Source organism: Mesocricetus auratus, unplaced genomic scaffold (genome assembly GCF_017639785.1).
Source record: "Mesocricetus auratus isolate SY011 unplaced genomic scaffold, BCM_Maur_2.0 Super-Scaffold_100066, whole genome shotgun sequence".
NCBI lineage: Eukaryota > Metazoa > Chordata > Mammalia > Rodentia > Cricetidae > Mesocricetus > Mesocricetus auratus.
The window spans coordinates 198,137-259,612 of NW_024429235.1; the positions used below are offsets into that span (position 1 = coordinate 198,137).

At 40.8% G+C, this 61,476-nt stretch overlaps 2 protein-coding genes and 1 pseudogene across 2 annotated transcripts; 1 reads left to right on the plus strand and 2 right to left on the minus strand.

Annotated features, from left to right (window-relative positions):
- Positions 1–1,069: 1,069 nt before the first annotated feature.
- Positions 1,070–2,511, minus strand: LOC121136328 (annotated as a pseudogene).
- Positions 2,512–19,669: 17,158 nt separating this feature from the next.
- On the minus strand, positions 19,670–21,714 carry LOC121136366 (ceramide transfer protein-like). The gene is given in 2 exon segments (XM_040736699.1): positions 19,670–19,873; positions 20,011–21,714. Coding segments are annotated over 2 exon segments (1,791 nt in total). The 5' UTR covers positions 21,679–21,714; the 3' UTR covers positions 19,670–19,750.
- Positions 21,715–30,599: 8,885 nt separating this feature from the next.
- LOC121136329 (zinc finger protein 431-like) lies at positions 30,600–36,495 on the plus strand. Its single transcript, XM_040736661.1, has 4 exons — positions 30,600–30,635; positions 35,468–35,594; positions 35,793–35,853; positions 36,408–36,495. The coding sequence occupies exons 1-4, from the start codon at positions 30,600–30,602 to the stop codon at positions 36,493–36,495; spliced, it is 312 nt and encodes a 103-aa protein (XP_040592595.1).
- The last annotated feature ends 24,981 nt before the right edge of the window (positions 36,496–61,476 follow it).

Below are 61,476 nucleotides of genomic sequence, written 5' to 3' on the forward strand. Positions count from 1 at the left end.
AAAACTCATCAAAGGACCTGGGAAGAGATCGGCAGGATCTCTCTCTCTCTCTCTCTGTCTCTCTCTCTCAGATTCTGACAGTCTCAGAATGGCACAGATGGCATATTCTGGAGCAGGGATGCCTCAAAGCCTCTTTTATTTTATTATCTGTGTAAGTTGTTCCCCAGTAAAACACCCATTAATTATTTATCTTGGGTCCAGTGAACTCATTGACATCCATCTTCAAAAGAAAAAACATTTTATTGAAAATGAACACAAGTATAAGGTCTAAAGTCTCTACCAAACAGTTTACATGAATAGGGATTTCTCTTCCATGATTTCTTCCCCATTAACTGATATCAAGATGATACAAAAAGGATTTAAAATATGAACAGTATTAGAGATATGGATGAGCAAAATTATAACATGTTCATTACCAGGAACTACATCAGGTTTTTTCAGAACTTTCTGTAGTTTCTGCTACTGAAAAACACCAGGGATTACCCTTCTTGGGAACATACAATACCTGTCACAATCCCAAACACTGATATCACATAATTGAATTCAATCAATTCTCTAACCAAACAGATTTTCACAGGTGAAGATTTTCTCTCGTACTCACTCATTCCTGTATCCCAGGGTTGAGGCATTTAAAGTCTTAAAAGTTTCCCTTCATCATGCATTGGCTCATGTAACAGAAAGCAAGCACTTAGGAATGAATTTAGAGAAATCAACTGATCTGAGTTGTTTTTATGCAATTAAAGAAAAGCATGGAAACAAAAAGTGTTACCTTATAAGTGAATTCGAAGAGTTTGCAGGTGCTAACACAACAGACATCACAATGCTTAAACAGATTGTTGACCCTTGTCAGAATATTTTCCCTGAAGAATGATGTTTAACTAAATGTGTTCATTGAAGATATTACCAAATCCTTTATACCAAGATTTCCTTCAGTATTAAATTTTTCAGAACCGCACAGATTATTAAGTTATGCAGAGTACACAGCTTTACCACACTGCTTACAATTAAGAGGTTTCTCTTCAGTGTGGTTTCTTACAAAGGCTTTAACTCATTGGTTTCATTCACATGGTCAGTCTAAGGTATGTGATCTTTTATGATATTGAAGACTCCTGACATGTGAATAGGCCTTACCACATTGATTACATTCCTACAGTTTCTCTCCAGTATGTGCTCTTTTATGGTATTTAAGACCACTGGCATGTGAAAAGGCTTTACCACATTGACTGCATTCATAAGGTTTCTGTCCAGTATGTGTTCTTTTATGAAATTTTAAGACTACTGGCATGAGAATAGGCTTTACCACACTGATTACATGCATAGGGTTTCTCTCCAGTGTGTGTTCTTTGATGTATGTGAAGATGACTGTTATGTGAAAAAGTTTTATCACATTGATTGCAGTTGTAGGGTCTCTCTCCAGTGTGTGTTCTTTTATGTACTTGAAGTTGACCATGACTTGCAAAAGTTTTAGCACAGTGATTACATGCATAGGGTTTCTCTCCAGTGTGTGTTCTTTTATGTGTATTAAGATCACTATGACTTATAAAAGCTTTACCACAGTGATTACATACATAGGGTTTCTCTCCAGTGTTTGTTCTTTTATGTGTTTTAAGATCACTATGACTTATAAAAGCTTTACCACAGTGATTACATGCATAGGGTTTCTCTCCAGTGTGTGTTCTTTGATGTATGTGAAGATGACTGTTATGTGAAAAAGTTTTATCACATTGATTGCAGTTGTAGGGTCTCTCTCCAGTGTGTGTTATTTTATGTACTTGAAGTTGACCATGACTTGCAAAAGTTTTAGCACAGTGATTACATGCATAGGGTTTCTCTCCAGTGTGTGTTCTTTTATGTGTATTAAGATCACTATGACTTATAAAAGCTTTACCACAGTGATTACATACATAGGGTTTCTCTCCAGTGTTTGTTTTTTTTATGTGTTTTAAGATCACTATGACTTATAAAAGCTTTACCACAGTGATTACATGCATAGGGTTTCTCTCCAGTGTGTGTTCTTTTGTGTCTTTTAAGGTGACAATGACTTACAAAAGCTTTACCACACTGATTGCATCCATAGTGTTTCTTTCCTGTGTGTGTTCTTTGGTTTACTTCAAGGTGACTAAGCCGTGAAAAATTTTTACCACATTGTTTGCAGCTGTGGAGTTTCTCTCCAATGTGTGTAATTTTATAATATTGAAGACCACTGATATGAGAGAAAGCTTTATCATAGTGTTTGTCTCTAATATATGATGTTTTATGACTTATGAGACTGCTGTATTGTGAAAAAGCTTTACCACGTTGATTACATTCATGGGCTACCTCACAAGCACATGTTATTTTATGGAGTTTAAGACAACTGTGACATGCAAAGGCTCCACCTTTTTGAAGAACTTCATATGGTTTCCCTCCAGTGTGAATGTTTTCATGTCTTTGAAGATGCCTGTAACACACAAAGATTTTGACACATTGAGTATATTCACAGGGTTTTCTGTCCTGGATGGGTTCTTTCATTCCTGCAAAGATAATTGGAACATATAAAAGCTTTACCACTTCCATTATACTGATGAACCATGATGTATATATACATTGAATTTAAAATTTTGCCTAATTGCAAAGATGAATCAGTTCTTAAGGTTTATATTCATGATGCTTCCATTCTTGAGCGGTTGATTTGTGGCTATGAAGATACCTGTGGCAGAGAGTTAGAGCCTTTATTTTATGGCCCACATCTATGGTATCTTATTTATGTGAGATTTACACATATTTGAGAAAAACTGGAGGAACTCAGAGCTTTTTCATACTTAGTGCATTCATAAGTTTTCCTGTATTTTGACTTATATTTCATAAGCTGAATGAACAGGAAAAATGAACATATACATATGTTCCTAGGCTCAGAGGGCTTTTCTGCAGTGTGAGTTCATTGATGTCTTCCCAAGGACGTTAGAAACCCAATTAACTGTAATCGTGTATCACATTCAATAAAGTTACTCAAGGTGGGGAACTACTAAATAACATTCATATTTTCTAGTTGCCCAGAGAATGAGGGGTGTTCATTGCTCCTTTCCATTTTCTATGCTCCCATGCCTTTTATTTAGAGTGATGAGTGATACACTTTTATTTTCATCATATTTTTTGAGACAGTATTCTCTGTGTAGCTTTGGATTCTGTCTTAGAACTCACTCTGTAGACCAGGCTGGCCTCCAACTCACAGAGATACAGCCGCCTATGCCTCCTCTGTGGTGGACTTAAAGGTATGCACAATCACTGCCCCGCTGGAAAATATATTTTTTTTAATTTGTCGAGACGGGCTTTCTCTTTATTGTTTTGGAGGCTGTCCTGCTGTATTGCATCCGCCACGCAACCTGTGTCCGAGAATGTGCGGAGGGTGTCGGGGATTGACAACACAGAGACTCATTCAACGATGTAAAGAAAACTTTAAGCCGGCCCCAAAAAAGCTCAAGAAAACTTCCTAAGAAAGGCTCCCTCCAGAAAAGCTTCTGATCTCTCCTCTCCCCTAGCTGGTTCTGCTCTGACACCAGAGGTGGATGTGGGTGGGTCTGAAGGTGCGGTTAGCCTTTGGACAAGGTTGAGGTCAGGGCGGTTTCTGTGGCCAGGACTTTTCCAGGAACTTATTGCCCCGGGCATTGTATTGTTTTTAGTAAACATGTTTTTAGTAAACATTGTCTTACAGCTGCCTACTCCCAGGCCAAAGGGAAAGTGGGTCTCTGCTCAAGGTCTGGTGTTCCCACACTGCTGTCCTGGTACTCACTTTGTAGACTAGGCTGTCCTTGAACTCACAGTGATCCACCTTCCTCTGCTTCACAGGTGCTGGGACTAAAAACATGCACCACCCATGCCCAGATGGACAATATACTCTTACTAAACAAAGAGTAACAAATAAATTGTTTGCACATTTCCTTCCCACAATTTGGCTTTCTTGTCCTCAGAGACAGGTTATATAGCAATCAAGAGTACTCCCAAACAACCTTCTTGACACTCATATTCTGACCCTTTCAATATACTTAGCAAAGTCACAAACATATGAGTAATGACTGCTTCATGATAGAATGTTCATTTCTTAAAAATTCTTGGATATAAACATATCTCCTATTAAATGTGTATACTGTTTAAAATATCTAAGTGGTATGAAACTAAAAGGATTTGCATTCCTACAGCATAGATCTCAATGGGATGTAATACCAATTTGCATAAGCTTGCACATGAAAATTACCTTCTATTTCTTATAGAACTGTTGCAGTGTTCTTCAATATTATGGTCTTTCCACTTGTAGCCTAAAATACAACACCAGAAAATACATGAAATATGAAAGAAAATTGCATCAATTGTAAGTTATATTGTCAATGAACATTAGAACTAAGTCTTATTCACCTAATATTCCGTTTCTCAATCAAAATTACAGATGAGTATTAATAATCAAGAAAATGTTGTCCCCTTATTTAAAATCATGAAGGGAAATTCAGCCTCACCTATGGCAGAGGGGTTCCTGTAAGTCTCCTGCATCACATCCATGTAGAGAATTTTCTGGAAAGGATTCAACAAAGCCCACTCTTCCTGAGTGAAGTTGATGTACACATCATGATAAGACACTGTGTCCTGAAAGAACCCATACATGTGTAAACCATGAAGTTTGATTCTCACAGTGTCAATGTATGCTTCTTTGAAAATATGATTATATAATTCTGGTGTTTCACACACTTATTTCATGACATGGACATTGAAATGTATTCACCCAGTGACTTTAGCAGGAAACAGACTAGGAGGCTCGCATGCAACATATCTTGGCCCTTTAAGTAGCCTATAGACTTGAGAAAAAAATCCCAGTGAACATACATGAAGGGAGAGGCAAGCCAACAGATCAACACTAATGAGAACACATCAGAGAAATTGTACAAGAGGACCAGCCTATGACAGCAATACCCCAGTCCCTGATTCTAACCTCTGTCTTTTATGGGTTTTTATTGCTGTGAACAGACTCCTATGAAGAAAACATTTATTTGAGGTGTCTCACTTAAAATTTCAGAGGTTCACTTAATCATCATCATGGGAGGGTTCATTGCAGCTAGCAGGCAGATACAGAGCTGAAGGTGTTGAGACTTTACATCCTAGGGCAAGGAGGATTTGCATAAGCTATGCACTATTCTAAGTCAGCTTCTTTAGAGGAATCACTTCTTATGGGGTGTTTTTCAAGTCAGGGTTTCACTGTGACTTTGGAGGTTGTCTTTGAACTCGCTCTTGTAGACCAGGCTGGTCTCTAACTCACAGAAATCTACCTGCCTCTGCCTCCTGTGTGCTTTGGAATACAGGCATGTGGACCAACACACAGCTGGCTCTCTGTTTAATTATCAATACATCAGGCCATTAGGGAAAGCACAAAAGACCGAGGCCTGAGGATGTCTGTAACTTTCCCAGGAATGATCCTCCTCTCTGCCTGAGGGCCTAAATGAAATCCTTGATTGATCAGGCAAGGACTTAATACAACAGTGTTTTATGTTTCAAATAGTTGTAACCAGGTGTCCTATTGTGCAGCATCATTTGAGTGACCACCTGAGTTTGTTTCAATGTGTGATAATTTCTTATGACTTCCTAGAAATTTCCTCTTTTGGTCCATTTTCCCTGGGAAGTCATATACAAGAAGCTATTCCTCAGCCAGGCATTTGTGGCACACAGGAGGCAGAGGTAGGCAGATCTCTGTGAATTAAAGACCAACCTGATCTACAAGAATGAGTTCCAGGATAGCCTCCAAAGCCACAGAGAGACCCTGACTCAAGACAGCATCCCTGTCCTGTGATATGGGGATGGGCCTATGGCCTGTTTGTAAATCAGGGGTTTCTCATTTGTCATGGTTTGGAGCCATATGTCTGGACAGTCATGGAGAATAAATGCATATTTTAGCATCCTAACCTCTAACAGTCCTGGTTAGCATACCAGTTATCTTCAGGATATTTTAGAGTCAGCACTCCCTCAGGTAAATTCTATTTTGCAGGATTTACTATTCCCTAAAGATTGGTAAATTCTTTATATCAAAAACTCTACTCTCCAACATCACAGCTTAATAGTGGAGTGTGATCCAACATGACAATACCATTACAGATGTCTTTAGTGTCCCATGCTTTAATCCTTGCACTGGGGAGGAAGAGGCAGGCAGATCTCCATGAGTTTGGGGCTAGCCTGCTCTAGAGAGCAAACTGCAGGTCTGACTGCCAAGCTACATGGAGAAATCCTGTCTCCAAAACAAACAAACAAATAAAAAAAAACAACAAAAATAGGGGCTGGAATGATGGCTCATTGGTTAAGAGCACTGACTGTTCTTCCAGAGGTCATGAGTTTAATTCCCACCATCCTCAAAGTGGCTCACAACCATCCACAATGAGATATTTTGTTCTCTTGTGGTGTGCAGACATATATGGGGGAATGATATTGTATTCATAATAAGTAAATAAATCATTAAAAATATATATATAAAGCAAGAGACAGGCATTGGTGGTACATGCCTTTAATCCCAGCACTCTGTAGGCAAATCTATGTGACGTTGGGATTGTTTGCGCTATAGAGCATGTCCCAGGTCAGATTCCAAAGCTATAGAGAGAAATTCTGTCTCAAAAATCCAAAAATAAATAAGTATAAAAAAGAAGGAAAATGAATGCCATTTACACCATATCAAAATGAACTCTGAATTGATCTTATACCTAAACATCAAATGTAAAGTACAGAGCATCTAGAAGACAATAGAGAAACTAAGTTGTTTCAAGTTTGACAATTTGCCTTCTGCATGCACCAAGAGCACGTTGGTGTTAACTACAAAGATGTGTCTAAACAAAGCTCCCTGATCAGAATGCTTTCCACAAATGCGGCCCATAAATTGAAGGATTCACAGGCCAGCACCAGGGTTTGGGGAGTCATTAGGACCCCATGGGACCTCACAGAGCACTGAATGTGGCTACAGGTTCCCATCCAGCCTTGTTCTGGGGGAGGACCTGCCACACTTTCTCCCAAGCCTCTACATCCTGTCGTACACATAATGGGATAGCATCCCCTTTCTCACCATGCTGTGGCTTCAGAGCTCCTCCACGCTCCCCTCATATCCCCTACAGCAGCACTCACAGCACAGCAATCAATCCCCTGGGACTTGTCCTGCTATGAAAACAAGCCTGCAGCATGTCTCCAGGAAATGTCCTGAGAGACTTGTGACTGGTGGGTTGGCCCCGTGACCCTGATTGGCTGGTGAGGATTGAGTGACAAGAGCACTTCCTTAAGGGTCAGAGTGTGCTTAACGACACAGCACAGGGGTCCCTGCCCTGGTTCCTACTCTAGAACAGGAACCTGTAGAGTTCTGAATGTTCAGCAAGACCAGCTTATGCTCCACCTTCAGCTTTCTATAGACTGGATTTGGCCTGTGGTTGGTCCTGGAAGAACAATCAAAGAACTCCATGAATACAGGCCTTCAAGGAGCAAAAACAAAATATCACCACGTGTCGCCTTTTTGTCTAAAGTAAGAAAGGTTATAACTAATATAAGAAAAACTATGCAATAAGTTCAATAACTATATCCAGTATACACAGGGAATAAATGCATCAACCATGTCTAGCCCATCAGCATTTGACAAATTCAGAAGAAAATACAGGAGTATCTATGCTATTTTGTTCAGTCCTAGAGGTTGTGGATAATTCACTGTATATTCTAACTTGCATTATCAAAACTATCTTTTCGCATTTCTCAACCTTATATACTTTACATTTCACAAGTGAATTTATTTTCTGAAACTGATGAAAAAAAACTACAACTGTATCTATAAAGTCTTCAAATCCATCAGAAACACAAGAAGGGAATAACATTACCCAAGTAAACAGGAAGTACAAGTGAGAAACTTTCAAAAATTGGGAGAAATGGCAGAAACTGCTGGCTGCTTGCAGAATCATCCAAGGATCCTCTGTATCATCTACTCATTCATCTTTGGCCTACCGGCCTAGCATATGTGATAGAATTTTCTATGAGGCAGTATTTGTGAAGAACTGTCCCACCTTGTATTAGGAAGGTTTGGCACTCACTCTCTTTTGTGTCCTGCTGGCCCAATTTGGTCAGCATACTGTCTGCAGTTGAGGCAAGAGCACTTTTTTGTCCAATGGCTTAGTTTTGCGATAAAGAATGTAAAACCCATGTGGAATTTCATTAATGCCCATTATGTTCTCTGAGGTATATTGGTGCTGCCAGGATCAGACATGTCTCTTTTTCTTAAAAACATCAAAACAGCCGGGCGTTGGTGGAGCACGCCTTTAATCCCAGCACTTGGGAGGCAGAGGCAGGCGGATCTCTGTGAGTTTGAGGCCAGCCTGGTCTATGGAGCGAGTTCCAGGACAGTCTCCAAAACAATACAGAGAAACCCTGTCTCGAAAAACCAAAAAAAAAAAATCAAAACAAAACAAAACCAAAAACAAACCAATGTAGCCAGGTGATGGTATTGTACAAACATAACTCTGGAAAATCCATTAAGTCAGGATGACACTGGAACAAGTTATCTCCATTTAGAAGGTGATGTTAAATTTCATTCAATGCTGTTTATTTTTATTTTATGTGCACTGGTGTTTCGCCTACATGTATGTCTGTGTGAGGGTGTGAGGTATTCTAGAACTGTATCTAAAGACATATGATAGCTGAGAATTGAATCTAGGTCCTCCCGAATAGCAGCCAATGTTCTTAAATGCTGCACCATCTATCCATCTCCATCATTCAGTCCTTTAACTACATTTATAATTGGTGGCTTTACAACTGGAGACAGAGTTTACTTTCTCTTTCCTTTGTTTTTTTTTAATTATTTATTATGCATACAGTCTTTTATCTGTGAACATGCCTGTATCCCAGGAGAAGGCATCAGATCTCATTATAGAGGGTTGTGAGCCACCATGTGGTTGCTGGGAATTGAACTCAGGACCTCTGGAAGAACATGCAGTGTTCTTAACCTCTGAGCCATCTCTCCAGCCCCTCTCTTTCCTTTGTAATTGGAACTTTGATGATGGATTTTCCTTTTGAAGCTTTAATAAGTTTCCAAAATGAATGCTTATAAGATTAAGTTAATAAACAAGTAATTTTACACTAAGTAACAAGTATCTATGAACTTGACAAAAAGGTAACCAAATTTAGCCATGTGTCTAATGACTTTTATTATTTTAGAAACTTTTCATCAGAAATAACACCCAACCCAATGATTCACTGTCTCCCTTTTTCTTTAGCTTTATATACTAGAAAATGATATTTGCTGCAAATTTATGTATTGTGGTATTAAAGTATATGGTAAAGGTATTTCTGATGTGTAGTTAGAGTATAAATCTAAAATTAGTATAGAAATTTATTTAATTGGAAACCCCACAGTATTAGTCAGGATTCTCTAGTCACAGCAATTAAAAATAGAATCTCTTTGTCCATCTATCTACCTTTCTTTCTGTCTGTCTATCATCTATCTATATCTATACACATATCATCTATCTATATCTATATTTCTATGTCTGTCATCTATGTATCTATCTCTATCATCTATTTATCTCTATCTGTAGCATCTATGTATATACTTATCATCTGTGTATATCTATCAATCATCAGTCTATCTATGTCTATCCCTTTTTATCTATCACATATCTACACATGTGTATCATCTACCTCTATCTCTATTCCTCATCAATCTGTATTTCTAAATATAAAATTTAACATCAATCTATACATCATCATTCTATATCTATCATCTATCTATCATTATCTGTATCTATCTATCTATATCTATCATCTATTTAATGTCTATCATCTATCTCTATCATCTATTGTTTATTATCTAGCTATCTATATATCTATATGTCATTTATCTCTGCATCATCTATCAATATCTATCATCCATATCTTTCTATCATCTATGTATCATCTATTATCTCTCTATCTCTATCTATCTATCTGTCTATTGATTTATCTGTCTACATACGTGTGTGTTGGGATTTCCAGGAATGCCTCAAAGGCTGCAGTCCAACAATGGACAGCAGTAAATGAAAAACTGAAGAATCTAGAGTTGATTGGTCCCTTAAGGCTTCGTGTCTCTGAGTTCTTTTTAATTTTTTTATATAATGGAATCCCAAAGAAGCAGGATTCACTGCCTGTGAAGGAATGGATGTGCTGACAAGTGGAGGGAAAGCAGACAAGGAACTAACACACTACTTTCCTTCTTCCATTTTCCTTCCAGCATAAGGTGTGACTTAGATTAAAGGTGTGCCTTCCATCATCCAGATCTGGATTAAAGGCATGTGTCATCCAGCCTCAGAATCTGGGTCAAAGGCATGTCATCTTCCTGCCTCAGAGTTCAGATCACAACTCTGCCCTCTATTTATGAATTATATAAATACCAGATACAGTCAAGTTGACAACCAAGTATAGACATCACATTCCATCCCTTGTCAACTTGACACACAATCATATAAACATTTATCATGATAAATCTCCAAATGAAAACAATAACCAGGTCATAATTATGCTTAAACAAAACAAGACTATCACACAGACAATTATAAATGCTGTATATATTTATAATTGTGTCAATGTCCTTTGGGGGATATCTTTCTCATCACTCAAACTGAAATCTGATAACCACTGATATTCTCTTTATCGTTGCTACCACATGTGATAAGGAATCTGAAGGAAAATACTGTTGACATTAAGAATGCATTATGTGTGACAGAGAGATGTCATGTGAATTTTATTGGGGGAATAAAGTAAATGGGAAAAGTGCAAGTGGGAGAAGGGAGAATGGTGTCTGAAGTGAGAAAGTCAGAAGAGAAAACAGAGGCAAGGAAAGAGAGTCGAAGCAGAGAGAGAGAAAGAGAGGATAGAGAGTAGCAGGAGACAGAGAAAGAAAGATAGAGTAGCAGGAAGAAAGAGATACAGAGTAACAGAAAGAGAGACAGAGAGGGAGAGAGACAGACAAAGAGAGTAGCAGGAGAGAGAGAAATGGAGAGAAGGAGAGAGTGGGAGAAAGAGAGTAGCAGGAGAGAGACAGAGAGAGAGTAGCAGTAGAGAGGGAGAGAGAGAGAAAGACAGAGAGTAGAGAGAGAGAGACAGAGAGAGAGACACACAGAGGAAGACAGAGAGAGGACCAGACAGACAGAGGGGATGAGAGAATTGGACAGGAACAAGGTGGTCAGGTCACTTTTATTTTATTTCATTGCTATTTTATTTTTTAAGTTTTTTATTTAAATTAGAAATAAGTCTGCTTCACATGTCAATCCTGGGTCCCTCTCCCTTCCCCCATCCCCTGCCCCATAACAGCCCCCAATCCCAATTCCATCTTCCCTCTATTCCCAGGGAGGGTGAGGCACTCCATGGGGGATCCCCAAAATCTGTCATGTCAACCGAGGCAGGACGGAGGACCACCCGCATTCACATCCCACCAGGTGGAGTAAGCTCCCAAAGTCAATTTGTACACCAGGGATAAACACTGATCCATTACCAGAAGCTCCATTCATGCCTGAGGGTTCAGGGCCCTTTTAAAAGCCAACATCGTGGATGTGCACAGGCGATGCTCTTAGTGGCTGCAGCTGAGGGCATGTCCTGTCAGAACCTCAAAGGCAAACCAGTGCAGATGCCTGAATATTGCCACATACAGATATCTGTATGAATACATCATTCACAAAATACAACAGAAGCACTCACATCAGCTATAACACTCATTATGCAACTGGTCATGTGGCCTTAGACAGAATTTAGAGCTACCTTCCTCTACTCCCCATTCCATGTTTCTTCTACCCTCTGCAAGCGCCTCAGCAGGTCCTGGGTCTTCTCCTAATCTCTAGTCCTTCATGGATATGGCGCCAGCAATTGTTAGCTCTGGTATTTATGACCCTGTTTCCCCTGTTACTTTTTTTTTTACTATATGAATTCTATTTAAATTAGAAACTATCTAATTTTACATATCACTCCCAGCCCCCATCTACCTCACATCCTCATACACCCCTCACTGAACACAATGCTACCTCAGTCCACTCGCCAGGGATGGTGTGGTCTTCAGTGAGGGATCATTAAAATTTGTCAAGTCACTTGGGGCAGGGCCTAGGCCTTCCACCATGTATGTAGTCTAAGAGAGTGTCACTCCAAGGGGTGTGGCCACCCAAAGTCCATTTGTGCAGTTTGATAAACACTGGTACCACCTTAAGAGGCCTAGCTCACACCTATGTTCAGGGGGCCTGGTTTCATCCTATGCTGGTTTCCCAGCTGTCAGTCTGGGGTCCATGAGCTCCTCCTTGTTCAGGTCAGCAGTCTCTGTGGGTTTCCCCAGCCTGGTATTGACACCATTGCTCATCACTCCTCCCTCTCTGCAAATGGGTTCCAGGAGTTCACTCAGTGTTTAGCTGTGGGTATCTGCCTCTGCTTCCATCAGCTACTGTATGAAGGCTCTAGGGTGGCATATAAGGTAGTCATCAATCTCATTATCAGGGGAGAGCATTTAAGGTAGCCTCTCCTCTATTGTTTAGACTCTTATCTGGGTTCATCCTTGTAGATCTCTGGACAATTCCCTAGAGAGCCAGATTCCTCTTTAAACCTGTAATTGCTCCCTCTATTATGGTCTCTCTTTTCTTGCTCTCCTCTATTCTTCCCCTGACTCAAACTTCCTGCTCTTTCATGTCTTCCTCCCTCCTTTTCTCCCCTTCTCTTTCTCCAAATTCCCTCTCCCCTCCCCCCACATGCTCCCAATTTGTTCAGGAGCTCTGGTCCTTTTCCCCTTCTCTGTTTGACAATGGCTGGCTTTTTAATTGCTGAGTCTGAACTGAGGTGACTACAGGGGAGTGTCTGCCCTTGCCACCTTGAGAGCTGGGATTGGATCAGTGAAGCCAAACACAGATTGGACTCACAGCAGCCTCTCTCCACCTGCACCTCCCTGTTATGGTGGAAGGTTAACCCAACCTTCATTCTTTGCCTCCTCAAGGAACCGATGCCTGAGGTCTACAGGGTGGCAGGATGGCAGCTAAGTGAATAATTCTCCCCCTACCTCCTGCTGAATGTGAGACCCTAGTCCTGACTCATCCCTTCCCATACTGTCCCTTTTCAGCTAGAAGAAGCCAGAATTAAACGGAGGCCCCTGTACCCAGGGAGTCTAGATTGTTTAGGTGGAAACCCTAGCAGCTTCTGTATCTATGCAGAGAGGTTGGAATGTTTGGTTGCTCTGTTCCTAACCCTGCCCTCAAGATGCCAATGATAGGTCTTCACATGCAGTCACCTCAGTCCAGACTCCACCCCTGAAAAGCCCACTATTGCCGGCTCCATGCACAGAGGGTTGGGGGGACTGACAGGTCATGTGGTAAAAGCCCTCACCTCAGGATTCCCCTCTAGGAATCTCGTTTTCCGTTCCCCTGGTGTCACACAGGTATTCTTTGCTCAGATTAAACCATTGTGCTGTGTCTCTTCTGTTCACCTGGTCCTGTCACTCAGGTCTCACCATCCAACCAGAGCCGCTAGTGGAGCCACCAGTCAGATGGGAGGGATCTGCAGGAGTCTACTGTGCTGTGTCTTTGGTTCTGGGTAACTGACAGAAGGAATGTGGAGAAACTGGGGAAATTCTCTCTCCCTCTCGCTGTCCTCTGTCTCTCCTCTCTCTGTCTCTCCTCTCTCTCATCATTTCTCTGTCTCCCTCTCCTTCCCTCTTTCTTCTCTCTCCCTCTTTGTCTCTCTCCCTCCTCTCTGTATCTCTCCATCTCCTCTCTGTCCCTCTCTCTAGCTCCATCTCCTTCTCTGTCTCTCTTTCTCTTTTCTCCCTCATTGTCTCTCTCTCACCTCTCTCTCCTCTCTGTCTCCCTCTCTCTTTCCCTCTGATGTCTCATCTCTGTCTATATATTTCTCTCTCCCTCTCTCTTCCCTCTCTGTCTGTCTCTCTTTATCTCTCTTCTCTCCTTATCTCCTTCTCTCTCACTACCTTCTATCTCTCTTCCCTCTGTCTCTCTGTCCCTCTTGGGTGTCAGAAAGACAGAGATTGCATCTTCTCTAGCAGAAATGCCTCGATGACTCTTTTTTTTTAATTATCTGTGTAAGTTGTTCCATAATAAAACACCAATTAATCATTTATCTTGGGTCTAGTGAACTCATTGACACCTGTCCTTACGTGAAAAAAATATTTTATTGAAAATGAACATGAGTATGAATTCTAAATTCTCTAAAAATTGTTGACAAGAATAGGGATTTCTCACCGGGCGTTGGTGGCGCACGCCTTTTATCCCAGCACTTGGGAGGCAGAGGCAGGCGGATCTCTGTGAGTTCGAGGCCAGCCTGGTCTACTGAGCGAGTTCCAGGACAGTCTCCAAAACAATGCAGAGAAACCCTGTCTCGAAAAACCAAAAAAAAAAAAAAAAAAAAAAAAAGATTAGGGATTTCTCTTCTGTGACTTCTTCCCCATTACCTTATATAAAGATGTTACAAAAAAGGATTTAAAATATGAACAGGGTTATAGATGTGGATGAGCAAAATTATTACAAGTTCATGGCCAGAAACCAGGTCAGGTTGTTTTTTTTTTTTTTTTTGAGAACTATATGTAGTGTCTGCTACACAAAAACTCGTGGGTCTACCCTTCTTGGGAACATGCATGGCCTATCATAAACCCAAACACTGACATCACATAATTGAATTCGATCAATTCTCTAACCAAACAGATTTTCAAAGGTGAAGATTTTCTCTTGTACGCACTCATTCCTGTATCCCAGGGGTTGAGGCCTTTAAAGTCTTAATAGTTTCCCGTCATCATGCATTGGTTCATGGAACAGAAAGCAGGAATTTAGGACTGAATTTAGACCAATAGCCCGATCACTAAGAGGGTTTGTTTAAGCAATTAATGAAAAGCCTGGAAAAAAAAAAGGGTTACCTTATCAGCGAACCTATAGAACCATGTACATAAGAGTTTGCAAGTACAAACACAACAGAGACAACACATTGCTTGAGCAGATTGGTGACACATGTCAGATGTTTTTCCCTGCAGAATCTTGTGTAAATAAATGTCTGTTCATTGAAGATCTTATCAAATCCTTTATACCAAGACTTCCTTCAGTATTAAAAATTTCAGGAGCTCACAGATTATTGAGTTATGCAGAGTGCACAGCTTTATCACACTGCTTACAAATAAGGGATTTCTCTGCAGGGTGATTTCTTACACAGGTTTTACGTCATTGGTTTCACTCACAGGGTCAGTCTAGGTTATGTGATATTTTATGGTATTTAAGACTGCTGACATGTGAATATGCTTAACCACATTGACTAGATTCATACAGTTTCTGTCCAGTATGTGTTCTTTTATGTGAATGAGTACATACCATGCTTGCCTTTTTGTGACTGGGTTATCTCACTCAGAATGGTTTCCTCTAGTGCCATCCATTGGCCTGCAAGTTTCAAGATTACATTTTTTTTTTTCTGAGTAATACTCCATTGTTTACCAACTTTTCTCTATCCATTTTTCAGTTGAGGGGTATCTAGATTGCTTCCAGATTTTGGCTATCACAAATAATGCTGCTATGAGCATAGTTGTGCAGATGTGTTTTCACTTTCATAGGTCAAACACATCAGGACAAAATACCACCTTTGTGTTTTTTGTTCTTAGGTTTTCAAGTTTCATGAAAAAAAAATGTAAAAGTATGTCCTTATGATTCTCTCACTTCCCTCAGAATCCCATGTAAATTCATCTCTTTCATATCAAATTAGTAATTTACATATTCTCTCTCATGTTGACTAATTTGTCTAAGTGGCTGCCATTTAATCAATTTATTTGTGAAAACAACATGGCATTTTGCTTATTCTTCCTTTGGTTATTCCTGTTGCTGTGCTTTTCTAACACATTGATTTTATTCCTGGTTTTCCAGTGCTCTTATTTTTTCTTGTTTGTTTTTGTTTTTTTTTTTTTGTTGTTTGTTTTTGAGACAGGGTTTCCCTGTTTTGTTTTGGGGGCTGTCCTGGAAGTCTCTGTAGACCAGGCTGGCCTCGATCTCACAGAGATCTGCCTGACTCGTCCTCCCGAGTGCTGGGATTAAAGGCGTGCACCACCAATGCCCGGCTGTTCTTATTTATTTATACATACAATATTGAGTATTGTTTTTGTAGTGCTGTCTAGTTTGTATTGAAGATATTAATGAGAAATCACTCTAGTACTTTTATGTAGGCATTCAGTGCTTTGAATTTGCCTCTTTGAACTGCCTTCATTGTGTCCCTTGTTTCAGACATGCTGTGTTTTCACTCTCATTCTTGATTTCTCTCTTGATTTCCTGTCTCACTTGTTAATGAGTTGTTTAGCTTCCATGAGTTTTACATGTTGTTATTACCTGTTGTTATTGTTGATATCCAGCTTTAATTCATAGTGTTTTTGTAGTATTCAGGGTGTTATTTCACTTTTCTAATAACTTATAGATGTGTTTATTCATTATTTTGGCGAATTTTTGAGATAGTTCCATAGATTGTTGTGCAAAAGAATATTCTTAATATTTAGTGGTTATATTACATAGATGTCTATCACATCCTTTTGACTCATGAGACTAGAAGCAGAGTTTGCCATGTTCCTGCCTGGTCTTGCATTGTCCTGTATGGTCCTAATGGTCCTGTATGCCCCGGTATATTTCCATGTGATCCTAACAGCCTGCATGGAATTTGCAATTTTCTGGGCCAGCTGGTGGGTTCTTGAGTATGTTCAGTTTGCTGGCTGTGCATATGCACAGCATTGGTATTGGGACTGTGCTTTGAAATATCCTTATTGACATGACTTTTTTTTTATTTGTCCATAATATTTTAATACTTCTCCACTTTTAAATACTGGTTTTAATTTTGTGATTGTAACATGGAAGATCCATCTTTTATTTTTTTTAAAAATCATCAGAATCATAAAGCTATTATAGTTACACTCTACACACTCCCAAAGTACTTTGAAAATGATTATGTTTTGACTCTGTAGATGAACAATGACAACAATTCAAATACATCATCTGTACAGCCTGGACTAAATACCGTTAAAGTGTCTGATCAGACAAATAACTGATAAGCATAAAGATAACCAGCACAATTTCACAAGCGAACCAGCTCAGCCCAGCTAAAATTTTCAGTAGCAACTGACACTGATATTGTATAGATGTATAAATTAGTCATGAAAACGAACAGATGAGAAAGCCATGTTTCCTTTTCTTCATTTCCTCCTCAAACCTCTCTTAGGTACCGGTACCCCCTTTCCTCTGCTGCTCCTCCTGTAGAAACACCACATCAAGTTTCTCCACCTCAAATACAGAGTCCTCAGTCCCAAGGGGAACGAACACTCTGCTGTCTCATCCAGTTCACTCACATGCAGGAACAAATCCCCACATTATCAATATTTTTCAGGTGTCTAACATACATAGCAGAAAATAATCCATGAGAATTGAGCACAGGGGCTTGTTTGGGGGGGCATGGAATGGGGGCTTAGATAAAGCGAAATACCCATGTATGAAGAAACATCATAAATATTCAGTATGTAGGAATTAGCCAAATGAAAGTAATTCTTGAGGGACTGAATATTATAAAAAAATGGCCAGTGCTCCTCCTCACTTTGACTTTTTTGAATACTCTACACATTTCTGAACCAGTTCTAAATCTGATTGGGCAGGATTAATGCCAATGAAGTACAAGTGCAATTATTGAAAGGTAAAATGTATCATTTCTTATCTTTTTTTAAATATAAACATTTTCAGTGTAACATTTTATTCACAGAGTAAATTGAAAAAGTCTATCACCACATTTAGCGCAAATGCAACTGGTGATAATTAGATTCAGATACTGTTTCAGAAACTTGCATATCTTTGTAAATAAAACTTTCCAATTTAGTTATGAAAGAGTTACTTGTCTGGTTCATCATAGTTACCAGAGATGCAAACAGAGGAACATTTATAGTGGGTGTAGAGTTTTTTCCTTGTTTTTTTTTAAAGATTCCCACCAGTGCCTACGGCAAATAAACTTTCACTCCCAACCCTCCAAGTTCTCCCATCCCAACCCCACAGCTGATTGTAAAATAAAATACACATTTGAGGTATAAACTTTTCTTTTTTTAAACATCACAATATAAAATGTTAACTGGTGATGTAAACTGGTATGATAATCTGTCTTTCTTGCCTTCCTAGCATTACCACTATATAGGCACTTTTCCACAGAGTCAAATTATGAATAGCATTTCTGTAATAAGGCATATTCCATGCACATCATTTAGAGAAAGGTAAATTAAAAATATAAAAGATTTATGGGACATGAAACTGCGTGCATGTAATGTAAGCTCTATGTTTTATATGTACTTTTCTCTCTGTACAGAGTAATAAATATCATTATATCTGATGCAAGTAATTCACTTCCAGGATTGTGCATATTAATTGATCAGACTAATCCCATCATTAAATTATCACACCTTGCATTTATCATTTAGATTCCATTTCCACGTATGGAATATATACAGATCATGTTTTACATGACATGACTTTCTGCTTTACAAAAGGGGTCTGATTTTTGTGTTTCTAAGGAGAGGAACACGCCAGCAAAGCATCTACAAATGCCTCTGATATACATAAATACATCTGCTTGTAAACACAATGAAGAGTTTGAAGTGGGCAGTCATCTCAACTTCAGTGAGTACCATTCCTTGCCTCAACTCCATGTTTCAAAGTTTTTCACAGAGGACTACAACTAAGTCAGGTATTTTACATGTTAGGTTCTTATAGAAACTAGGTATTTTACATGTTAGGTTCTTATAGAAACTAAAGAAAGCATTTCAGTTTGAATAGTGTGGAATCCTACTGTTCTGCTAAATTTTATGATCAAGAGGCAAATGGGAGCATTGCTCAGATTTTCTATGTATACCTTTCGATATATCATTTAAAGTGATTCAAGCTAGAAAAATTAACATATTTGTTACAGAATACTAGAAATATTAAATCAAATGTCAAATTCAAACAGTTTGATTTGGTTTAACAATAATACCATATATTTTCTTACAAATCTCAGGAAAAATATGAACTAATTTTATCCTGACCATTGTATTATAAAGTACTTATACCCACAAGAAATATACAGATGTTTCTGACTGGAGGCAGGCAGAACCAATTTAGGAATACCAAATTGTGTTCGTAACAAACTGAAAAATGTTGGTAGCATATAGTACACAACTAAAATATATAATAAAAATATAAAGATATCTGGGGGAGAAAATAAAGCTTTTCATTCTTTCTCCATCAGAACCAATGTTCTTCATGGGAGTAAGACAATAGAAAAGGCAAAATCACAGGTTATCGACAGTCCTCAGTTATGAAGAGACATACAACATGAATCCTTATAGAAATCAGCAGCAATAGATTCTATGATTATACAAAGCAAAAAGTCAAAAACCTCTAGACACAGACGCAGACTGTAGGCCTGTAAAAGCCCATCTGAATATTTGGTGCACAGAGAGCACAAGCCTCAGGTGCATTCAACTTCTGTGCTTTTCTTTTGTGCACAAAACTTGATACAACTGAGCACTTTAGGCTGGACCACAGTAAATAAAAAATTCTGAAAAAGTTCCCCAAAATTAAAGCAATTAATTCGTAGTTGTAATTCAAAGTTAATTTTTTTCTCTCCTAGGAGCAAGCAAATAAAAATATAGCCATATACATGTGATTTTACATGTATTTATAATTACACGCTGAGCAAGGAGATCTATCAGGAGATGGCTAGTGTTGGATACCCAGCTTTACTATTGCAATGTTTCTTCTTGGGCCATAGACAAGGCTGTAGATCCTGCGTTCCAGCTTAGAGAACTCAATTTTTCTTCTTTCTTTCTCCAACATGGAATGTCACACAGCCTTGCTTCAGTCACTGAATATATTAAAACAAAATTGGTTTTCCTGCAGTTTTTTCTTGGACGTAAGAAGTAAAACGTTTCAGAAATTTGGGATATTCTTGTTTTGCCACTGCTCTTAACACAGAGGCTGGTGCCCATGCTCCTGGGTTCACATTAGCTACATATGTAATCTTGCACAGAATGTTGTCTCTGCTTATCTCCTAGTTTCCCTCTGGTGGGCTTACTAAGGTTTGACAAATCATAGCAACATTGATTTTGGCACGGACACATCGATTGTTCAGAGGAGCGCTGTCATGATCCACAGAAAAATTACAAACTATCCAAGTCTCAGGGTCATTCTCAGTCAAGGCTGGGATCTTTCGAATAGCAGAAAGATACAGCACATCTCTTTGAGAAGCAGGCCATACTCTCTTGTGCGTTTGATAAATGATGATTGCATTATCAGCTAATGTTTCCACCACATGGAAGTTTTCTATAGTAGTTTCCCAGTCATTGTGAACATCAACACTCCAAAAGTAATTGCAGACCACGTGTCCTGTAACACCTTTAACTGCATGGGTAGCTTTCAAAGGATCCAGAACAATCCCATTTTCTTCGACTTCTCTTCTGTATACCTTCATCTCTCCTTCTTCTACAACCAGTTGCCAATTCGCATCACCACCTACATCCTGCAATGAATAAGTCATGTGGTTCTGTACCATCTCTTCAACCTTTTGTACAAATCTATGGGTTCCAACAGAAGAAAAGGCATCTCCAGATGGTAAAGGTGTAGGCCAGTGTAACCTGGCCTTCTCGCTCTGTGACTGTTCCTCTATTTTATCTTGTCTGTCAAGAGCAGCTTCAACAGCATCAAAGAACTCCTCTTCATTAATCAGACTATTTGGGCCTTCTTCATAATCAGGCCCTCCAAAACGGGGTTTCTTCTTAAGTTCTGCCATTGCATTTTTGTATGCTTCCTCCAATCGTCTTCTCTTCTCCATTTCCTTATCATGTCTTTTTTGCCAGCTCTCTTCCCGTTTTACCATTAATTCAATACAATGAGAAAGTGTAGCAAGGATTCCAGCAGTAGTTGCTTTAAAAGTTATCGCTTCCCCTTTAAAGTCTATACCATTAATTCCTTTGGGGGTTACATGTGGAAATAATTTTTCCTTATTACCGTTGGTATTGTGCAAGCAGTCTCCATCAGAACGAGTTGTAGGGAAGTCATCTTCATCATCTTCTACCACTTTATCCCTTTGAAGTTCATCCTTGGATACAGCATCAGCACAGACATCAAAATACTTTTGGAGAGTATCAACTTGTCTACATAAGATGTCTCTAAAAGTTTCCATTTCAGCCAATTTCTCACGTAAACTGTGTCCTTTCTTGAATGAAGATGTGGATGTAGCAGAATAGCCACTTGCTCCAGACACCAGTGACACCATTGAGCCATGTCTACGTAAGCTGGACTCAGATCCATATCCTGATTCAGTCTTGTGCTGTTCAATGGCATCTATCCACTGTTGCCTGTGATCTGGGTCCTGAGCACGAAGATACCAAACACTATCATTAACACTGATATCAAACCGACATTCATCAAAATCATGAGGTGTGATCACAGCCTTGCTAAGACAGATGGATCCCCTGCAACCGTATTCTGTCTCATCTTCAGATTTGTAGTAACTCAAAGTATTATTTTTCAAAACTACCCAACGATCCTGCCACCCATGAATATAGTTTGTCCACTTGCTGAGGACCCCGCAGTGCTCCACAGGCGGCCCGGACTCCGTCTCTGGATCCTCCTCCGAGCCCGACGAGTTCCAGCTCTGGTTATCCGACATGGAGGCGCGACAGGCGAGTAGGAGACCGGCCCCCGCTCCGCAAGCTGTGCCAGTGCAGGCGCCCAGCCCCTGGGGTGAAGGGTCGGGGGATGACACAGCCAAGGGTGCCCGCTCCGGGGTGGGAGGGAACAGGAAGAGGGACGAAGCGCGCCCGCCGCCGCCGCCCCCGCCGCGCCTGACACCGAGCGGACCGGGGAAGGAGGACGAGCGGCGAAGAAAGCCTGCCCTTCCAGCCGTCAGCCGCCGTGGCCGTGACCCCTGCGCTGCGCCCGGCGCCGCCACCTGAACTCGGCCCCCTAGGTGCCAACCTCAGGCAGGGAGGGAGGAGGGAAGAAGGGAAGAGCCAAGCCAGCGGCAGAGACCCGGGTCCGCTCATACCTCCACTACCGCCGCCATCTTCCTGCCGCGACATGACTGTTAAATGTAGGCACCCTTAGTGCTTGTCCTGTCACTATCAAACAGATTTGCCAAACACAGAGAGCTGTGGTCCCTTTTTTGTCTTCAGAAGTTCTGCACTTGCAAAGTGTACTATTTATATTTTCAATGCACTTCGAGTTAATCATGTGGAGCTTGAAAACAAGACTTCCTGTGTAGAGGAGCACTCCACTGTTAAACTGTGTGGGTAAAGAACTGAATTCATGGGCTTGAGAGAAGGTTGAGAGTCTACGAGCTGTGACTGCTCTTCCAGAGGTCCTCAGTTCAGTTTCCCACAGTGATGTGTTGGGTGACAAGGATCTATAATGAGATCTGGTACCCTTATCTGGCTTGCAGGCATACACCCAGGAAGAACACTCTATTCATAATTGGAAAGATGTATTCAGACTTAGGCACTGCTTTCAGATATGTTTAGGTTTTAGATGGGATAGACATGCTTGGGATAGCATATCGGTAGATTATAATTTCTTTATCATCTTCTATGTATATATGCTTTATACATGTTTGTGGCATTTTGTGTATTGGCACAATTGAGTTTTGTTTAAAGTCTAAATCTTTTCTTTAGACTAAAATGGGAATTGTAGGGAGAGATCTACTTACCCATAGAGCTGACCACACACCTTTGTGCGTGGGGACATGTATGGAGAATGTAAGGGAGATAAAACAGCTATTGGGAGGCATGGTCAGCACTAAGGGTACATAGATCTCTCCCTACACATAATAAATAAATAAATCTTTAAAAAGGAAGTAGTTATTAAAAACAGAACTAAACTCATCATTAAACAAAATTGCTAAAATTACAGAAGTTCAAGCAAAATAGAGGAACTGGATAAAATGCTGTGGCCCTTCCTAACATGATTGTGATTTCCAGGTTAAAATGTATGCCTCAAAGAAACCATGTGGGCAGTACTTGCTATGATTTAGTACAAATCCCAGTGTCTGGAGCTCATGGCTCTAAAGCCTGTTTCAAATTTCTGACATATATTTTTTGTTACAGTTATATTATTCCCAGTATCCCTTTTCTGCCTCAATGTCTCTCACACAGACTCTTCACTGTGTTCTAATACATGGTCTTTTTCCCAATTAGCCTCAGCTGTCAACATGTCCTAGCCTAGAGACATCTGAGTGAACATCAGTTGAGGGTGTGCTTAGATCAGAATATCTGATGGCTGTGTCTGAGAGAATTTGTGTTGATTATGATTGATGTGTGAAGTCTATTCCTTTGAGTTGGCCATATTTCTCAGCAAGTAGGCCTGGGCTGGGTAAGAGAGCTAGCATAGCACTAGAAAATAACAAGGCAAGAGAGATAGCTAGGAAGCAATGTTTCCTCATGTTTTACCTTTATTCATTGCTTGAGTTTCTAGCATAAATTCACACTAGGTTGGACAGTGACATAGGATATCAACCAAGTTAACCTGTTCACTACCTGAGTTGGTTTGGCTCGAGAATTTAATCAGAAAGATGGTACAAAATATGGGCCTGAAATGTGATTTTCTTGTTGTTGTTTTGTTATCCAGCCCAGGAATGCCACTGACTCATGGCAGCTTTCTTCACTCCTTTTTAGTGCTTGGATTATGAGTCATGTATTCCAATCATTCATAAAAGATAGTGTTAGGTCTGAAGAGCTAGGTTCACAATTTCTTGTAGAGTTATGATTGAAAGTGACTCAGGCAATGAGAGCTATATAACAGCATCTCCAGAAACTTATGTCATTTGGTTACATCCATTGTGCCATTCACAGAATTTGGGGGGATAATATGGGGTATTTGAAAACAAAACCCAACTAGTCTGGAGAAATGGTAACTAAATTTAGTGCTTGTCAGGATTGCAAGAAGAGCTTCCTCCAGCTTACTCAACACCATCTTAGTTAATATGAATTGTAGCAGTTACTGGATGAATACTAGAAAATGGAATTCTAAGCTGGGCATTTCTGGTGCATCCCAACACTCGGGTGGCAGAGGCAGGAAGATCTCTGTGAGTTCAAGACCAACTTGGTCTACAAGACCAAATTCTAGGACACCCTCCAAAGCCACAGAGAAATCCTGTCTCAAAAAATAATCTTAAAAAACATGTTATTTTAAGTAAAATGTTTGAATATTCATACGTGTAATTTGTAGCTCTAGAGTTTCATAGGAGGAACTCTCTCCTTGGCATCATGAGGAATCTTCACAAAGACAGTTTATAAGCTTATACAAGTATGCTGTGGTTTCTAAAGTTTAAGGTCTTCACTGTCACCTGCCTATACTAATGAGTGGGATTATAAATTGTGTACATCTTTAATTGCCAACTCCATGGTGTGGCAAAGGCTTTTCTGTAATATTTAGCCATAGAGAAGTTTCAAACTGATGTTTGTAACTATATAGACCTGTGGATATTGTGAATTGGGTAAATGTAGCAACTGTTGCTTTAATAAAATTTATTTTCAATATTAGAATCCCTTATTCATGAAGTTGACCTAAGCAGGATCAATATGAAACCTGAATTAATTCTTGTATGTTTCTAAAATAACCACATAGGACAGCTTGCTTTTATAGACTTTAGGTGCCTGCTATCATTTTATGAAGTTTATTCACGTGTATTTGTGACTCACCAGGTCAAATACTGTTGCTGTACAAGTACAATAAGCTTGTTCCTGACAACACATGATAGAGAGAACCAAGTACTGAAAGTTGTCTTTTGGACACTACATATATTGTATACTATGTACATGCACTGGCAAATCAAACATGTATTTGCAACACAAAACCTCTCTATCATACAGAAACACAAATATTCACACTGCATATGCATAAACATTAATTCCCCCTTATGCAAAAACACAGACACACTGCAAACACACACATAAACATTAGTACAAACATACTCAGAAAGAAAACTAAACACATCACATAAAGCACATAATACACACAGTGTTGGCTTTACGGACGCTGTAACGATACGCGACACACAATGACTGAAAGTAACGCTAAGTATTTTATGTAGAAAATTACTCACAAGATACCAAACCCCGAGAAGCCCAGCAGATCTCAGCTAGCGACTGGACCGGAAGCCGAACTCCAGGAAAAGAGAGCGAGACTTCCTGTGCGCTGTCTTTTATGCCTTCCCCTGTAACGCCCCTAGCCATGCCCAAAAGTGGGCCTGGCTAGTGACGTAGTTCCGCCTACGTACGTATATGTCTTCATGTCCAGCCGTATACGTCTTTAGTCCTGCCTAAAGTGGGTGTGGTTAGCGGTGTGGTAACCCGCCCTTTTATTACCTCATCTGTATGCGCCTCTAGTAAGTCACATGTTTAATGGCGGCATAGACTTAGTAAGTCACATGTTTAATGGTGGCATCAGACTTCCTCCTACAATTCCCCTTTTAGTCTAAAAAAGGACAACTAACTTGTGTCCATGAACAAAATGTATCAAACATCTATTCTATCTAAACCTAAACTTATCTTAAAGAAACACTCAAATATGAACACCTCCTTCCAATCCCAACTCTAAAATAATTGAAAACTAACACTAACAGGTGTAATCTTATAATATCAATAGTAGGGAGAGGGGCGTGGAATTCTCAAAACAACTTCCTGCTGAGATGGGACGATGATAACCTCATGGGGACCTGTGAAAAGAAAATGTTAGTATAACAAAATCTCAGTAGATCAGACAGTCTCAGTATGGCAGGAGATGCTTGATTGTAGTTCCTGACTAGGGTTCTAGTGTTGATTGAAGCTCTTATCTTGAAGCTCTGGTCAGATTGTAGAAGATGTGCTGTTTCAGTTTCTTGGTCTGGAGATGTGTAGAGTGATGTAGTTTCAAGCCAGTTTCAGGATAGTGCTTGTCAGGTGGAGTCAATGATGTGGGGCAATTCAGATGCCTCCAGTCGAATCAGGTGAAGTCAAGGAAGTGGATCCTCATTCTCTTTCGGAAGCAGTTGAAGATTGCTGTCAGGAAATACCTTGTTCTCTGGAAAACTCAAACATTAATGTTAACAAAGAAATATTTTAACTTTCATATGTATGCATACAAAAGAGGTGACAATAGGGAAGATGGAAAACCTGGAGGAAATTAGACTGTTCAGAAAAAGAAATCCATAGATAACAGTCCCTCATTTTATTTCTTCTGTCTTATATCAATGGCTCTTTGATATAATACAGAAATTCTGAATTGTATTTAAATAATATGCTTGGGTTTAGAGTAGGAGAGCCAATCCAACTCCAAAGCCAGCTTCAGTTAAATGAATGGGAACTGAGGTATGTGAAGAAATAAAGATAAAAGGATACTATGAAAAAGCAATATAGAGAGATTTAGACTTTGATACCACACAGTGTGTGTTTGATGTTCCTCAGGTAGCTATTCATTCTTCTACAGGAATCCATATGTCCAGTATTCTTTGCTGAGTTTACCTGTGAATACAAAAAACAAAACACTTCTCTTTCCTTTTAGGAGGTACTTTACCCATGGTGGACTATGAATTTGTAGATGTGCTGTTATCTTCCTCCTCCTGATATAATTGATTCATCCTCTGTAGCTAATGTATTATCCAGTGCCGTATTATTTACAATGGGCAGTGGATCTTCTAATTGTCCTGGGAGAGGCTGTCCTCCACTGTCACTGGGAATGACCGGATAATTTCTCTTTTCGGGGCTCGGTTGAGTCCCTGAACCCCGTTTCCCTGCTGTAAAGATCTACCTTGTCTGTCTATTGTGGAAAAGCATTCATCAGTCCAATGGCGCCCCTTCCCACACCTCCTGCATAGACCAGGAGGCTTAAGCCTTCTGTTTGATGCATTCCTGGTAAAAGCATTATTTCTAGGAATGCGTTGTCTACAGTTCCTACTAAGATGTCCTATTCTACCACAGTTAAAGCATGTTGCATCTTTACGCCTATTTAAATTCTTTGAGATTGCCTTCCCTACCCATGCCTCTATATCATCACAGGTAGGGTATTTGGCATCCTGGTGCCTCCTCAAGCCTGTAGAAATAGCTTCACCTACCCAAGCTCCTGTATCCTGACTTTTACATTCCAGGTTCGCTGTATGCAGGACCCATTCCTCCAATGGCGCTGATCTTATTTTTAATGGCCAAATTACCTGCCTGCATTGAGGATTCGCGTTCTCATACGCCAAAGATTCTATAAGAAGACGCCTGGATTCTGGGTTCGCTACCTGTACCTCTACTGCTCTGGATAATCTCTCTAAAAATTCAGTGAACCTTTCCCTTGGGCCCTGTAATACCTTGGTGTAGGGTTGCATTATCTCTCCTGTTTCACAAACCTTATCCAAGGCATTTAACGCAGCTGTACGGCACAAAGACAACATGTGCTCGTCATATGCAGATTGAACCTGCGTGTCAGCGTAAGGACCCTCCCCAAGAATCTTGTCTTGGGGTACTTCCTGACCGTTCTGTAATTCCTGAATCTCAATTGCTTTTGCTTCTTGCCTCCACAAAGCTCTCCATTGAATTTGGCAAGAATTTTCGAGCACTGCAGAGGCTAATTGGGCCCAGTCTTTTGGGGTTACTTTATTTACAGTAGCCCATGAGGTTAGGAGCTCTCTGACAAAGGGAGAATGAAGACCATACATGACAATGGCCTCCTTAATATTTTTTAGATCCTTCATCTGTATAGGCTCCCAGTGATAAGCAATGGGACCATTTGATTGTTTTTTCGTTGCTGGTTTTTCTGATACAGATACTGGAAAAACCATAGGGGAACGCATAGCAACCTTAGGGAAATCATTCCGGCATTTGAGAAGCTTTGGGAAACTCCTGTCCTGACCTGTTGCCTGTATTTCTGATTCTGAAGTATCAGATTGAGCGTCTTCTAAATCCTGCAGTCTATTCATCATTGTTTCTCTGAGCTCTTGAAGTTCTTGGGACAAATGATTTTCTAAGGATGTCATGGAATCTTTCATTTTTTTACATTCATCATTTACATGTGATTCCAAATTTCTAATATTCTCATCCTTAGCAAGTACCTCAATAGCATGTAAACTGCCTTCTACAAATGATATTCTATCAGTTAGTTTACCATTGCTCTCAGACATGGAACAATTCTTTTCTGCTAGCATTTCAATTTTATGTTCCAGTCTTTGTAATTTGCTAGTGAAATCATCAAACATGGAACCGTGTTTGTCGTTAAATGTTTCCACATTATGTTCCAATTTTTCAATTCTATCTATGGAACACATTTTTCCTGAAAATAATTCAATTTTGTGTTCCGTCTCTTTAAACCTGTTCGTCAGACCTACATTATCATTTTTAATATCCTGAATATTTTCTACCAACCCTTTCTTACTCTCCTGCAATGAATTTTGCATTTCCTGAATCCTTTGTATTAAGATTTCAAAACTATCCTGCGATGACTGTATGACCTGTATAAGTTTATTCCTATTTTTGAGCCATTTCATTAACAAAATTATATTGATTATGAAGCTAATAATCACCATCATGGGTAGGAAGCACCTTTCAGGTAGGTCCTCAACCCTTTCTAAAATCCCATCCATACAAAAAACAAGAAAATTCTTAACATCCTGCATCATAGTGTTAGCTGTTGACATTGTATAAAGCAGTTACGTTTGTTACCAATGTAGTAATTCAGGCCGAAATCAACAGGCTGCCAGCGAAAGAGCACGTGGCCGGAGTCAGCTGGCCGCCAGTAAAACAGCACGTGGCCACGAGAGAAACCTTGGAATTCCGCCTAACCTTACCGGCAGGTAGAAGGTGCTGGTTCCTGGCGGCAGGAATCGTGCCTTGCCGAGCGAAGTGGTGAGGAACTTAGCGAAAGGAGAGTCCACGTGTGCCTGGTCAGGCCGAGAGAAGCGCCTGGGTCCCGATTCCAATCCCACTTCTGACACCAAAATGTTGGCTTTACGGACGCTGTAACGATACGCGACACACAATGACTGAAAGTAACGCTAAGTATTTTATGTAGAAAATTACTCACAAGATACCAAAACCCGAGAAGCCCAGCAGATCTCAGCTAGCGACTGAACCGGAAGCCGAACTCCAGGAAAAGAGAGCGAGACTTCCTGTGCGCTGTCTTTTATGCCTTCCCCCGTAACGCCCCTAGCCATGCCCAAAAGTGGGCCTGGCTAGTGACGTAGTTCCGCCTACGTACGTATACGTCTTTACGTCCAGCCGTATATGTCTTTAGTCCTGCCTAAAGTGGGTGTGGTTAGCGGTGTGGTAACCCGCCCTTTTATTACCTCATCTGTATGCGCCTCTAGTAAGTCACATGTTTAATGGCGGCATAGACTTAGTAAGTCACATGTTTAATGGCGGCATCAGACTTCCTCCTACAACACAGAAATACAAATATCATACAAATGTGCACACACAAACACATACACACACATTCACCCACCAAGACACTTTCAAAATCAGTATTAGAATTTTAGAAATACTTAGGATATATGTATTCAACAAATTTTCACAAGACTGATTTTTTTCAATTTGTTATTTATCATTTGTGTGATATAGCAGTGTGTTCTGTCAAGTTCTGACCTCATTGACCTAGTCTCTGTTGTAGCTAAAAATACATATTTGTGAAGTGTAATATATGGAAATGTTGGTTCCTGTCAGTAGAAGATGAGTAAATTAATTTTCCACTTAATATCAGTAGAATAGGAAAATCATTTAGAGTCTCTATCAGCACCTTGTTAAGCTGCAATGGTTGGGGAAACTGACATTTTACAGACTCTTTAGTTTTAAGTATAGAAGACATTAGTATTGTGATGTCATGAAAATTAGTTTGTTTTGATTTTTTGGGTGGGGTTTGAGACAGGGTATCTCTTTATTGTTTTGGAGGCTGTCCTGGGTCCTGTCTTGATTTTTCATTCAGACCTGTGTGAATAATGTTTGGTTTTTGTCCTTTTGTCCCCTGTCTATAGGAATTACTTCTAAATCGTCATTATTACTCAGCTTTCCTTCATATTGTATGTATAAATAAATAAGAGCAGCCCGGAGATGGTGGCGCATGCCTATAATCCCAGCACTCGGGAGGCAGAGGCAGGTAGATCTCTGTGAGTTCGAGGCCAGCCTGGTCTACAAAGTGAGTTCCGGGACAGCTTCCAAAGCCCCAGAGAAACCGTGTCTCGAAAAACCAAAAAAAAAAATGATTGTTTGATATCTGAGAATATTTGTCTTTGGAATGACTTCAGTAAACAAATCAGGATATTTGATTAGTAAATATTTTGTATTAGTTTTTACTTCATCTTTGCTTTTCTCACAGGAGTATAATTGTCCTGTGAGATGACTTCTTAGTTTTAAGGTGTGATCTTTTAATAAAAACTCAGGATTTTCTTGTGGAAAGGATTGAGAGTGTGTGTAAGGAAGTTTATTTCTTTTTCTTAAAAAGTCTAAGAATGTTTTAGAAATTATAGTTGCCCTGTTTTTCAAAATTAAATTAACCAATGAATGGGTATATCTGAGCTATTTTTGATGGGTAGCTGTACCGGATTACAAATATGTAAACCAGATTGGCCTCACACTTGGGGTAATCATGCTAAATTCCAACAGCTGGGATTACATTTGTGAGGTCAGTATAATATCATTTATCTTCTAGTTATTATTATTTGCTAATATATGTCTAAATTACTGATTTTGTATTGCAGAAAATGTAAAATCTGCTAACAAATGTAGCTCTTTCTTACTGGTACATGATCATTGGGATGGACATTTCCTCTCATTCAGTTGGAAATTAGGAATTTCAAGTTCAGAGTAGTTAAATTTGGGATATATTTTCAGTGCTATGGAAATATATCGAGATTATGTGTGTTAAAGGGAAGCTATAATTTCTTTTTGGTAACAGTAATAATGTACCGGAAATGTACAGTCAAACATAAAATTGAGAAATAAAAGTTTTAAGCCAGGTGTTGGTGGTGCAAGCCTTTAATGGCATCACTCAGCATGCAGAGGCATGTGGATCTCTGTTAGTTTGAGACCAACATGGACTACAAGAGCTTGTTCCAGGACAGCATCCAAAACCACAGAGTTGGCTTGAAACCCATCTCACTCCCTTCCTTCTCGCCCCTACCCCCAAAAAGAAAGAAAGTTTTCCTGCAGTCACTATATGTTCTTTTAGGCCACTGAGAATAGGTTGTGATCCGTGTGTGGACACTCAGTGATTTCTTTTGTCATGTCCCTAGACCTGCTTAGTCAGCTGACTTAGGATCACTTGGTGTTTGCAGTGAATGTAGGAGCCCATGTTAAAAATGAGGAGAGCAAGAAATTAAGTATATGATCCAAGCATGCCCTTGTCTCTAATTCAGCATAGTGAAACTATGTATGCAACCCTGGAACTTGTTTTATACTATTATTGCTTATTTATGTTTCTATTATTGCCCAAGACATTATGTAGCCCCTCCTGCTCCACTCTTAGCAACTTTCCTATTAGAAGACACTAGCTGTTATTTATGTTTTTATGTGTTTGAACTTTGCTTGCATGTGTTATATCTGTACCAATGGGATTTCTTGTATCCATAGATGCCAGATTCTTTGCAACTGGGGTTAAAGTTGGTCATTGTGCTTCTATGTCGATTCTGGAAATCAAACCTATGTCCCCTAGAAGATTAACTAGTGTTCTCAATTGCTGAGCATTTGCTCCCATTCCTCAGTTTTTGCCCACATCTTAGGAAATATTTTTAATGTGGTCTCTGTTTGACATAATTGCTAGTGTTTGTTTAGCTAAGTTTTACTGACAGGCTCTGAGGTAGCCCAGACTGATCTTCACCTAATTTGTATCTGGGAACTTCTGATCCTTCTTCTGGTACAAGAAATGCTGGGATTACAAGTGTGCACTATGACCACAGCTGTTACACTTATTGTTTGTAATATGAACGCATGGCAAACAACCAATTGGTCATTTGAATATGTGTTTTATATACTCCACTGTAGGCTTCTGTCAACCAGAGATTGTTACTGTATGTTGTCCTCTAAATTTGTGGACATATTGTGCTCTTTAGTTTGAATTCTTGAGAATCACAAGTCTAAACCAGTGTTTTATCTTGTTGGGATTTTATTTCTGAATTGACTAATGTTAACTCAGAGTCCCTTTGAGTCAGAAAAAAATGAGCATGACAATAATACATGAGCAAAATTTGCCTCTTACACATTTTTACAATAAATAGACATTTAAAATTAAAACCATTGAATACAGAAAAGCTTTCCTCATTCAGCCATGGCTGAGTGTTTGAAAGTCTTGGAGATTTATTTGAATGATTTATGTTGTAAAGCTACTTGGCAGATAAGTTATAGTTTCTTTAATCCCGTCTGATATTCACTTGAAAACATGGTAAAGCAAGTTGCTTTCTATTTCACATTACTTTGAATACAGTGATTTCAAGACTTAGACATGTCCTTCTTGATGAAAGAATGGGGTTGTAATTGAGTGATTGTAAGAGCTTCAGAAATGGTTTCTTTTGAAGGAAAATGAAATATCTTAAGAGATGGAATCACCATTCATATTGTCATATTTTGTGGTTTTCTACTCCTATTTTGAATCTTAATTTTATAATAATGTTTACTTGTGGAAAATCAGCACACTACCAGTTTCGCAGTACTTTCCTGTATATAATTTATAAATTTTTTTGTGAGTTTGAGAAGCATTCATTTGCCATGTTTTTATTGATAAGACCTTTAATCCCAGTACTCATGAGGCAGAGGCAGTCAGATCTCCTTGAGGTATAAGCCAGCCTTCTGTACAGAGCAAGTAGCAGGAGAGGCTCCAAAGCTACACAGAGCAAGTCTTTATTGAAAACCAAAAAGAAAAAAAAACTATTCATCTTATTTATTGGTGAGAGATTTGCACATCATGTTGCAATTATTTTTCTCCTACCAAGGAACAACAATGATCAAAATAATGTCACTGAAGATAAGAGAGTTAGTGGGAATGCTTGAGTGTAGATTATAGATGCAGAAGTTGTAGTGTAATGGCTATATGATACAAGAAGGTGTCCTTTCATTAGGGAAATGAAAGAACATGAAAAGATCAATACATGTCTTGCTTTTGTAAACAAGTGCATGTTGGGGAAGTCCTGTGTATATGTCAATAAATTACTGCTGGCCAATAGGGAACCTAGATAGGAGGTACTAGGAGTCCAGAAGGACTCTGGGAAGCAGAAACACAGGAGAACACAGAGATTCAAGATGTAACCGCCATGGGGTAGAAAGCCCGGAACGTCTCCGGTAAGAGAAATACATAGATTAACAATTATGGGGTAATTACTTAAGTCAGAGCCAGCCAGGAAGAAACAGGCAAGGCCAACAGCTTCATAATTAATATATCCTCCTGTGTGTTTATTTGGGACTCATGCGGCTCTCGAACCAGGCTGGCGGGAAAGTTTCTCTCAAGGAAAAAGCTTCTCTTTACAAGTGCATTCTGTATTACACTGTTTCCAGATACACACATTTGACAGTGCTTTTGTGGATGCCAGAGGACTGCTATAGGGAATTTCTTTCCTTCTGATGTGGTCTTGTGATTGAAACTACGCTTTAGCCTTGATTGCAAAGGCCTTTATTGTCTGAAGCAACCCCTAAGCCATCCTATTTTTCATTATTTCTATTTATTGTTCAGAGCTAATTTGCATGTGTTTCTGTGAATCTGATGCAAATAATCCTGCTGCATTCTGACCAAAATCTGAATCCCCAAAACATCAAGAGGACCATTTTGGTGAAAAAGCAGAGTCATTTACTGTTGCTGTTTAACAAGCTAACCCCATTAGTTCAGTCCTTTCAGCCATCCACCAAAGCTGATGACTGGAGAAAAGACCCCAAGAAATCATGAGGCAGGGATCTTATAGGGCAGCATAAGGGATGTTTCCAGGGGTGTCTCATGACTGGTGCACTTCCAGGTTTGGATGACCTGCCCCGTGTTAATTGGTAAAGTGGCTATTATGGCCCATAGGACCTCCTAGGGTGGTTTTTCTGCTCTGCTTATCTCTGTTGTGCACTTGTCCATAAGGCACAGCCAGAGCCTAAAGCACAGCCTTGCCAGCTAAATTCTGATTGGTTTCTTGCCAGGAGGAGGACATCTGTCCTCCTAGTGACAAGGACAGGAGTTCCAAGGTCATGAAAGCACATGTTAACCTGTCATGGCTCCTAAAACATAAGGGAGGGGGCTGCTCCCTTCAGCTGATGTATCCTTAATACATTAACTATATGTATGTTTGCTTGCCATCCAAGGACATTCATCAGTTGATGCAAATCTAGGGTGTTTCCTTTTCCTGGCTGCTGTAAATAAATCACAGTGACCATGTATTAATAAATATCTCTCTAGAGTTGTATATTGACTTTCTTCAATATATATATATATATATGGGTGGTAATACTGGTTCATAATGGTATATCTGGAGTTAGCCTTCATACAAATGGTTGATCACTTTTCTGCATTCAATGCCAGCACGTGCTACTTTTTTTAATTTTGGGCATTCTGACTTTGGTGATACATAATAAGAGAGAAGTTAAAATTAATACTTTCCTAGTTCCTAAGTATGTTGAACAATTTTAAAGGTTTGATAACCAGTATAATTTAATTTACTGAAAATTCTTTTCTCTGTACCCCATGATTAATATTTAAATGATAAACAAATAATGACTCCCTTCCTCTTTGTCTCTCTAATAATTCCATGCCCCTGTTGTGGACTACTGGCATAAGGTTGTATTACATTTGTTTATGCTGTGGAAAATTACTTTATTTATTGTAAAGGGAAGCCTTTCTGCCAGCCTGGTTCCAGAGCTGCTTCAGTCCCAAATAAACACACAGGAGGCTATCTTAATTATGAAGCTGTTGGCCTTGCTTGTTTCTTACTAGCTAGCTCTGACTTAAGTATTTATCCCATAATTGTTAACCTAAGTATTTCTCTTACGGGAGTAAAGTTTCTGGGCTTCTTATCCCTGAGGCATTTACATCTTGACTCCCAGTGTTTCTCCTACCCAGAATCCTTCTGGACTCCTAGTCCCACCTATGTTACTTCCCTATTGGCCAACAGTGCTATATTGACATATACACTGGACTTCTCCAACAATTATATGAAGGTTTTTAAAATTTTTTCTGTTACATTTGTCCAATTATGTGAAATAATTGTCCAATTTCTCTGAAGTAGACTCAGTCTGTTGATCTGTTTGCATGTCTCTCTGTGTCTGTTAATAGGTAATTCTCTTGCGATATAATATACCATTCTGAGCATTCAGAAATAATAGAGGTTAAACCCCATCAGGCTCCCTCTTAAGTGACTTATATATAATACCTGTGTCATAGAGTAAGTACGGGGAAAGTGCTTCATTATATTGTGTATATTGTGGAAGAAGGATACATTTACAGTGCTGTCTTTATCATGCATTTTTGTTTTTTACATGTATGGCATATTGTAGTATGCAGTAACCTATCAAGATTTGCATATCAACTTCACTCAGGAAGAGTGGGCTTTGCTAGATCCTTCACAGAAGAATCTTTACAAAGATGTGATGCTGGAGACCTATATGAACCTCAAGGCTATAGGTAATTCTGTGTATTTTCTTTCACTCTTCATAATAAGGGGACAACTGTTTCTTGGTTATTGATGATCATTTGTAATTTAGAATGAGAATGAAGAAGACCAAGGAAATAAATCAGTCATGTTTCTAAGGATCATTGAAGACAGTTAAATTTCAAGCAATATTCAATAATATATCATACATTTTTGATGCTATATTTTAGGCTACAAATGGGAAGATGATAATATCAAAGAACATCACCAAAGTTCTCAAAGGCATGCAAGGTAATTTTTATGTTTTTGCTGATATAAATTTGCCTCTGAAGATATTTTAATGTGTATGGAATTTGCAAAGAAAAGCATCAGTGTACATAATCACATCATAAAGTACAGTGACTATCATTAAATTGTCACGAGATCATAATCCTTATCAAGTAGAAACTGCATTATGTTTGCAAGTCCTCTTTTAGGAAGGAAGACAACATATGACTGCTTTCACACCATTTGAGTCATAGTTCAATCAGAGGTGTGCTGATGAGAATTGCAAATCCATGTAGTTTCATACCACTCATTTTACAGAAGGTATACACATTGAAAAGGTGTTAATTATATTTCCAACACATTCTCATCAGCAAATAGTTCATAGTAAAGCTATTGTTACTCATATAAATGTTCTGATTTTGCTAAGTACAGTCAGATAGATAGTTTGAATCATGATTTCAGTTGGGGGTGACTATGTACATCCTTAATCCCTGTACCTTATGTCCATGAAGAACACGAATACAAAATCCATTACTTCAGTGTGGAAACCTTTTTATTTCTTACTCTTCTTTTAGTAGGTATATCTTATGGCACTCAAAATGCAAACCATATGAACACAGGGACATGAAAAGAGCAATGAGCTTCTCTCCATCTCAGAACAATTAGAAGATATGTAGTAAACTGTGTATTTAGCAGAATTGTTGAACATGATTTAAATTTACAAGTGCTTGGTTTTCCAGCTTCATTTTTATACTGCAGAAAAGCTCTACGTGTACAAGCAAGGTGGAAATATTTCCCATTGTCTTGATTCATCTTTTCAATGTAATTTGAGTCACAATAGAGAAAAATTTATCAATGATAAAAGTGCCATAAATGTAAGAATTATTTTTGTTCTCCATATTTATGAAAAAAATCTCATGGAGAAAAATATGCAATAATTGTAAACCAGGCAATAAAGTTTCTTAGCATTAGAAACTTCACAAATTGAAAACAATCTTTAATGAAGGGTACACCATGAATGTAAACAAAGTGAAATGAGCTTAATACCTGATTAGTTATTAAAATTAGACAAAATTGTAAAATTAATTATAAATATTTAAGTTTTTAAATTTTTTTAAATCATGAGTTCATTTTACATTCCAATCCCAGTTCTTTCTCCTACCCCTCCTCTTGCCCCCTTGCATCCTCACACCCCTCTTTCCCCCTAGTACATCCCTAGTCCACACCCATTCTGAGGTCATGAATATAGTAAAGCTTTTACTTGTGTCAATTATCCTTTGCAGACATGAAAGTAGTTCAAAGGGAGAGAAGCCTTCTGCATATATTCAATGTCATAAATATTTTGGATATGACAATCAGCTTCCAAGTCATGAAAGAACACAGACTAGAGGGAAAATCCATGAATGTAATCAATGTAGTAATGCCTATCTACACCATAGTCATCTTCAAATGCATGAAAACACACATGCCAGAGAGAAACGCTATGAATTTCATCAGTGTGGTAAAGCCTTTCCTCAGCTCAGTGCTCTTCCAGTACATAGAAGAACACATACTGGAGAGAAACCCTATGAATGTACTCAGTGTGGTAGAGCCTTTGCTTGCCAAAGTCATATTCAAGTGCATAGAAGAACACATACTGGACAGAAACCCTATGAATGTACTCAGTGTGGTAAAGCCTTTGTTCGGCCAAGCCATCTTCAAATGCATAGAAGAACACATACTGGAGAGAAACCATATGAATGTACTCAGTGTGGTAAAGCCTTTGCTCGGCAAAGCCAACTTCAAATGACATAGAAGAACACATACTGGAGAGAAACCCTATGAATGTACTCAGTGTGGTAAAGCCTTTGCTCGGCAAAGCGATCTTCAAATGCATAGAAGAACACATACTGGAGAGAAACCCTATGAATGTACTCAGTGTGGTAAAACCTTCACACTAGAAGAGAATGAGGTTGCAGAGGTGAGGGTGGGTGGAGAAAATTTGGAAACTGGGCAGGGGAGGGGGCTATGCAGTCAGGAACACTGGTTCAGGATGTTTCACCTGGGCTGGTTTGGACAGCTTTCCATGGTTTCAGGTCCGGTTTTTAATTCACTCCATGCATTCTACCAAGTTTTTGGCAACCACAAAGCTTTTTTTCTTTTCCTGTAAGAAAACACAAACATTCCCTCCACCCCAAATTGGGTCTTTTCCACTGTCTAGAGTATGGAAGTTTTATCTGACCAGAGCAAAGTCACTTGAGATCAATCATACCAGAATCTGTCTGTAGCATATTGTTTTACTGGCATTCACATTTTAAAGTTGAAAATGTAGAGTGCATGATTTAATACATCATGTGGAGACAAAGATGATTTTATAGTCATTTATGTAGGCAGCATGTGACTAAGGTTCATTGTGGAGTATGTCTGAATTGCTACCCTCATGCCTGCAGAGCCAGTGGCTAAGGCCTGATACTCCAAGTCCCACTAATGGGATGAATTAGATGGTTTTCAAATATCTAGGAATAAGATAATCCATGGGCTCACTTGCTGGAATAAACTCCACATGAAAGAAGGGTGGCTAGTACACATAACCCTGTCCAATTTGTAAGCAACATGGAATAAGCCATTTCATTTTCACATGTAAAAACTTACCAGGTGGGGAGTACTATTATTCCCCCTTTTTAGTTTTTAGAAGTTGTATTTTTAAGGAGCTATGAGCATGCTCTACAATTCCTTGAGGATTGTAAGGACTACCTGTTGATTAATTTTCTATGGATTATAAAATAGCTGAATGCCTTATTAGAATATCCAGACCTATTGTGTGTTCTTTATTACCTTTGGAACTCCCATGTAAGCAAAACATTTTAAACAGTGACATATCATATGCTTGGTAACTTTTTCAGTTTTTGGTGCCTATCAAAAAACATGAATACCATGTGTACATATTATAACTTGTCAAATTCTGTAACATAAATGTATAAAATTATTGCATAAATGATTAGGAAGTAGGCCTCTAGGGTTCACTCTTAAATTAGTTACAGATAAATATTGTGGGCACATCTCATTTTTGACAATTTTGATAAGCAGTCTCTTATTGCTTTCCTAGACTTTTGTTGTTCTGATGATGAAAATTAATGAGACTGAAGAGCTCTCTCCACCAGAGTCAAAGCCACCAACTTTGTTAATTTGTTTGCTGACTCATTTCTCTTAGCCAATGGGCTGGGAAGTTTTGAATGAGCTCTCTTATATTACCCACAAAACATGGCAATTGCATTTTTATTTTGTTTAAATAATATTTTAACCTGATCATTGTTACTTTTTTTGGTTGTTTGTTTTTGTTTTTTCGAGACAGGGTTTCTCTGTAGCTTTGGAAGCTGTCCTGGAACTCACTTTGTAGACCATGCTGGCCTTGAACTCACAGAGATCCGCCTGCCTCTACCTCCCGAGTGCTGGCATTAAAGGCGTGCACCACCAACGCCCGGCTCTCATTGTTACTTTTAATGTACTGAACCATCTTTATTATTTGAGGAGCTTTAAAAACATAATGATTGTCACTTTACAATTAAGTGAATTATTTACTAGAAGTTGAGAAACCATTGTAACAGCTCATAACTCAACTATCTAAGCTGAAGACAGAGATGTTTGCTCCACATATTTCTTACCATCTATACCATAAGTTGTTCTTCCATTAGAATAACCATTAGTAACATCTAGCACAACATTTTTTACAGGACTATGTTTTACTATTTTGGAGAACATAAAGGATGTATTAGCTCAAACTGTAACAGCCTATGAGCTGTAAACTGATTATCAATTCTCCCTGAAAAATTGAGCAAAGCAGTTGTCCACAAATCACTGTTCTGAAACAATCAACTTGTTGCTTGGTATATGTAACATGTATTGAGGGATCGAAAAATAAAATTAAAAGTTTAAAATCTTGAGCCCTAAATCTATACAGAGAGAGGCAATTTCTTGATGGCAAAGGAAGATTTAACTCCTTAAATCAGGGGTGCCTGAGTCCCTGCTCTCAGAGAAGGGGAGGCAGCTGTCCACCACTCCTGTTAACATTCCTTTGCTAATTGTAGGTCATAAAGGTCCTCTGCCAGTTGTAAATATTCTCTGGCCCAGGGACTAACTGACAGACCCTGGTAACCTCAATAACTCTGTAAGTCTTATCTTATCTTACTCAGATATATCTAGCCCAAAATATATAGTTACTGTTTTACTCCAGATCTTGTATGACCCTAAGTAACCATGGAAACTGAAACTTGTGCCTTTTTTTTGCTGGTGGGCATCTCATCTACTCCATCATGGAAAGAAATGCAATCTGACCAGCCTGAATTAAAGGAACCTTTTGCCTTTGCATCAGAAGTGTTGACTCCTTGGGTTAGTCTCTGGGAATCCACAAACCTGGCACAACATTATTATACTTTGTTCTCTGTCAAAATATCTCCCAGATTCCATATGCTATTTCAGCACCATACAGGTTACTGCTTAAATAAGGATTTAACACTTTGGCTGGGGAAACAGCATAAGCTTCCCATGGATTGTATTGTTAATATAACATCTACTGATGCCAGACTATACTTTCTAACACTAAGCCTTGTTACCTTCTTTAGTCAACGTTCCAGGTGTATTGGGATCACTATTTTCTTTTAGAATCTCATTTAAGGGTTTTAAGTCACCAGTAGAACACTTTAAAAAAGGATATAACCATTGAATATTTCCCAGCAATTCTGAAAATCGCTCAAAAGATTGTAAACTATCCTTTTTTAATTGTCCAAATTGAGGTTTAATTTCTGTTAGAACACAACATATGTACCAAATAACTTTTGCAAATTACTTAGTCTGTGAGGAGTCTTATCCAGTCTAACAGATAGCTCTCACTAGCTGACAAGGCCTCATTTGCATCTTAGCTGACAAGGGATAATTTGCATATACACAGACACCTTTGGGGGTGGGGCCTGACCAAGACTAGTTCCCTGAAAAACAAAAAAAAGTTTTCAAATCATCTAACTTCTAGGTTTTCTTTTTTAACCATAGAAATTTAGGAAGATCTCTGTATCCTCTCCTTTGTTAAACTCCATAGAATCATCCATGTGGATTCTCTTGGCTCCTAGGCTTCTGCTATTTTCTATTGACTGGCTCTGAAGGCTTAAATCTTTCATCTTTCCTGTTAAGGCATTAACTGACTGGATGGATGCTCCTTTTGGCTATATCTAAAGCAATTTAGGTAGCTTTTTAGCTATGTCTGAAGTGATTTAAGTATGCTTTTAATCATATCCAAGGTAATATAAACAGTTGTTTGTGTCAACATTTACACATTTACACTCACATTCCAAACATACTGGTGTGGCCACCCCTTACACACAGAACAGGCACACATATCTCTCATCTCTCCTATTGCCTAGGTTATGATTAGTTAGTTGAAATGAAACATCCTTAATTGAAGTCTCTTGTAACCCAACAGCTATAGCCAATTTTTGTTTTATGAGCATCCAAAATCTGAACAAATCTGAATTTATCTATGTTTTCTTTCTTTCTCTATAAGGCCCTCTATCTGAACAAATCTTTAATAGACTCATTTGTGTCACTTTCCTTTCTATAAGGTCTTAGGATGGCCTGGCATGTTGTACTAGCATTTTATAAGCTAGTTGTCTCAATCAAAGATTTAACACCTGTATCTCCCCTTATTTTGGACGAAGCCTGTATTATCCTAGAGACAAAATTTTTGAAACAATTCTTTAGGTCCATGCCTGCTCTTTCTGAAGCCTTTACTTAGCCTGTGTCCTGGCAGCTGGAAGCTTGTTCCAAGTTCTCTCTGCATCTGGGCCAATCTGTTTATACACTGCTATCTCAAGTGTTAACTGCTGATCTATATTTTTGTATTTGTCCTTCTTCAGGTAGCACCTTATAACAAACAGGAAGGTTTTGGGCTCTTTTTGTTTGTTTGTTTTGTTTTCCTCTTCTCTAACACTAACCTGTACTGGAGGCATCTGACCTGTTGTGGCTGCCAGCAATGACTTGAGGGGTGCTTGCCCCGAGGCTGCCTTAGACAAAGGAACATTTCTCTGATCTGAGGAAACTTGAAAAGTTCTTATCTCCTGTGAGAGCGATTTTGCTAAATCTTTCAAGACTCTTAGTTTTTGCTGAATTTTACCACTAGGTTTCTGCCTCTCTGTATTTCTAGTTCCTAATCTCTCGGTCCTGTATGGTTTTTGTTTGTTTGTTTGTTTGTTTTCTGATCTAGCTGCTCCTCAGTAGGCACTGAGGTCTCTTATACTGCTAACTGGTTCAGGAGCAGATATTTCCTGCTGTTCTGCAAGTATGCAGGTAGCACCTTCCCTTCCCCAAGCCCTGGCACAGCACCTGTGACACACCTGCAGCAATGGCTTCTGTGAAAGGGGAAGGAGCCTTTTAAACCTTTAAACTCCAAAATCCTCTGAAGTTTTGCTTCATTTTAGCTCTCCTGGCTATCAAAACACACACAAGTAAATACACAATTATCTGGCCAACAGTTTCCTTCTTATACATTCCCTTATTAATCTTGAAGGCAGTCACCACCTCTTTATATATATATATTTAACATCCCCTTCAGGGACAAGCATCTCCCATATTCCCATATAAGTTTTAACCTCTTTAAACCTTTATTTTTAACCTATGTTACTCCTAAGAATTGTATAAGATCCTTCTTTTTCACCCTAATTCCTTGTATCCTGAGGGCTTCATTGAGCCCGGAAAGAAAGACTTTTGAGAGAATGCCTGTCCTATCACTTACATTGGCCTTAAGATCTGCACTGTTGCTCACCACCTCGCCTGTCTTGCTCTTTGCGGCGGGTCACCGAAATGAAGACTGTGCCATCCTCTGGGGAACGATCTGGAAGAGCCCTTCACTACGTGAGTGGCTTCTTCCTCCTGGCTATCCGACTTCAGTCCATGCTGGGCGCCAAATATGTCCCGACCCGCAGGACATTCAACGTGGGTCTGGTGGACACCTAGGAGAAAGATGGAGGACAGGGGATACAGGAATGGACGCCAAGACAGGATTCTGATCAAGGCGACAACTTTATTTCATCACAAGGGGATTTATATAGGAGAACTGAGGAGGGAAAGGGGGAAGGTGTGCTTGCAGCTGCAGGGGCAAGAGGTCAGTGGGAGAGGTGGTCTGCTGCATTGCCTGGCTACCTAATCTACAGGGCAAGAGGTCAGGGGTAAGAATTCCTATGTTGCTTGCTAACCTGACAGCAGAATCTGATCCTATCTATTACAATTTACTACTGCTCAGGCCTATCTTCTGAGGACCTTGTAGTTTTTCCAGTTAAGCTAATCTTTAACTGACTGGTAAACCCCAGGCTTGTTACTTGGAATTTGCTTTATGTCAGAAGGGGTGGCAGGGTGGTCTTAGTGTCACGTCTTCTCTATGAGTACGTGATACAGCCTAGCTGACTGATGGCTGGAGGTCCCTGACAGAGAGAAACCCTACATATGTACTCAATGTGGTAAAATCTTTCTCAGCACAGTAGACTTCAAAAATATAAAAGAAAACACACTGGAGGAAAACCCTATTGATGGCAGAATTCTGATATTTCTGAGTAATAAAATTCCTGAGACATATATGAGGCTAAATCTGAAAGATCAGAGAAATAGTGCAAACAAACACGAGTTCTTACCTCTACAAATACTCAGAACAAATGGGGTATCCTATGAACTATAATCCTCACACTGAATGCCTTCTCTTTTAAACCTCAGACTTATTCCTGAATTTCTGTCTCTTTGCTCCATACACTCTCTCTTCACGCAGTCACATTCATCCCTGTCTCCACTCCCCTAGTGCTGGGATTAAATTGTGGCTATCACCACTTGGCTCTGCTCCTCTTTTAGATTGATTGTATCATAGGGTGGTCTCAAACTCACAGACCCCATCTGCCTCCTTCTCCCAAGTATTTTGAATTAAAGTGCCATCAGTGCCTGGTCTGTATGTGTCACTAGAATGACTAGCTCTCATTTTTAGGAAAGCTTTCTTTGTTGAAGCAAAAACAAAACATTGCCACACACTATGAATGTAATAAGACTTACAAAGTCTTTGCAAGTCAAAGTCATCTCCAAACACATAAAAAAACACATACTGGATAGAAACCCTATGAATAGTCAATGTGTAAATCCTTTTGTATGTATCAAAATCTTGAGAAAATATGAAACTGCAGTGAAACACTATGAATATTGTCAGGATGCTAATGTTTTGTATTTTATAGATGTAAATATTTGTGTGCAATCAATCTCTTGAAGGCTTTGCAAATTGCAATTGTCATGAGTATGAAAAGAAGGAAGTACATTTATTATAAAAGATTTGGTATAATCATTATCCAACACACAACCCTATTTATTCTGTAGAGAAAAGTAATTGTGACAACATTTGTACAGGCAATATGATGTCTGTTTTCATGTTTGCACCAGTAAACTAATGGGGAAAAACAAATTTATGAAGCTCTGAGCAAATGGACCAGTCAAGGAATACCCCCCTAGACCCTGAAACCAGAGGCACTGAAATAGAAACCCTATGACCATTAAGCAAGAACCTCAAAAACTCACCCTGACCTTGAATCCCAAAGAAATACACAGTTTAACTGAAACCAGGGTCAGTGAAAGAAACACCTCTTCTATGAAACAAGAGTCAATGTTGACAAAAGAGACAGTGAAAGAAATAGACTCTGTCCTTAAAGCAGAGCCAAAAAACTCACCTTGACCAATTAAGCATTAATCAAAGAAATCCCTGAGGTCAAAATCAACCAGTCCCTGAGCACAAAATCCAGGCATTGTCTGAGCATGTTCCAGCTCAGGGATTGAAAGGAATGAAGTCAGGTTTGGCCTAGAAGGCCATAGCAAGGCAAGGATATGATTGTTTTATTGAGAGCAATCAGACTTTTTATAAATTTATCAGAAACATAAGATAGTGGCAATTTGCAGGTTTTATACAGTTATAGTTGCCAGGATAACATGAAATTGTAAGCCATACAGAGTATAAAGAATAATGTCTAAGAACATTTGTCTTGTTAAGCTCACACACTTGCTTGACTACTAAGGGAATAAATGGTGAAATACAAATTAGCCTAAATACTTCACTGCCTGATGAAGGGCATCAATTCATCAGGAACAGGAAGGGCCATCATGTTCCAGGACCCATGGACTTCAGCCTGAACACCCTAAAGCACATGTGTCTCAATGGGAGTAGGTCAGGCAGATTCCAGGGTGGCCTGGAGAGCCTTTTACCCACTAACATTCTGACCCTGACATCCAGTGTCTGCTATTAATCTCTACATTCCCATCTTTCATGACCTACAACTACAGTCAGTGGAGAGGCTTTATGGCATTTGCTAACTAAAATCTAGATATTTTCAACATTCTTCCAAAAATCAACATTTCCATGTCCATTACAGCAAAAAAAATCACTTTTGAAGAACCTTTTTTGTTCCAACATTCTTCTCTCTTGCTTTGATTAAATTATCTCAGTAAAAGTTACTCAGCTATTTATTGAACTGATTCTGTTGTTACCCCTAGGCCATTGTCTATCACTGTGGGAGATTAAGAGAGAAATTCAAGATAGTAACTGAAGTTAAAACTTGTGGAACCATTGTTTCTTGATTTTCTCTTCTGCTTTGTCACTGTCTTTTGCTCACCTGCTCTCTTAACCAGCCTTGACCCTCTTGCTCATAGACATTGCCAACTCAGTGAAGTCTTCTTCCCATATCAACCAAGTCAATGCAATTTTTATGGCAGAAATTAGACATTCTGATATAAGAACACCACTGATGTTCACTCAGATGACCCTAGGTTTTGTAATGTCGACACCTGAGGCTAATTATAAGGCAGAGCAATAAAGCATGAGGTTTTAAAAATCTAAAGCCAGTGTTTTAGTCATATCAAACACTTAAGCAGCAAAGACACAAACATGAAGATAGCACTGGGAAACCCAGGTAAGCCAGAAAATCAGAAGAGGCAAGCATCTGAGTAAAAGAAGAAAGAAACTAGAAGTGTCTCACCTCAGCAACTTTCCCCAAAAATGCAATCTTAAGGAACTGATAACATAAGAAATTTTATGAAGACAAACTGTGAAGGTCCAACATTTTCAAGAAAATGATATAATTCTATTACAGTTATATAAAAACAGCACACAGATTCACAAATTATGAGATCTATACTTGTACAAAGAAACAACAACCAAAAACCAGGTAAAATATTTTTTGAAAGAATGAAGGAGTTGGTAAGAAGAAAACAAGAAATAAGTCAGGAAAAATACTGTCGACTTTTAATCAAAAGACCAAAGAAAACTTAGGAAAGGAAAAGTGTGATCTTGACCAATGTTGCCCTACTCCCTATAGTTCAATGTGTATAGAAATTATGTAGTGAGAGATCTATGTATGCAAATGGGAATGGCTAGCACCATGAGTGCATACATGTCTCTCTGTATTAATCAAAATTAAATAAACACAGACTTCACAACATTCAAAAATTATTTCAAAGGGACCCTTGAACTGTTGTTTCTGACCCTTGAGCAATTGATATTTTATCCAAAATCAGAAGCCCCATGCTCAAGAGTTCTCTCTTGAAATGGATCAGCAACTCCTTGTAATTCCTTGTTGTTTTAGATAATGAAGCCCTGCTGATGCTCAATCACAAAACAACACAGAAAAATAACTTAAAATGTGCTTCCATAGATTATGACACAATTAATGGATTCTGCCCAATCTACCTGCTCAACAACATGCACATTGGAAGAATTTCTGCAGATTAGAAACTCCTTTTCTTCCCTGGAACTAAATTGCATATAATAACACTCATTGTGGTTACTTTCACCACTAAGTTACAAGCATTCTTATCATGTGTTTGTGAAAGATGACCCACAGCACCATTTTTCTAAAAGTTCCTTAACTATTTGCAGTATTTATAACACAAACCTGGAAATGGAAAGCAATATTCAAAACTTCCAGAAAGCACACTTTCAGTTTTTTACTCTGTCTTCCCACTGCAACCATATGTGAACACTGGAAAGTAATACTGCAAGAATTACATCTTCCAATCCCAGGGCTGCAGAATCTCCCATTACCCAGTAAATCTATACTGGGATGCACAGAGGTCCAAATCACTGCACAGGTCACCACATGCACCAACAACACCACAGTCTAACTTGTGTCCTATTCAAGTCTCAACAGAATTAAAAGATCATTGGGTGGTGGTTTCACATGACTTTAATCCTAGCACTTGGGATGCAGAGGCAGTCTGAGCTCACTGACTTCAAGACCAGCCTGGTCTACATGGGGAGTTATAGGAGAGCCATGACTGCTACACAGTAAAACCCTGTCTTGAAAAGCAAACAAACAATAACTACCCAAATAAATACATGAAATGATAGCTCAGCAGACCTGTTCTAAATACCATAGTTTCAATATGGTACAGAGTATCTCAAGAACATTACTAACTAAAAACAAGTGGTCTTAAGACACACAACAATTAGCTCCATAAGGTGCAAATAGGTAGGTTCCCAAGATTTTAAGAAACCCTTCCCAAAGATCCCTGGCCACAGACCATTAGCAGCTCTCCCAAACATACTGCAGCTTTTAGAGAAGGAGCTCTGGTTTCATTGTCAATACATCAGGACATTTGGGAAAGCTCCCTAGTCCTTGGCACCAATGCCATTAATAATTCTTCCAAGAATGTTCCTTCTTCCAGCCTGAGGGATTAAATAATAGCCTTGCTTGAAGAGGTAAGTTCTTAACACAATAGTGTTTATTTTGAAATAATTTTCTTCTGGTATCTTATTACCCACCTGGCAAAACTATGCTTTTCTCAAGAAAAAAACTACAATTAACTAGGCATTGGAAGTGCCTGCCTTTAATCCAAGGAGTTGGGAGGCAGAGGTAGGCAAATCTCTGTGATTTAGAGGTCAGCCTGGTTTACAGAGTGAGTTCCAGGACAACCTCTAGAGCAATACAGAGAAACCCTGTTTGGAAAAAACAAAAACAAACAAACAAAACCAAAACAAATGAAAAGCTAGAATTTTATGACACCAGGATTTAAGGTTTGTTGTGGCCCTGTGATGTCTCATTGAGCAGCTTGTCAGAGGTCTGTTCTTTGACAAAGGGATGGGCCTAGAGGGTGGTTGTAAAACAGGGTTGGCTGCTTTGTAATGCTTTGAAACCAAAAGTTTGGACAATCCTGGTGAACAACTTTGGATCCTAGCATCCAACAAGGCTGGTTAGTATATACTTATATTTGGGTATTTCAGAGGCAGTCCTCCCTCAGCTGAATTCTATTATGGGAGGCAGACTATTTCTTAAGCATTGGCAAATCCTTTATATCACCAGTTCTACTCTTCTACATGGAGGGATAATGGGGACTGCTACCAAATATATGAAATGCCTCTGGACAACCTGCTCAAAAGCAACTATGGCTGGAGATTACAGGCAAATGATAAATGCAAGGTGTTGAATGTCAAGAAGAGACTGGAATAACCAGGACTCCCTGAGTTAGACAAGGTGTTTCCATATACACATCAAGAATATTGAACCCCCTGAATGTATGTGTCAGTGAGGAGGCCTAGGTAATCTATGGGGCCTTGGGTAGTATTTATCCCTGGTGTACATATAGACTTTGAGTGCCCATCCCACTGAAAGACCCCAAATTTATAGAAATAAAATATAAGCTTAAACAGGGATGGCAACCCACTAGAGAACTCAGAAAGTACACAAAGGGCCATAACCCAGGAACTGGCCAAACCACAGAATGAAATGTGTGGTTTAGCAACCTTAATTGCAGAAGTGTTGTAAACCCACCAAAGGCCAATTCCGGGCTGCTGACCACCTGTGATGAACTGACCAGGGCGTCAGAGATGGGCAAACAAGATTTGTGGGAAACAAGGAGATGATAACCACCATTTACTTAGGGAGAGATGACTAACTCATACCAAGGTTTGAAGAATTTACAACGTGTAGGTCAGGAAGACATCTACTTCCTCTGTTCAGTAGTCATGTACCTCCCCCACCCCCATCATAAGGTAGGGACCCCTCCCAAAGGCTTGTGGTTTTTGTCTTTAAAAGCTGATTGTAACTGAACCTCGGGGCCAATCAGTCTAAAAGCTGACCGAGAGGCCCATCTGCAGATGCCTAATTAAATCCTCTTGCGTGTTGCATCAATTGGCGTGTGGACTCTTGATTCTTGCAGTGATGAATCCAGCTTGGGGACCCGTCCTCAATTTGGGGTACCCCAACACCACTATTAGGGATGCTTTCTCAGGTTGATTGTTGAAAGTGGTCCTAGTCTGTGAGGAGCCGCCCTCGCTATCGCTATTGCCATTAGAAGATGGCGCTGACATCTGCTGTCAGTTGGAGTTAACCGTTAGAAGATGGCGCTGACATCTGCTGTCAGTTGGAGTTAACCGTTAGAAGATGGCGCTGACATCTGCTGTCAGTTGGAGTTAACCGTTTAAGCTGTGCCTCTCCCGTGGCGTCATCTGGGGTGATGTGCAAACCACCAATCCCGGCTCTACACGTCTCACTCGGAGCTCCTAGGCTTATATAAGGGGCTGGGTTTCTTAGCTTGGGGTCTCCCTCTAAGAAGCTGATCATCTATCTCTCAAGATGCATTAAAGCTTTACTGCAGAAGGATCCGAGTGTTCTGCGTCGTTCTTGCTGGCGAGACGGTAGCGAGGGACATCTGGTGCCGAAACCCGGGAACTCTTCAACATCGCCGGCGCCGCGGGAGACCCCTCGGAAGACGGGGCGGATTCAGAACTGCAGGGACGTAAGTTCAGAGAGGTATGCTTTATCCTGAATACCCCCTTTCTCGACTTTGGCCTTAGTTTGTCATCACCGTGGGACGGGTCAGTGGAGGCTTTGGTGCTAGTCCTGTTTGTCCTTCTCCTTCATCGTGGCTGGTGCTGACAGAACGGTGCTGTCAGTCTGGTGCTGTCAGTCTGGTGCTGTCAGTCTGGTGCTGTCAGTCTGGTGCTGTCAGTCTGGTAACGGAGTTGAGCGCCGTTTTTAGATAAGCCGCTAGCGCGATGGGGTTGTCACAGTCAGTGGTTACTGCCCTACAGACTGTGCTAAAACAAAGAGATCTCAAAATTGCACCACGAACACTTCAAAATTTTGTGAAGGAGGTAGATAGAGTGGCACCATGGTATGCTTGTTCCGGGTCCCTCACTGTGGCCTCATGGAACAAGCTAGGTAAAGAACTAGACAGGAAGCATGCAGAAGGAGATCTCCACTTAGGTACCAAAGCCATTTGGAAGCTAGTTAAAAACTGCTTGGAGGATGAGGCCTGTCACCCTGCTATAATAGAAAGTCAGGGAACCTTAGAGGAAGTTCAGGATAGCATGTCAGAAACTGAACGGAGTGAGAGAATGGGAGCTCGCAAAAGGAAAGACATGTCTAAGAAAAAAGGCCCTCCCCAAGAAGTTAAGAAAGGGGAGAGAAAGAAGGGAGTGATCATTCACCCCCTAACAAATCTAAGAAAAAGAAAAAGCCAGAATCTAGTCTATACCCTACAGTAGAGCTAGAAGCCTTGGAGCTAGATAATTCTGATTCTGACACTCTGTATTCTAGCGAAGAAGGTGGTCTAGAGGAGGAGGTGGCACGGTATGAGGAAGAAAGATATCACCCTGATAGACACCGGCCACTGAAAACAAAAATGAATGTGAGGCCACCACCTATAAATCCGGCGGGCTCACGCCCCTCAGCGCCTCCGCAGTATGAGCTTCGGCTGAATACTGGTACTGACTCCTTTTTACCTTTAGAGGAACGGAGAAAAATACAAGTAGCTTTTCCAGTATTCGAGAATGTGGAAGGCGGAAGAGTACATACCCCTGTAGATTACAATCAAATCAAAGAATTGGCCGAATCCGTTCGTAATTATGGGGTCAATGCTAACTTTACCACATTACAGGTGGAAAGGCTTGCTAATTTTGCCATGACTCCCACTGACTGGCAGACGACAGTGAAAGCAGTGCTTCCCAACATGGGACAATACATGGAATGGAAGGCTCTCTGGTATGATGCAGCCCAGGCACAAGCTAGAGTTAATGCCACGGCTGAAGATGAGAATCAGAGGCAGTGGACATTTGAAATGCTGACAGGTCAGGGTCAACATGCCCTTAATCAAACCAACTACATCTGGGGTGTCTATGGTCAGGTGTCGGCCGCCGCTATTAAAGCATGGAAGGCCCTCACAAAAGGGGAGAGTCCAGTGGACACCTTACAAAGATTGTCCAAGGACCCCAAGAGCCATTTTCAGACTTTGTGGCCAGAATGACAGAGGCCGCCAGTCGCATCTTTGGTGATTCAGAACAAGCTATGCCCCTGATTGAGCAACTTGTCTATGAACAAGCAACCCAGGAATGTCGGCGGCTATCGCCCCTCGCAAAAGCAAAGGTTTACAAGATTGGCTCAGAGTGTGCAGGGAGCTGGGGGGACCCCTAACCAATGCAGGACTAGCTGCCGCCATTTTACAAACGCACAGGTGTAGAGATTTATCTAGTCGAAAAGCTTGTTTTAATTGTGGGAGAATGGGGCACCTTAAGAAAGATTGTCAAGCCCCTGAAAGAACAAGAGAATCGAAGCTTTGCCATCGTTGTGGTAAAGGTTATCATAGGGCTAGCGAATGCAGGTCAGTCCGGGATGTAAAAGGGAGGCTTCTGCCCCCTATTGAAGAACCCAAGGTACCCCAATCAAAAAACGGGTCACGGGGCCCATGGTCCCAGGGCCCTCAGAAATATGGGAACCAATTTCAGAAAAGCAATCAAGAGGAAGTAGAGGTTTCCGAGGAACCCCCGGAATGGACTTGCGTGCCGCCTCCGACTTCTTACTCATGCCCCAAATGAATGTTCAACCGGTCCCAGTCCATTCCCCTGGACCTTTGCCCCCTGCCACCATTGGGCTTATTCTGGGCCGTGGCTCCTTAACTTTACAGGGACTCATTATATATCCTGGAATTGTTGACCCGTATCATAAAGAGGAGATTCAAGTTCTCTGTTCTAGCCCTCGGGGTGTATTTTCTATAAAGCAGGGAGATAGAATTGCACAACTGGTGTTGCTGCCCTCCCTCGGGGATGGAGAAACCTACACTTTACAAAAAAGGGCTATGGGATCTTCTGGAAGTGATTCAGCCTATCTGGCTATACCCCTAAATGAGAGACCTACAATAAAATTGTTAATTAATGGAAAAGAATTTGAAGGGATAATGGATACGGGAGCAGACAAAAGCATTATTTCACTCCATTGGTGGCCGAAGTCTTGGCCCACTGTTGTTTCATCTCATTCTCTACAAGGTCTTGGATACCAGTCCTCTCCTGCCATCAGTGCCTCAGCCTTAACCTGGCGGAATGCTGAGGGCAAACAGGGATGTTTTACCCCCTATGTGTTGCCACTCCCTGTAAATTTATGGGGACGGGATGTGTTACAAGCCATGGGCATGACCCTAACTAATGAATACTCCCCCAGGCATCAGCCATTATGGCAAAGATGGGGTATACAAACGGTAGAGGCTTGGGTAGGCAAGAACAAGGCAGAATAACACCCATTACGCAACACGGAAATCGGGGTAGAAAAGGACTGGGTTTTATTTAGGGGCCGTTGAGGCTTCACGACCCATACCATGGAAAACAGAGGAGCCGTTATGGGTCTCTCAATGGCCTCTATCCTCTGAAAAATTAGAGGCTGTCACAAGATTAGTGCAAGAACAGGAACGGCTGGGGCATCTAGAGCCTTCTACCTCCCCATGGAATACACCAATTTTTGTTATTAAGAAGAAATCTGGGAAGTGGAGATTACTCCATGACCTGCGGGCCATTAACAATCAGATGCATCTTTTTGGCCCTGTTCAAAGAGGCCTTCCTTTGCTTTCTGCACTTCCTCAAGATTGGAAGCTTATTATTATAGATATTAAGGATTGTTTCTTCTCTATTCCACTTTACCCACGGGATAGACCAAGGTTTGCCTTCACTATCCCTTCTCTTAATCATATGGAACCAGACAAGAGATTTCAGTGGAAGGTACTGCCGCAAGGCATGGCCAATAGCCCAACAATATGTCAGCTGTATGTGCAGGAGGCTTTGGAGCCAATTAGGAAGCAATTTACATCTTTAATCATGATCCATTATATGGACGATATTCTTATTTGTCACAAAGAGTTAGATGTTTTACAAAAGGCTTTCCCCATGCTGGTGGCTGAATTAAAACAGTGGGGATTAGAGATTGCCTCAGAAAAGGTTCAAATTGCAGATACAGGCCTCTTTTTGGGCTCAATGATTACTCCCAAAAATATAGTTCCTCAGAAAATAGAAATTCGCAAAGACCACTTACAAACATTAAATGATTTTCAGAAACTTCTGGGAGATATAAATTGGTTGAGGCCCTTTTTAAAAATTCCATCTGCTGATCTAAAACCCCTCTTCGATCTCCTGGAGGGTGAGCCTCATATCTCCTCACCCAGAAAATTTACCCCTGCCGCCCACCGAGCCTTACAGATGGTGGAAGAGGCCTTACAGGAAGCACAATTACAACGTATTGAGGAGTCACTACCTTTTAATCTGTGTGTTTTTAAGACAGCTCAATTGCCAACTGCAGTCCTGTGGCAACATGGACCATTACTTTGGATTCATCCAAATGCTTCCCCTGCTAAGATTATTGACTGGTACCCTGATGCTGTTGCACAGCTCGCTTCAGCGGAATAAAAGCAGCTGTTACACATTTTGGCAGGGATCCTGATTCCTTGATTGTGCCTTATACTGCTGCACAAGTTCAGACCTTGGCAGCCACATCTAGTGATTGGGCAGTTTTAGTTACTTCCTTTTCAGGACAAATTGATAATCATTTTCCAAAGCATCCAATTTTACAGTTTGCCCTAAACCAGGCTATAGTGTTTCCACAAGTGACAGCTAAAGACCCACTCCCAGATGGGACTGTGGTGTACACTGATGGATCAAAAACTGGTATGGGAGCTTATGTGGTCAAGGATAGGGTTATATCTAAACAATATAATGAAACTTCACCTCAAGTTGTAGAATGTCTGATAGTACTGGAGGTTCTTGAGGCTTTTCCAGGACCCCTCAATATTGTATCAGATTCCTCTTATGTGGTTAATGCAGTTAATCTCCTTGAGATAGCTGGAATAATAAGATCCTCCAGCAGAGTTGCTAACATCTTTCAAAAGATACAAGCTGCCTTGTTAAATAGGAGATTTCCTGTTTTCATTACCCATGTCCGAGCACATTCTGGACTCCCAGGTCCCATGTCCTTAGGGAATGACTTAGCGGACAAGGCTACAAAGCTGGTGGCCGCTGCCTTGTCTACCCATGCACAAGCAGCAAAAGAATTCCATAAGCGCTTTCATGTGACGGCTGAGACCTTGCGCCGTCGTTTTGCTCTATCCAGGAAAGAGGCTAGGGAAATTGTTACTCAATGCCAGAATTGCTGCGAATTCTTACCTACTCCCCACATGGGAATAAACCCACGTGGCATTAGACCATTGCAGATGTGGCAGATGGATGTTACTCATATTCCCTCTTTTGGAAGGCTTCAATATGTTCATGTTTCTGTTGACACCTGTTCTGGCGTAATGTTCGCCACACCCCTAACAGGGGAAAAGGCCTCATATGTGATTCAACATTGCCTTGAGGCCTGGAGTGCTTAGGGGAAAACCCAGAATTTTAAAAACAGACAATGGACCAGCATATACCTCTCAAAAATTCCGACAGTTTTGTCGGCAAATGGATGTTACCCATCTAACTGGCCTACCTTATAACCCTCAAGGACAGGGCATTGTGGAACGTGCCCATCGTACACTCAAATCATATCTGATTAAACAAAAGGGGAGTATTGAGGATGTTCTACCCTCGGTACCAAGAGTTGCTGTATCCATGGCACTTTTTACCCTTAATTTCTTGAACTCTGATGCCCAAGGCCACACTGCGGCCGATCGCCACAGTTTAGAGCCTGATAGGCCAAAAGAAATGGTAAAATGGAAAGATGTCTTGACTGATCTCTGGAAAGGCCCGGATCCTATTCTTATAAGATCCAGGGGAGCTGTGTGTGTTTTTCCACAGGAGGAAGAAAACCCCCTGTGGATCCCTGAAAGACTCACTCGAAGAGCTCCTTCACAACTCCAGAATAAGAAGGATGGAGGCCAAGTGGGTGATGAAGACTCTCCTACTCGGGATGATGGTTCCTAGTATGATGGGAGAGTTACGGTGGGCCATCATGTCTACCTTCCCCCTACCGATGCCAGTGATGCAGAATGCCCAGGTGTTCCCTAGATTTTTCACAACTAATAGAGAGTTGGGGCTTGCCTTTTTGCCTTTAGATCCTCAGATACAGAGTTTTCAGGATGAGAGAACCTTGTCATTAGTAGGAAGCTTGTGCTTTACTGTGATTTCTTCATTAAAGGATAATTTTATTCATATGGATCCAGAAAGATCTAATGCTAATCCTTTTGAATTAATGGAAGCTGTACTGATCTTTCTCCTATGATAGTGAGAAGGGACAGATTACTTTTGATTGGAAAGGGGCATTAGGCAACAGTCTGAGTGAGGGACAGAGCTATGGATCATCTGATTGGTCCTCCTCCAATGTTAAGTATACCCCTTTTAAGAGAACTAATTATTCAGCTGCCCTTTATTTGGGTTGTGAGTAATGATACCTTAGGTAAGAATCAGAAAGAAATAAATTGCTCTGCTTAGAATTGTTTTTATGCATTATGCTGGGATGCTATTAAGCACCCTTTTGCTTTGGTAATGCGCATGCCTCGATTTGTTCCAGTTCCTGTTGAGACGCCAAGTAATTTGAGTTTGTTTAGGGAAAAGCGAGATTTTTGGGATCTCTGCTATTATTGTGGGCCTGATAGCCACCGCCGCGGTTACTGCTTCGGTTACCGCCTCGGCCCTTGCACTTTCTGCCACTGTGCAGACAACTCAAACCATTAATGAACTATAGGCCACTGTGACCATGGTCCTAGATAAACAGGCCACTGCCAATTCTCAGATACAAGGAGGCCTGATGTTGGTAAACCAACAGATTAATTTGGTTCAGGAACAATTGGATATATTGTGGCAGATGGCCCAATTGGGATGTGAACAAAAGTTGCCTGGCCTTTGTGTCACTTCAGTACAATATGAGAATTTTACAAGAGCAGCTAACCTGTCACAAGCTCTGTCTCAACATTTATTACAGAATTGGACTTTTGAGTTTGAGCAGACACTCCGTGAGTTGAGAATGGCGATCCTGCAAGTGAATTCGACGCATCTGGATCTTTCTCTGATGGAAGGCCTCTCCTCCTGGATTTCATCTGCATTTTCTTATTTTAAGGAATGGGTGGGGGTAGGATCATTTAGCCTAGTTCTCTGCTGTGGAATAGTGTTGATGCTTTGGATGGTGTGTAAGCTCAGAGCCCAAACAAAAGAGACAAAGTGGTGGTGGCACAAGCACTTGCTGCCTTAGAACACGGAGCCTCCCTGACATTTGGTTAACCATGTTAAAGCAATAGGTCGCTGGCCTCCCAGCTCTTGCACCCCACGAGGCTAGTCTCATTGCACGGGATAGAGTGGGTAGGCTTCAGCAGCCCAAGGAGTTGCAAGGCTAAGCACTGCACAGGAGAGGTCTGCGGTATAACGACTTTCTCCTGGGAGATAAGTCATCTTGCATGAAGGTTCTATGTCATGATCTCCTTCCCCCAGAAAAACGACATCGGACTGGTCAGGGCTCTCTCTGGGGATAAGACCCTGGAGAGGAGCTTTGTACATGTTCCGAATTTGCACATGGGGATTTGACCTCTATCTCCACTCCAAAGTTGTGGGTGTCCTATTGCTTCAAAAATAAATGAATAGGGGAGATGTGAGGAGCCGCCCTCGCTATCGCTATTGCCGTTAGAAGATGGCGCTGACATCTGCTGTCAGTTGGAGTTAACCATTAGAAGATGGCGCTGACATCTGCTGTCAGTTGGAGTTAACCGTTTAAGCTGTGCCTCTCCCGTGGCGTCATCTGGGGTGATGTGCAAACCACCAATCCCGGCTCTACACATCTCACTCGGAGCTCCTAGGCTTATATAAGGGGCTGGGTTTCTTAGCTTGGGGTCTCCCTCTAAGAAGCTGATCATCTATCTCTCAAGATGCATTAAAGCTTTACTGCAGAAGGATCCGAGTGTTCTGCGTCGTTCTTGCTGGCGAGACGGTAGCGCGGGACACTAGTCTCTTCCCTGGATGACATGACAGACTATAGAGATCCTCCATGAAGGGCCTCACTCTACCAGGGGATTGGAGAGGAGACTGTGTGGGGAACTGGGGGACCTGGGGGTAGAAATGGGGATGAGGGGATGAAGAGGGAACTGGGGTTGACATGTGAAACAACCGTGTTTCTTACTTAATTTTTTTTTTTTTTGGTTTTTACAAGACAGGGTTTCTCTGTATTGTTTTGGAGGCTATCGGTCCAGCCTGGCCTCGAACTCATGGAGACCCGCTGGCCTCTGCCTCCCGAGTGCTGGGATTAAAGGTGTGCACCACCACTGCCCGGCTCTTACTTAAATTTAAAAAAGGGAAAGAATGTTGAAGTTGACTAGAACATTGTTCCTGCACACATCTGCTGACTCACAGTGCTCTAATCAGAGCAAAGTTATTGAGAGTAGCTCCCCTAGGTCGAAGAATTTACAAGTACCACATGGGACTTCACAAGACAAGGAATCTGGCCTCAGTTTTCCCCCAGATACAGGCAGGACTCTGTCTGCCACACCTCCCCATCTGCAGACAGCATCCCCTAGCTCACCATGTTGTGGTTTCCAGATAACTGAAGGTCTCAGCTCAGCTCCCTGCAGCAGCAACTGCTCCACAGCACACAAACCACTGGCTCCTCTTCACAGCCCTGCCTGAATGCTGGTGACCAGAAGAGCCCTGCACAACTTCTGACTGGCAGGTCATATGGAGGGCCTGATTTTATAGTGCCACTTGATTGACAAGAGCACCTCCCATAGGGTTAGCTTGTGCTTAAAGACACAGTAGTATGAGTCCTGACCACACCTCCCACAGAAGAAATATACTTTTCTAGATCTGCAAAGATATACATTTCAATAGCACTCTCCCTGGCTTTGATTGCAGACCCTATCATCTTCCTGGTCTCCATAGAAACTTCCCCTTGTCCTCTTGAATATAAATAAAAAGTTTCTACATATCAATAAGACTCTCTGAAGATGCAGCAATCCAGATCAGATCACATCAACCCAAATTAGAAAAAGCTAATGTTTAATGGATACTACCATCCCAGATTGCCTTCCAGTACCCTAGAGACTTGATAAGAAAGGGAGACCTGAAAAACTATGAGTCTCGTCTCTGGGGTACTGTTTATGTACCCTGTAGGAGTGTTCATGGGTATCTCTGGGGTAGGTGTAGGATGTGCACTGAGTCCTCTGCCCCCCGATTCACTTCCCGTAGGTCCTGCACTGGTCTCTAATCCCGTGGCTGGCTTCTTCACAGGGAGGAAGGGAGTGTCCCATGGACTATGACAGGGTTTAAGGATACCCGACTGCATTAGCTTTGTCTTGCTTTGTCTCCCAGCTTTCTCGCCTGTCTAGGCCTATATTTAGACTCCTGCACTATGGTGGCCAAAATTTTTGTTAACTTACATAGCTTCTCCTCCTTCTCTTCCTGTGTCTCCCAAAATTTTGTTAATTCCTTATTGTGCTTTCTATCTTTATTGTCCTCTCTCTCCTCCTGCAACTTACATAGTGTCTCCTCCTTCTCTTCCTGTGTCTCCCTTTTGTTAAAAATCTTTTCAGCATCCTTTACTAAGTCCTGCAGGGCATATCCCTGCAGCCCCTCAAGGCATTGTAACTTAGTGCGTATATTGGGTGCTGACTGTCGGATGAATGGCATGATTATGTCAGCTTCCCTCTCCTGGGCCTGGGGTCAAAAGGAGTATACATTCTCTAAGCCTCTATGAGGGGCTCTAGAAACCCAGCAGGGGTTTCTTCCTTACCTTGAGTTACTGCACTTACCTTGCCCAAATTTGTGGGGCATCTCCCTGCCCCTTTGAGACCTGCCAACAGAGTCTGGCAATAGAGATGGTGACACTCCCTACCATGTGGTGTATTGAAGACCCATTCCGGGCGGGTTAAGGGAAAGTGTGCTTCTATCTCATTGAGAAGCTGGGTAGGTCTCCCGTCCAGCCCCAGGACATTCTTTCTTACTTCCAGGAGGACTCTCTGCCTCTCCTCTTTTGTGAGGAGTGTTTGTAGTAGCTGCTGGCAATCATCTCATGAGGATGGACTCGATGAGACCTGTTAGGGCCTGGGGGTCTTGTGAGAAAGAAGGGGTATGAGTTTTCCAGTTGTAGAGATCAGCAGAGGAGAAGGGCCAGTATTGGTATTTCCCTCCCCCCTTCGAGTGGAGTGGGAAAGCCAGGGAGGTCCCAGGCTTATCGTCTCCCTCCTGCTGTTCCATCTTTCCTTGGATGCAGCCTGGTAGAGGGGGGTGGGTTGCAGCTCAGACTTTCCCAGGTGATGATGTAAGGGACTTGGTCAGGATGGCCTTGAGGTTTGGGTTGAACAACCCGAGCTTTAACCTGCAAAATAATGGTGATATTAAAGGTACCATCCCTAGGCCATGCCACGTTAAAGGTGGGCCATTCTGAAGAACAAAAAGTTTGCTATCTCTTCTTTCGGACCTCCATCGCTGGTCCAGGACTTCTGGCCAATGATCTAAAGTCAAACTTAAGGGGGTTGTTAGAGATTGTCCCCTGGGTACAGATGAAGACAAACAGTACGAAAGACAACAGACAGGCAGTGGCTATAAAGGAGATTCTGGTGCGGGCATGAAATACAGGTTCTGCAGGCACTTGAGGTCCTCACGACTTTCATCTGAGGCTCAAATACAGGTCCCTGGCACCTCCCTCCAGGGCACAATACAGGTCCCTGGCACCTCCATTCAGGGCACAATACAGGTCCCTGGACATCCATCCCAGGGCACAATACAGGTCCCTGGAACTTCCATCTCAGGGCACAATACAGGTCCCTGGAACTTTTGTCCCAGGGCGCAATACAGGTCCCTGGAACTTTCGTCCCAGGTCAAAATACAGGTCCCTGGAAGTTTCGTCCCAGGGCACAATAACAGGTCTCTGGGGCACAAAAACAAAACCTGGGTAATACAGGCCCCCCAGAGCACAAATACAGGTCCCGCAGCAGAATAGACTCTGACAGTAGAGAACACACAGAACATAAATTTTGAGGTCAGTCTTACCTCCAATTGGCAGTGGAGTTGAGTCTGGAGGACACAATCTCGGTGGAACCTCCGATGTTGGGGTACCCGAATTGAGGAGGGGTCCCCAAGCTGGATTCGTCACTCCAAGAATCAAGAGTCCATGCGCCAATTGATACAACACACAAGAGGCTTTAATTAGGCATCTGCAGATGGTCCTTTCGGTCAGCTTTTAGACCGATTGGCCCCGAGGTTCAGTTACAATCAGCTTTTAAAGACAAAAACCACAAGCCTTTGGGAGGGGTCCCTATCTTGTGACGGGGGCGGTACATGACTACTGACCAGGGGAAGTAGATGTCTTCCTGACCTACACGTTGTAAATTCCTCAAACCTTGGTATGAGATAATCATCTCTCCCTAAGTAAATGGTGGTTATCATCTCCTTGTTTCCCACAAATCTTGTTTGCCCATCTCTGACGCCCTGGTCATTTTGTCACAGGTGGTCAGCAGCCCAGAATTTGGCCTTTTGTGGGTTTACAGCCCTTCTGCACTTAAGGTTGCTAAACCATACATTCCATTCTGTGGTTTGGCCAGTTCCTGGGATGGGGTCCTTTGGTCACTTCCCAAGTTCTCTAGTGGGGTGCCCTCCCTGTTTAAGCTTATATTTTATTTCCATAAATTCGGGGTCTTTCCCAACCATGGCTTCCTACCAATGGAAATTTGAAGAATGCAGAAGATTGAGTTTCTCAGCCTTTAGGCTAGGTAATGTGAAGTTTCCAGTAATTGTTCAGTCCATGAGGCTGGACATGTTAGCTTGTCTCCTTATACACAAAAATTCCAAAGAAGTTGTTTATAATGCCACTAAATGAATGAATTTGGTAGTGAGAGCTAGAGCAAGCAGGCAAAAAGAGACAGCTTCCTTCTTCGATATCATTTATATAATGTTGGCTCCTACCAGAAAGTGAGGTCCAGGTTAAAAGTGATCATATTCTTGCCTTGCTCTGGTGGCTCATGACTTTAATTCCAGCACTTCCAAGGCAGAGACCAGCAGATGGTCTAGAAGAGCTTCTCCCAGGACAGTCTTCAAAGCAACAGAAAAACCCTGTCTTGAAACCCCTGCCATGAAAGAAAGACCATATGGTCATTTTGATTGTTTTTGCTGTTTTTGTTGTTGTGTGTCTGAGTGTTTTCAAGAAATGGTCTATGTGTGTAGCCCTGGAAATCATCCTGTAGTCCAGGCTGATCTCAAACTCAGAAATTCCCAGTGCCTCTTTCTCCTGAGTGCTGGTGTTAAGTGTGAGCACTGCCACAAAGCACCTAAAGTGGGATCTTATCTCCTCAAATGATCCAGATTAATAAAGGGCTTTCAAATTTAGAAACATTCAATTAAGTAAAATCCCTCTTAATTGTGAATTAGGTAATTCCAGAATAGCCACGTCAACCACT

What these genes read in the sequence shown, in the direction of transcription:
- LOC121136329 (XM_040736661.1), top strand. Translation starts at nt 30,600, where the DNA reads ATGCTAAATTCCAACAGCTGGGATTACATTTGTGAG. An exon ending in GCTGGGATTACATTTGTGAG is followed by an intron (nt 30,636 to 35,467) that starts GTCAGTATAATA and finishes GGCATATTGTAG; the next exon opens with TATGCAGTAACCTATCAAGA. An exon ending in AGTTCTCAAAGGCATGCAAG is followed by an intron (nt 35,854 to 36,407) that starts GTAATTTTTATG and finishes TTCTTTTAGTAG; the next exon opens with GTATATCTTATGGCACTCAA.